We start from the raw sequence: 72,089 nt of genomic DNA on the forward strand, positions 1-72,089 counted from the left end.
TCGGGCTAAGCCTTGTTGTTCTCGTGCTAGCGGGTTGCTTCTGCCCTTGCCCGTCCCGAAGAGGCCTTGGACACACATTTCCATGGATTTCATTTCTGATCTTCCGGTGTCTCAAGGAATGTCTGTCATTTGGGTGGTGTGTGATCATTTTTCCAAGATGGTCCATTTAGTACCCTTGCCTAAGTTGCCTTCCTCTTCCGATCTGGTTCCTTTGTTTTTTCAGAATGTGGTTCGGTTACACGGCATTCCGGAGAATATCGTGTCCGACAGAGGATCCCAGTTTGTGTCCAGATTCTGGTGATCTTTTTGTGCTAAAATGGGCATTGATTTGTCGTTTTCATCTGCCTTCCATCCTCAGACTAATGGTCAAACGGAGCGAACTAATCAGACACTGGAGGCTTATTTGAGATGTTTTGTTTCTGCGGACCAGGATGATTGGGTGACCTTCTTGCCATTGGCGGAGTTTGCCCTTAATAATCGGGCTAGTTCCGCTACTTTGCTTTCGCCATTCTTCTGCAACTCTGGTTTTCATCCTCGTTTCTCCTCGGGCCATGTTGAGTCTTCTGACTGTCCTGGGGTGGATTCCGTGGTGGATAGGTTGCAGTGGATTTGGAATCATGTGGTGGACAACTTGAAGTTGTCACAGGAGAAGGCTCAGCGTTTTGCCAACCGCCGCCGCGGTGTGGGCCCCCGACTTCGTGTTGGGTATTTGGTTTGGTTGTCTTCTCGGTATGTCCCTCTGAAGGTTTCCTCTCCTAAAGGTACCGTCACACTAAGCAACGTCGCCAGCGATCTGTGACGTTGCAGCGTCCTAGGGAGCGATATCGCTGTATTTGACACGCAGCAGCGATCAGAATCCCGCTGTGAAATTGCTGGTCGCTGCTAGAAGGTCTGCACATTATTTGGTCGCTAGGTCGCCGTGTATCGCTGTGTTTGACAAGCAAAAGCAACCATACCAGCGATATTTTACACTGGTAACCAGGGTAAACATCGGGTTACTAAGCGCAGGGCCACGCTTAGTAACCCGATGTTTACCCTGGTTACCAGCGTAAAATGTAAAAAAACAAACAGTACATGCTCACCTGCGCGTCCCCCAGCCTCTGCTTCCTGACTCTGATCGCCGGCCCTAAACTGAAAGTGAAAGCACAGCGGTGACGTCACCGCTGTGCTGTTAGGGCCGGAGCTCAGTCAGTGTCAGGAAGCAGAGGCTGGGGGACGCGCTGGTGAGTATGTACTGTTTGTTTTTTTAACTTTTATGCTTGTAACCAGGGTAAACATCGGGTTACTAAGCGCGGCCCTGCGCTTAGCAACCCGATGTTTACCCTGGTTACCCGGGGGCCTCGGCATCGTTGGTCGCTGGAGAGCGGTCTGTGTGACAGCTCTCCAGCGACCAAACAGCGACGCTGCAGCGATCGGCATCGCTGTCGCTATCGCTGCAGCGTCGCTTAGTGTGACGGTACCTTAAGTTTAAGCCTCGCTTTATTGGTCCTTATAAAATTTTGGAAGTTCTAAACCCGGTTTCTTTTCGTTTGGATCTTCCGGTGTCGTTTGCCATTCACAACGTGTTCCATAGGTCTTTGTTGCGGCGGTACGTTGTGCCTGTGGTTCCTGCTGTTGAGCCTCCTGATCCGGTGTTGGTTGAGGGCGAGTTGGAGTACGTAGTGGAGAAGATCTTGGATTCTCGTCTCTCTAGACGGAGGCTTCATTATTTGGTCAAATGGAAGGGCTATGGTCAGGAGGATAATTCCTGGGTGGCCGCCTCTTATGTTCATGCGGCCGATTTGGTTCGTGCCTTCCACGCTGCTCATCCTGGTCGCCCTGGTGGTCTTGGTGAGGGTTCGGTGACCCCTCCTTAAAGGGGGGGGTACTGTTGTGAACTATACCTTTTGGCTCCCTCTTGTGGTCACTAGTGATTTGGCACTTGGATTGTCTTTTACCAGGTTGGTACTCACCTGCTTCGTTAGACCATGGGTGTTGCTATTTAAACTTCCTGGATTCTCAGTCCAGTGCCTGGCATCGTTGTAATCAGTTCACTTCTGTTTGCTCCTGTCTTCAGGTCCTGGTTCTTTGCAAGATAAGCTAAGTCCTGCTTTCGTACTTTTGATCATTTGCATTGTTCTTATTTTTTGTCCAGCTTGTACAAAATGTGATTCCTGATATCGTTGGAAGCTCTAGGGGGCTGATATTCTCCCCCCACACCATCAGTCGGTTTGAGGGTTCTTGGATATTCAGCATGGATATTTTGCAGGGTTTTTTGCTGACCATATAAGTCTTCTTGCTATGTTCTGCTATTGGTCAGTGGGCCTCTCTTTGCTAAATCTAGTTCATTCTTACGTTTGTCTTTTCTTCTTACCTCACCGTTATTATTTGTTGGGGGCTTGTATTACTTTGGGGTCTTTTCTCTGGAGGCAAGAGAGGTCTTATTTTCCCTGATAGGGTTAGTTAGTTCTCCGGCTGGCGCGAGACGTCTAGGATCAACGTAGGCACGTTCCCCGGCTGCTGTTAGTGTTTGCGCTAGGTTCAGGTATATAGTCAGCCTAGTTACCACTTCCCTATGAGCGAGTATTTATGTTTTGCAGACTTTGCGGTAATCTCTGAGGTCCCCTGCCATTGGGACCATAACACAGCTCACCCCAAACCATCTCGATTGGGTTCAGGTCTGGTGACTGTAGAGGCCAGGTTATCTGGCGTAGCACCCCATCACTCTCCTTCTTGGTCAAATAGCCATTACACAGCCTGGAGGTGTGTTTGTGGTCATTGTCCTGTTGAAAAATAAATGATGGTCCAACTAAACGCAAACCGGATGGAATAGCATGTCGCTGCAACATGCTGTGGTAGCCATACTGGTTCAGTATGCCTTCAATTTTGAATAAATCTCCAACAGTGTCACCAGAAAAGCACCCCCACACCATCACACCTCCTCCTCCATGCTTCACGGTGGGAAACAGGCATGTAGAGTCCATCCGTTTACCTATTCTGCGTCGCACAAAGACACGGTGGTTGGAACCAAAGATCTCAAATTTGGACTCATCAGACCAAATCACAGATTTCCACTGGTCTAATGTCCATTCCTTGTGTTCTTTAGCCCAATCAAGTCTCTTCTGATTGTTGCCTGTCCTTACCAGTGGTTTCCTAGTAGCTATTTTACCATGAAGGCCTGCTGCACAAAGTCTCCTCTTAACAGTTGTTGTAGAGATGTGTCTGCTGCTAGAACTCTGTGTGGCATTTACCTGGTCTCTAATCTGAGCTGCTGTTAACCTGCGATTTCTGAGGCTGGTGACTCAGGTAAACTTATCCTCAGAAGCAGAGGTGACTCTTGGTCTTCCTTTCCTGGGGCGGTCCTCATATGAGCCAGTTTCTTTGTGGCACTTGATGGTTTTTGCCACTGCACTTGGGGACACTTTCAAATTTTGCCCAATTTTTCAGACTGACTGACCTTCATTTCTTAAAGTAATGATGGCCACTCGTTTTTCTTTACTTAGCTGCTTTTTTCTTGTCATAATACAAATTCTAACAGTCTATTCAGTAGGACTATCAGCTGTGTATCCACCAGACTTCTGCACAACACAACTGATGGTCCCAACCCCATTTATAAGGCAAGAAATCCCACTTATTAAAAGTGACAGGGCACACCTGTGAAGTGAAAACTATTTCCGGTGACTACCTCTTGAAGCTCATCAAGAGAATGCCAAGAGTGTGCAAAGCAGTCATCAAAGCAAAAGGTGGCTACTTTGAAGAACCTAGAGTATAAGACATAATTTCAGTTGTTTCACACTTTTTTGTTAAGGATATAATTCCACATGTGTTAATTCATAGTTTTGATGCCTTCAGTGTGAATGTACAATTTTCATAGTCATGAAAATACAGAAAAATCTTTAAATGAGTAGGTATGTCCAAACTTTTGGTCTGTACTGTATATGGAAAAATATTTGAAGATTTTATCTATTTTTTTATGCACCAATCATCTTTATTTTTATTAAAAAAGCACTCCCATCAAAATTTGTTTCCTCTTTATAAATTGAAGTCATCATATAATATACCACTGTGTACTTATAATTGCTCATTTTGCCTTTCTACCCAGCTAATTCTTCTCTTTTCTATTAGGTATATGGCATCATGTGATTAAAATCTAACTGGCTGAATCCTTCTAAGCTCCATGGGTTCATTTTCCCTGAACGACTCATCAGTCACTGCAAAAGTCAATGGTAGATACCTTTAAATTATCATTGATGGTGCTTAGTCTTAGTCAACGTTGTTTCCTCACCTCCGAATTGACACCCTCCTCACTGTAAATTCCTTGACTGGATAGCCCCAGAAACAAACCATTCAATGTGATAGTTGGTGGCTGGGACGGCTGTAAGCAATTATTTTTAGATTAGGAAGTAACCAATATCTAAGAGACTTCCCATCCCGAGAGGATCAGTTTTCTGGTGTTGATTTTGCATTGGTTATAAAAATGTGGCTTCACATGTAAATATTTTAAACCATATATTAGCTTGATAATGTAATCAGGGGCTCAGTAAGGCAAAAATTACCTGCTTCTATTCTAAAGACTTATAAATTAATGGCTCCATTATAGCGAATAGAACCTGTTTGATTCTGCATAAATGAAGAGTTAGAAAACCAAAAACAACCCGGGGTGCTCTCATGTTACATAACCAACCAAATAAAAATGAGAGCTGCAAACTGATACTATCAGGATAGCTGGGTCCATCGAAATTGGTCACTTCACACTCTAAGGCCACGTGCACACGTTGCGGAAAGTGGTGCGGATTTTTCCGTACTGATTTTGGTAATTCTGCAGGTAAACCGCACTGCTGTTAATTACCACAATTTTTTTGCGGATTTTGTGCAGATTCCATCTGCGGTTTGACACCTGTGGATTCCTATTATGGAGCAGGTGTAAACCGCTGCGGAATCTGCACAAAGAATTGCATGTGCAGTGCTGATTTTGTTTTCTATAAGTTTACATGGTACTGTAAACTCAGGGAAAACTGCTGCGAATCCGCAGATGCCAATCTGCTGCGGATCTGCAGCAAAATCTGCAGTGTGCGCACATACCCTAAAAAAAACACCAGCCAACAGCCACCCCAGAGGCGAGCTATTACATGGAATGATCCATTTCTGAGGGTACACTGACTCATCTCAATACACCTGTGCTGACTGAGTAGTTAAATAATAATGTGTGTGTGGGTGTGGTGGTTGGGGATGGGCAAAAACCCTTGGACGACAAACAACACTGGCTGATACCAAGTTCCAAGGATGTAAAAATAGGGGAAAGTTGTCTATCAGATACAGTACTAATGCTCTAATGAAATGTTTAAAAAATAAAAATACTCTATTTAAAAAAACATTCCTGACATTGTCCCTCTGTGATCATTCTATGAAAGACACTGACCACTTGCTGGTCCCATGTAGTCCTTCAAATCCAATGTAGACCAAATTGGAAACCTGCAAAAAGTTAATGCAGTACAAAATCATGATTTCAATAATTTTATATTTTGATAGGATGGACTTTTTTGGACTTATTGATAATAAATCTGTTTATTTTTATTCATTTGCTTATAACTTTATTTCTTTTGGAGGAAAAGGAGGGTGATTTTAATATTTAGGTTTTTTGTGTCTTTTTTTCAACATTTTCTTTATTAATTATTTTTTAGTCCCCTTAGGGGACTTGAAACTGTGATTGTCTAATTGTGTATACTGTAAACTTCAATCCTTTTGTATGGTATTATGTAAAGATGTTGTGGTTATACTGCGGGGACTGGAGTTCGCTCATGTTGCTGCAGTTACAGGTAGATGCCAGCATGGTAACAGCTGGGAACTGCTGGATATGAAGCAGAATCAGCTCCTGAGCGGACGCATACATTCATCCAAAAAAATAGAATGCAAAAGTATATTCACTGTAATGCGTCCGTGATCTACAGTATCTGCGGAAATGATGGATAGCACACGTACCAAAAAATTTGATGTGTGAAAGAACCATTATTGACGAAGATGGGAAATGGAAGTGGGCCCATAATCAGTTATGGATTTACTAATATAGAAAGAGAACTTTCTCTACTCTCCACCTCTATCATAACTGAGCCCATAGCTCCACCCAAGTAGCTGTTAGAAAGTGTATATGGAGTGTGAATACTCTTGTATAATGTGTGCATTGCTCTCAGTGGGAGTGTGGGGCCCTGATTCAGTAGAGGATTATACGGGTTTTGTGGGTAAAACATCTTCTCTTGTCCAAGAGAATCATATCACACTCTGATCAAATTCTGACTAGAGTTTTATCAGAGCATAATTTGAGTAATCAACCTAACGAATGAGAGAATATACGTTCGTGTGACTCTAGCCTTAGGAACTTCTATACCCTTCCTGTTCCTTGGTTTGCTCCTGCATTTGGTATTATATCCTTTTTAATTGCTATTAACATGCTAATTGTTAATGATAAAGGGCAACCTTAAGCAACAACCATTCAATAAGAATTTCTCCCACCGAGTTCATTTTATTCCCCCAAAATCCATATAACAATAGTATCTACAGATGTTCGTATTCTTCTCTTGTCCATCTTTTCAATGTCTCCCAAGAATGAATGGTTCACGAAAATGAAGCCGCTTGCAAATGTTTCAATGTTTTGCAACAAAATGAAATCTCTGAATCCTTGGCATTATCCCCTTGTTTTCTCCCTAGAACACAAGATGTCTGGCTAAATAATAGGAGAGACTGGATTCTAGTGAAAAATCTTCTTTTGCGTGATCCAGCATCTATTGACTTCACAATGAATAGCGGAGGTCAGTAACTATGGAATTCTAAAATACAAAGTCATTCACTGGGAAACCAGAAGGAAAATAGTCTGTTTTCATGTGTAACATAGGAGGCAGCTTTGGGTGGAAGACTCAATTTAACAGCAGCGAGTCCTCTGAAGTCTTCTGCGGTTCATGAGATCCATTCATTAAGCTTCCAGCTTGTGGAGGAAAAATCTAATGTGCTTCATGTAGAAACAATTGTAACTTTTTTTCCATATTCATAAAGGATTTGCTGCAAAGAAAGATGGAACTAGCTGTGAAATTGGAAGAGCTGTGTGATGCAAAGTGAAGAAATATTGGCAACAGAGATTAATTCAAAGAAATTAGTGTATTTCAGTACTAAAAAAATTAATTAGAGTTGTAGTATCAAGAAAAAAACTGAAATTAGAAATGTACCATATTTGCCTTAAACAAAATCCGAGATGAAACTTTGCAGCTACATGAAAACAGTTATAGAGAATGACGTGGTTGGACTTTAGATACAAATGACCAATGTGCAAAATGTAATCTAGTATTCATGATCAAAACTGTCAACAGAACAACAAAGCTATCATTAATGGAGCTATTATGTGGATTGGAACTTTGAAAGAAAATTGAAAAACAGCTTAAATGATGTACAACCTGCTGAAGCGCTACCTAAATAGTAAAATTCATATGCAACATGTTCTGACAATCAATAGAACTGTTACAGCGGATCCATCTTCTCACTCCTTGTTGTGCAATTTACATTGTGAATGTTGGGCCTGAACTAGAAGCGAAAGCAGGATATAAATGGAATCTCACACAAAGAATTCCTGGCATACATATAGACAAGAGAGTATGGCATTGATACATAATTAATCAAATTCATTACTAGTGATGATCGAGCACTAAAATGCTCGAGCGCACGTTACTCGAATTGAGCAGGTCGTACACTCAGATCCGCTTGACTCAAGTGACTAGTATAACGACAGTCAATGGAAAACACAATCATTTTTCCAGCTGACCCTAAGGCTGGGGGACTGGAATATTACTGAAATGGGTGGGAACAGCATCAGGAAGATGTCTGGATTCATCTCTGACACCCAGGTCACTGCTGGGAAAGAAATAAATAATTTATAGAAATAACATGGGGTCCCCCTCATGTTTGATAACCAGCCAAGGTAAAGCAGATAGCTGGGGGCTAATAACAGGCTGGGAAGGTCCGTGGATGTTGACCCTTTCCAGTCTAAAAATACTAGCCTGCAGTTGCCTCAGAAATGGCGCATCCAATTCATTACAAAGTTGACATCAACCCCTAAAACAATTACCCCGATTGCCACTGCACCAGGGCAATCGGGAAGAGCCTGGCAAAGCTCAAGAATTGGCGCATCTAATGGATACACCAATTCTGTCACTTTGCCAGGCTCTTTCTCATTGCCCTAGTGCATTGGCAAACAAAGTAATATTTTTTTGGCATTCAAGTCAGCTGGCTGCAAGCCCAGAGATGAGGGAGAGGTGTCTATCAGACATCCTCATTACTAACCCAGTAATCTCCCAAAAAACACACTGGCACAGAAAAAAATACTTTATTTGAATAAAGGCTCCCCCACACTTTCTCCTGTTAACCACGAAGCTCCTCTGCCATAATTCACAGGCACCTGGCAATGAGAACAACTCTCATCAGAGCTGGTGGCTCAATGCTTCACTCAGGGAAAGCGAGCAGCTCTGATGAGAGTTGTCACTTCACTGCTATTCACAGACAAGCAGGAGACATTGAGGGGCATGGATCACAGTGGAGGAGCTTCGTGGGAACATTTTTTTTCATATATATTAGCAAGTGCCACAAAGTATTGTCCCAGACACATCTGTTGTAATATGGATAAACCATTCAATAAATCTTCCTTGATGCATTTTGGCACTAGTTACAGCAAACAGGGAAATTATTGTTTCAACTGGACTCTTGGAGTAAAATCCGAAAAGTTTGCTTCTGATGAATGTGACTTTCTGTGAAAATCCAGAATTAATTAATTTGATTTGTAATGAATAGTAATGAGAGAGCATGCTCGACACTGCTCAATACTCTTTCGAGCAAAGGGGTGATAGGCCATGTTCGTTACTCGATCAAGTATTATGGGTGCACAAGAGCAATGCTCGAGTCCCCAACCTGCATGTTTCACAGCTAGCAATGTGACCAGTAGTGTTGAGCATTCAGATACCGCAAGTATCGGGTATCGGCCAATATTTGCTGTATCGGAATTCCGATACCGAGATCCGATACTTTTGTGGTATCGGGAATCAGTATCGGGATCGATATTACTGTGTAAAATAAAGAATAAAAATAAAAAATATTGATATACTCACCCTCTGACGTGCCCTGGTTGTAACCGCCAGCCTCCGTTCATAAGAATGAGCGCTTGAAAGTCCTTAGATGACGTCGCGGCCTGTGATTGGTCGCGGAGCGGTCACGTGACCGCAACGCGACCAATCACAAGCCGTGACGTCATCTAAGGACTATCTATTTACACATTAATATGGATCCCAGGGCCTGAAGGGGAGTTTCCTCTCCTTCAGACCCTGGGAACCATCAGGATACCTTCCGATACTTGGTGTCCCATTGACTTGTATTGGTATCGGGTATCGGTATTGGCGATATCCGATACTTTTCGGGTATCGGCCGATACTATCCGATACCGATACTTTCAAGTATCGGACGGTATCGCTCAACACTAGTGACCAGTAATGAATCCTGATCTAATTCTCATTGAACATCTGCGGATAGATCTTAAAATTGCTGTTGGAAGAAGGCACCCTGCAAGTATGAGAGACTTGGAGCAGTTTTCAAATGAAGAGTGGTCTGAAATTCCAGTTGAGAGGGGTAAGAAGCTTGTTGATGGTTATTTGAAGCAATTTATTGCAGTTACTTTTTCCAAAGCGTGTGCAACCAAATATAAAGTTGAGGGTGCCAACAATTTGTCTGGCCAATTTTGAGGGTTTTGTGTAAAATTATAATTTATTTTCCTATTTTTTTTGTGTTGTTCCAATACAAACAAAGGAAATAAACATGTGTATAACAAAACATGTGTAACTACAGTAATTTTCTGAAAGAAATAGTTAATTTTCTTGAAAAAAATGTGGGAATGATGCAACAAGTTTTTCACACCTGGATTTGGGGATCCTGTGCCATTCTTCCTTGCAGATCCTCCAGTTCCGTCAGGTTGGATGGTGAACGTTGGTGGACAGCCATTTTCAGGTCTCTCCAAAGATGCTCACTAGGGTTTAGGTCAGGGCTCTGGCTGGGCCAGTCAAGAATGGTCACAGAGTTGTTCTGAAGCAACTCCTTTGTTATTTTAGCTGTGTGCTTATGATCAATGTCTTGTTGGAAGGTGAACCTTTGGCCATGTCTGAGGTCCAGAGCACTCTGGAAGAGATATTCATCAAGTATATCTCTGTACTTGGCCGCATTCATGTTTCCATCAATGACAATCAGTCATCCTGTCCCTGCAGCTGAAAAGCACCCCCATAGCATGATGCTGCCATCACCATGTTTCACTGTTGGTATTGTATTGGGCAGGTGATGAGCAGTGCCGGGTTTTCTCCACACATACCGCTTAGAATTATCACCAAAAAGGTCTATCTTTGTCTCATCAGACCCTAAAATCTTATTTCTCATAGTCTGGGATTCCTTCATGTGTTTTTCCGCAAACTCTAGGTCTTTCATATGTCTTGCACTGAAGATAGGTTTCCGTCGGGCCACTCTGCCATAAAGGCCTGACTGGTGGAGGGCTGCAGTGATAGTTGAATTTGTGGAACTTTAATCTTCCTACTGCATCTGTGAAGCTCAGCCACAGTGATCTTGGGGTTCTTTTTTACCTCTCTAACCAAGGCTCTTCGCCCAAGATTGCTCAGTTTTGCTGGATGGCCAGGTCTAGGAAGATTTCTGGTGGCCCCAAACTTCTTCAATTTAAGGATTATGGAGGCCACTGTGTTCTTAGGAACTTTGAGTACTGCAGAAATTCTGTAACCTTGCCACAGATCTGTGCCTTGCCACAATTCTGTCTCTGAGGTCCTTGACCAGTTCCTTTGACCTGTTGATTCTCATTTTGTCTGACATGCACTCTGAGCTGTGAGGTATTATATAGACAGGTGTGTGCCTTTCCAAATCAAGTCCTATCAGATAATTAAACACAGCTGGACTTCAATGAAGGAGGAGAAACATCTCAAGGAGGATCACAAGGAAATGGACAGCATGTGACTTAAATATGAGTGTCTGAGCAAAGGGTCTGAATACTTATGACCATGTGATATTTCAGTTTTTCTATTTTATTAAATTTGCAAAAGTTTATACATTTCTGTTTTTTTCAGTCAAGATGGTGTGCAGAGTGTACATTAATGTGACAAAAATGAACTTTTTAGAATTTTCCAAATGTCTGTAATGAAACAAAGAGTGAAAAATTCAAAGAGATCTAAATACTTTCCGTACCCACTACATATATATACCGTATATACTCGGTAATTTTGCCACAAAAAACTGGGAAAACGTAATGACTCGAGTATAAGCCTAGGGTGGGAAATGCAGCAGCTACCAGTAAATGTCAAAAGTAAAAATAGATACCAAAAAAAGTAAAATTAATTGAGACATCAGTAGGTTAAGTGTTTTTGAATATCCATATTGAATCAGGAGCCCCATATGATGCTCCATAAAGTTTATGATGGCCCCATAAGATGCTCCATATTAAAATATACCCCATATAATCCTGCATAAAGGTTAATAATGGCCCTATAAGATGCTCCATAGACACATTTGCCCAATATAATGCTGCACAAATGTTGATTATGGACCCATAAGATGCTCCATAAAGATATTTGCCCCATATAGTGCTGCACAAACCTTGATTATGGCCCCATAAGATTCTCCATACAGACACTTGCCCCATATAATGCTCCACAAATGTTAATTATGGCCCCATAAGATGCTCCATAAAGATATTTGCCCCATATAGTGCTGCACAAACGTTATGGCCCCATAAGATACTTCATACAGTCATTTGCCCCATATAGTGCTGCACAAACGTTAATTATGGCCCCATAAGATGCTCCATACAGACACTTGCCCCATATAGTACTGCAACAACGTTGATTATGGCCCCTACAGACACATGCCCCATATAGTGCTGCACAAATGTTATGGCCCCGTAAGATGCTCCATACAGACACTTGCCCCATTTGCTGTTGCTGAGATAAAAAAAAAAAATCACATACTCACCTCTCCATCGCTCAGGCCCCCGGCACTTTCAATATTCACCTGCTCCTCATTCCGGCGCCGCTCCATCTTCATCGTCTTCTGCACTGACGTTCATGCAGAGGGTGCGCACTAACCACATCATCGCGCCCTCAGACCTGAGCGTCACTGCAGAAGACGCTGAAGATGGAGTGGCGTCTGGAACAAGGAGCAGGTGAATATCGAGCAACGCAGCGCTCCCTTCCCCATTATACTCACCTGCTCCATGCGCGGCGCAGTCCCTGCTTCCCCAGAGCCCCAGCTTCTTCCTGTACTGAGCAGTCACCATTACCGCTCATTACAGTAATGAATATGCGACTCCTATGGGAGGTGGAGCCTCATATTCATTACTGTAATGAGCGGTACCATGTGACCGCTCAGTACAGGAAGAAGCTGGGGCACCGGGGAGCCAGGGACCTGCAGGGACTGCGCCAGGAGCAGGTGAGTATAATTAGACAGCCCCAGCTCCCCCTCCCCTGCTGACCCCTGGGTATGACTCGAGTATAAGCCGAGAGGGGGACTTTCAGCCCCAAAAAATGGGCTGAAAATCTCGGCTTATACTCGAGTATATACGTTATATGTGTGTCACTGACTTCTATATATTTATCTATTCTATGTGTATATATCTATTCTATCTATTCTTTTCTAATCTATCACGCTATGATTTTACTTTGCACGGCAGATGAATTGCTGGCTTTTCATCTATATCTATCTGTCTAACTAAGGGGGAGGTATAATTTTTATATTATTATTATTTTATTTTTATTTTTGCATTATATACATGTAATTATGAAGAAAAAAATGTCTGACATTATTCCCAGATAGCATATGTAAGTTAGAAAGGCATGCGGGCACCTTCTCCATGCTGTTCCCATTTAATTTTAACTCTATCCCATCCATTTCAGCTTTTTTTCTCATGCCCCCAGACCTGTTTGTTGGGTCCAGTAGAAAAATATTCATCTTTCCCATTGACTTGCATTGTAAGTGCAGCTCCCCAGAGTCCTGGTTGTTGCAGTAATGTTGTTCTTCCACCAGGGGGAGTGATATTACGTCTGAAGGCAATAAAGGAGATCTTCTGTCCAGGTATCACAACCACACACAACACACTTCACACTCCAGTCACCAGGGGTAGCAAAGGTTCTTTCTACTAGGCCACTCCTCACAGTTAGGTAAAACTGGTAGTTGGAGGGAAAGTTAGGGAGTTCCTGGCTGGGGACCGAGAGAGAAAGGTCTCCAGACCAAGCTGGCTGGAGCGAGTTCCAGTCAGATCCAGACTGCGGTCTGAGGAGGACGAGGGTCCATGGAGCTGCGCCTGCCCCACGTGCGGCAGCATCCTAAGAAAGAGACATTAAAGAGAAGTGTATTGCAGTGAGTGAGAAACGAAATCATAGCAAAGGGAGAGGAAACCAGAAGGAGTTCTGTCCTGTGAGAGGCTGCCTCATTCTGAAGCGAAGGAATACCGGTGGCCAGAATACCGAGGGAGTAAGGATCTCTATGCTTTACTTCAGAGACTGGCAGGACAGTTAATTCTACGTTGGCTGCCCGACCTTTATACACAGGAGACACGGTGGCAACTTATGGGGGCCGGGGCGTCTCTAGGGTCCCTGTAAAAAGCCTCAGGCCACCAGTCATACGTGTTTTGTTCTATCCGACCACGGGGAACAGTGAGGAGAGTAATAACAGTGAGGACCTTATTGGAGCTTATGCAAGTAGGGACCTACTGTGTTACTGTGCGCATAGGAAGGCTATTGAATTCCACCTGGATAAGGGGACTCTGGATTTGCCTTCAGACCGGCCGGACTCTGCCTACCCTGTGATCCGGTGTCCTGGACTGAGGACACTGAAGCCTTCAGTAAAGGTAAAGAGACTGCAACCTTGTGTCCTTGTTTTTCACCGCGCCTCACACCACCATCTACACTCTGGGAAGCCCTGGGGATACACTTCACCTATGGGAAGGTATACCATCAAGCTGCCATAACATCACCTCAGCGGACCCCTAAGCAGCGTCGGTCACCCTGACCGAATACCACAGGTGGCGTCATGAACACTTCCCCTTTAAAGACCTTTCCCAAAACCATAAAAACTCTCCTCTTTATTGGACGCCCCTCAAAGGGCCACGGATCGGGTCGGGCCACAGTGACATCCCTGCTGAGAACCGAAGGACCCGGTGCCGAGTACCCGATTGCCCTTGCGTGGGGGCGCTCCATATCCATTATTCGGTAAGAATACGGATATTAGAATGTATTTGTGCCGACTTTCCCAAATCCAAATATAATTAAAGTAACTATTTAGTTTGTGCAATGGCAAAAATATACCGGTATATTACAGAGCAAGTCTATTTAACTGCACTGATTCAGAGTCCCAACTATTTTTTTTTTTGGAAAGCAAGATCATATAGGGTTAAATTTCTACTTACATCCCAGAAATAAAATCATTCGGCCAAACAGGAACCATTACACCTGATGGTCAGATTTTCTGCAATGAAGATTTGTTTCTGAACCGTGGGATGTAGTTTCCTGTACAAACATTATGAAATTAAATTAGACTCCCCGGTAATTACAGAATCCTATACGTATTCAAAGTCAATATTATCTATTAAGCCAGTGACGGTGGCCGAATGTGACTTTTATAAGGACTAATCAGCTGGTAATTATTGTCAAACACGCAATCTAGGATCTCATAATGTACGGTATGAAAAGCAGGAAGAATTTCTGAAATGGAGATGAAATACCATACTAATCATATTGGGAGAGTGCAAGTGTGAATATGAATCTGAAATGAGGCAAGTACAATAAAGTGTGAGTCCTATCTCAATACCGGATGGTTTTGTCTTATGGCTGCTGGTCCAATTTTTTTTACGTCTTTCCTGTCAATATCAAATCTCCTTAGGCAAGGATTATGCAAAATACAAACGTGGATTATTGCTCAGATATCTCAGATCACCAGCAATCAATCTTTAAAAGCTGTTAAAAATCTGAAGTGAAGTCCATCAGTACCGATTCTACTTCAATATTCAAAAAATTCACAGTTGCCAAAATGTGGATTTTTTGTCATTTGCTTCTTCATGAAATTAGCAAAAATGATTGATGCAGGCCACAATTTTTCGGATCCATAAAGGGCTGTCAAAAGATTAAAAAAATAACTATACTCACCTTTCCAGCTCCTCCCTGTCACCCATCTGATCCTTGTTGTGTCTTCCTATCATTGCCATGAGCAAGGTATCCCCAAATCTCTTCATGCTAGGCCAGGCGTTACAGCTCTGATTAGGCTCAAGACGATTCTGCACATGTCATGATGCCGTGAACTTACCCACAACTATCATTCATCAGAACCAGAAGTCCCAAGGATTCAGCACTTGCAGCAGTGATAAGAGGATATGCAGCGCCCCAGAGTCCTGGTCGTTGCAGTACTGTGGCTCCGCCGCTAAGGGGAGCTATGGTGCGTCTGATGGCACTGAAGGAGTTCATCTGATCAGGTATCACAGACACCAATACATTTCATAGCCGGGCCTCCGGGGGGAGCTAAGGGTGCTATTCATTAGGCCACTCCCCACCATAGTGGGTAAACTGGGGGTCAGGCAGGAAGTTAGATCAGAAAGCTGACTGGGTTGGAACCAGGCAACACCTTGTGGCAGAGGGTGTTGCAGGGGAAGATACAGTAGGGTCTCTGTCAGGGGTGGGATCCTGGCAGAGGCTTGGCAACTTGAACGAATGTAACGGGACCGTGCCTGCTCCGGGTAGCGGCGGTGCCCAAGGAAGGATTAGAAGAGAGATAGATTGTGCTGAGTGAGAAACGAGATCACGCAAAAGGAGAAATACCAGTAGGAGTCGTGCTGTAAGACCGAAGCAACATCCTACTGAGGCGCACTACCGGTGGCCGGAACGCCGAGGGAGTATCATAACATTCAGCTTCAAGCAATACTCTAAACAGCGGCAGGACAGTCAGTTTAAGGTGGGCTGTCTAACCTAAATCACCTATGCAGTCTTGGGGGGCAACTTGTGGAGAGGGGCGACTCTAGGGTCCCGGAAGAGCTCCGAGTCTACCCGTCAAACGGGTGCCGTCCCAACCAGAACATCAGGGAGGGACGGAGGATTAGCAGAACATCATCTAATCGAGTTGTGAGGGAACTTAAGAAACGGACACAACAGTTGTGGGGGACTTTCCGTAAGCACAGCAGGGAAGGACCACAACACATAGCGCTAGAAGGAAGGCACCGATTTCCACCTGTGAAGGGAACTCTGGAGGTGCCATTGGACCGGCCTGACTTGCGCAGCCTGGTGAACCGTATTCCGGACTGAGGACTCAGAGATCTTCAGTAAAGAGGTAAAGAGACTGCAACTTGGTGTCCTCGTTATTTACTGCACTGCACCACTACAGCGTCACTACCACCATCCATATCCATTATTCACTGTACGCCCCACGGCAGGGTCACGGACCGGGACCTAGCCGCCGTGACAACCCCAGAGCAGGGACTCAGAGGCCCGGTACTGGGTACCCCTCGGCCCTGCGGCAGTGGGGGCGCTACAACTTGGCGTCACGAACAGGATCTACTTAAGCCTGAAGAATCAGGTCATGTGTGCCTTGGAACTGTGATTTATTGTGCTTGGACTGTACTTTATTGAGAGACTTTGTACTACCACTTACCGCCAAAAGTTCCCGCCAAAAACCGCCGCCATTGCTGCGCCAGAAAAGAAGGAGGGCGTGCCATGGGAGGGGACTACCAAAGTGGCGCCAGGAGCGGCGACCGCCCCCTGCGTCTCTTGTTGCAAAGCGATGACCTGCCTCAAAGCAGAGGACCACCCCCTGATTTGCAACGGCGGGAACGAGGTGAAGAAGGAGCCCGACCTCGGAGAAATGGCAGAGCCAGGTGCATGCGTTGCCGCCGAATGCCCGACAGCGACGATGAGCAGCAAGTGCCCGAGCCAAAGCGAGGTGATCCTGGCTTGCCCCTGCCCATCACAGACGGACTTGCGTCCACCGCCGGTGAAGGACCTGAACCCCTTGGAGCCGCCGGGGGAGGAGCCGAGCTTACCTATCCCAGCCACGGAACCATGGAGGGCGGAGCCACATCCGGAGACCACTCCGGAGGAGCCGCGGTACGGGCTGCAGCCGATTCCAGTGTCCTTGTCAATGGACCGGAGCGACATCGATGGAATCACATCAGGCGCAGGTATGGACGGCGCCCCTACTCCCCTGGCCGATTCTTCTCTCCCGACCGATCCCGCTCCTGTGACCGCTCCTCACCCCAGTAGTGATCGTTCCTTCCTGGTGGAGCGGGTCATCCTCACCTCTAACGCGATGGGAAAGCTAGTGCCTCCGTTACCAACCAAGATGGGAGAACCCATAGATGTGGGCCTAGACGGGGTGATCCTCCGGTGGGACACTCCCTGGACCGGGCCGGATGGGACCCGGGAGGATGGCCTCACCCTTGCGGTACTTACTTGGGAACAGTATAAGCAATGTCTAGTACAACACTGGAAGGGTCGAGACGAGACCGAACAATATGATACACGGCGTAAGAAGTCTGTGCCCGGCAGGAAAGACGTGGTAAAGCGGGGAACTGTGCTAGCCTACCACCCGAAGAGGGGATGGGGCTCCATACAGGAACCGGGGCTACCAACTGATGTCTTTGTTACTAGCTATAACGTGAAAACCCCCTGCTGCAGTCGAAATGGTGATCCATTGCAAAGGGGGGATCAGGTGACTTACACCCGTCATCGGAATGCACAAGGATGGTGTGCCCGGAATGTTCGGCGGTGTGAACCTGAGAGGGCGCCCCCTGTTGCCCCGATCATGAATGATCCCGATTTGCCAGACCTTGTTCCTATCACCACTGTACGCCTTGTAGCGGCTACCGAACTTGCAAGCAGGATTAGCCTTCAAATCCAGACACCGGCTGATCTGATGGCATCTGAGAGACCAACTACCAGTGCGGGTGCTGCGTCGGCCGGGGAACGAAGGTCTCCTCCAGATTTAGAAGGATAAACCTCGATACACTGAGCAATGTAAATAGTTTGTTGTGTTGCTGCTAAACTCGTCCAGGGTTAACTCTTAAAGGGATCCTTCTGTGGACCTGGGATTCCTATTGTTTGCTTTTGTTTGTTTTTCCAAAGTTTTTGCACAAGTTTCTAGTTGAAAAGAACTGCTGAAAACATGAACAGTGCATGATCCGAACTTCTTGTACATAGTTTGCACCTTATTAAAGGCGCTCCCTACTGGTTTTACTTAAAGAAGGACTCTTTGTGAAGATACCACACTGGAACCTTTGCTGAGTATGGACTGGTAGCTTGAGAAGATATGCTACCTCATAGAGACTTGTTCCCCTCTTAAAGGGGATGTTCATTTGTAGCGCTTAAACGGCGATATTGCTTTAAGACTGGAAGCAATAATGTCTCGACCAAAGAAAGTGATGATAATGTTTATGTGAGTAAGTTATATGTATTTAACCAGTTGATTGTGAAGAAATGCTGATGATGTTCTCTGAAAAGAAAAAGTGAAAGATAGAAGAAAGATGCAGTGGGCCCGTAGGGATAGACGTGATGTCCAGCATGCATGATAGAGAGAGAGATAATGAAAAGGCTTAATGTTCAATAGAAAATGTTTTAATAATGTTGATAGATAGTTAGGATAGAAGGTAAACCCTGAGTCCTCATAGGAGTCATGTAGAGATGGCTCAGTGCTCTTAAACTGAAAGTAATGTTATGTTCTATACCGTGTATAGTAGTTGAAAAGGCAGTAGGCCCAGGCTGAACGGGGCGGTCCTGCATAGAAAGGAGAGGCAGTAGGTCTGGTGCCGTTAGGACAGGCGGTCCTGCAGATTTAAAGAAGGAGAATGAAAAAGTTAAATTACCTTATAATGTGATTATAGGAAGGTCTTTAGTGGATTCAGAGTGTATGTCCTTAAAGGCAATGTTAAATTATTGTTCAACAATTTTGCACTTAGTAGAATACCCGGTTGGGTAAGAAGAGTTATTTATAGCATGTTGCTATGATATTTAACCATGTTTGTAACGTTCAAGTGTCCTTACCTCCCATAAAGGGAAGCCTGTTCAAGTATACTTATTGTTATTGCACTCAACAAAACTGTATGTCTTTTTGCTAACTTGTATTGTTGTTTTCTTCCCAGTCCCGGAGTACTGTGTTTAACCAGGGGGGAGTGCAGCGCTCCAGAGTCCTGGTCATTGCAGTACTGTGGCTCCGCCGCTAAGGGGAGCTATGGTGCGTCTGATGGCACTGAAGGAGTTCATCTGATCAGGTATCACAGACACCAATACATTTCATAGCCGGGCCTCCGGGGGGAGCTAAGGGTGCTATTTATTAGGCCACTCCCCACCATAGTGGGTAAACTGGGGGTCAGGCAGGAAGTTAGATCAGGAAGCTGACTGGCTTGGAACCAGGCAACACCTTGTGGCAGAGGGTGTTGCAGGAGAAGATACAGTAGGGTCTCTGTCAGGGGTGGGATCCTGGCAGAGGCTTGGCAACTTGAACGAACGTAACGGGACCGTGCCTGCTCCGGGTAGCGGCGGTGCCCAAGGAAGGATTAGAAGAGAGATAGATTGTGCTGAGTGAGAAACGAGATCACGCAAAAGGAGAAATACCAGTAGGAGTCGTGCTGTAAGACCGAAGCAACATCCTACTGAGGCGCACTACCGGTGGCCGGAACGCCGAGGGAGTATCATAACATTCAGCTTCAAGCAATACTCTAAACAGCGGCAGGACAGTCAGTTTAAGGCGGGCTGTCTAACCTAAATCACCTATGCAGTCTTGGGGGGCAACTTGTGGAGAGGGGCGACTCTAGGGTCCCGGAAGAGCTCCGAGTCTACCCGTCAAACGGGTGCCGTCCCAACCAGAACATCAGGGAGGGACGGAGGATTAGCAGAACATCATCTAATCGAGTTGTGAGGGAACTTAAGAAACGGACACAACAGTTGTGGGGGACTTTCCGTAAGCACAGCAGGGAAGGACCACAACACATAGTGCTAGAAGGAAGGCACCGATTTCCACCTGTGAAGGGAACTCTGGAGGTGCCATTGGACCGGCCTGACTTGCGCAGCCTGGTGAACCGTATTCCGGACTGAGGACTCAGAGATCTTCAGTAAAGAGGTAAAGAGACTGCAACCTGGTGTCCTCGTTATTTACTGCACTACTACAGCGTCACTACCACCATCCATATCCATTACTCACTGTACGCCCCACGGCAGGGTCACAGACCGGGGCCTAGCCGCCGTGACAACCCCAGAGCAGGGACTCAGAGGCCCGGTACCGGGTACCCCTCGGCCCTGCAGCAGTGGGGGCGCTACAGATACAGCTAGGACCGTAATGGCGAGGGGTGGAGTGCCCAGAGAGATGAGAGGTTGTTAGGTGTTGAGTTCCCACCACTGCACAAGGGGAATCTCAAACCATGTCCACTGTGGTCTCCCATTCTCCACCAGCCACAGTGGAACCTGCTCAGCAGAGACATCGATCCCAGTGTCTGGCTCAAGCTGACCCTGTGCACTTAGGTACTGCTGCATTTCCAGGCTCTGCCATTGTAGCCAGCACTGTTCAGCAGCGAGCAGGCGTTTCAGGGACTAAGTCCTGCTTTTCTCACACTGAGCATGCCCACGGGATGACCTCCCATTGGAGGTTGGGGGTCACATGCTCAGGTCCTGTTGCGGCTCCTATTGGACCATCAGGAAGGTCCCGGAGCGCTACTGCTGTAAAAGGTGCTCATGGACACTCGGTCATGTGCTAGTGTAAACTTAATAACTTGTGTGTGTGTGTGGATGAATGCCTGTTGATGGATGAAAGCTCCGAATCATTCCCATCCCTAGCGTTGTTGCCTGCTCGTGAATGGTTTAGCTACCTAGCGCCCGACAGTGCTATCCTGCACAATTGCACAAGTTGCTGTACCCAGTTAGCAGCGACCGCCAGAGCAGTGCTGTGCTGAGATAATGCGCTTTCCTAGCCTAAGATAGGGTGCTTAGTGGTGTCCGCCAGTGTGGCGCTGCACGGAAAATATTTATTTTAGTTTCCCTTGCACCGAAGTAGTGGTGTCAAGCATAAGAGATCTAGAGGGACTCTTACCCCGAGTCTTGGGGCAGAGTTCTCTGTCGCCTTGCTTGCGCTCTCTGTGCGGTATCGCGGCCCTGTGATGCAACAGGGTTCACTTCCTTCATACCGGGTGAAGCTAACCAGTGCGTGTACTCATATTATCCCGCCATATAGTCCGTCATTACTAAGCAGCAGGTGTCTTAGCTGCACATTACTTTTAATATGTCCTGATTAGGGATGAGCCAACCTGAACTGCAATGTTCGGGGTTCGTACCGGACACTTAGGGTTGTGAATCAAACCCAGAACATGGACTTTTCACAGGATGTCAGGTTTAATATTTGGGTTTGGGTGCCTAATAAAGTTTGTTAAAAGGCTACAGGGTAGCCAATCAACAAGTTTAAAAGTTGTGGGAGTACTGTGCCAAAAGCCACTGTGTATATTTAGCTAATAAAGAAATAAATACAAAATAGCATGCTGTCACCCTTTTTTATTAACCAGCTGAGGGAAAGCAGACATCTGAGAGCTGGTCTTAATAGTCTGTGAAAGGGGCAATGAACATGGAGCTTCCAAGACAATTAATATCAGCTCATAGCCTTTACTGGGTATTAACCCCTTTCTGACCTCGGACGGGCTAGTACGTCCGAGGTCAGAAGCCCCTCTTTGATGCGGGTTCTGGCGGTGAGCGCGCATCAAAGCCGGGACATGTCAGCTGTTTTGAACAGCTGACATGTGCCTGTAATAGGTGCAGGCAGAATCGCGATCTGCCCGCACCTATTAACTACTTAAATGCCGCTGTCAAACGCAGACAGAGGCATTTAACTACCGCTTCCGGCTGGGCGGCCGGAAATGATCGCATCGCCGACCCCCGTCACATGATCGGAGGTCGGCGATGCTTCAGAATAGTAACAATAGAGGTCCTTGAGACCTCTATGGTTACTGATCCCCGGCAGCTGTGAGCGCCACCCTGTGGTCGGCGCTCACAGCACACCTGCAATTCTGCTACATAGCAGCGAACATCAGATCGCTGCTATGTAGCAGAGCCAATCGTGCTGTGCCTGCTTCTAGCCTCCCATGGAGGCTATTGAAGCATGGCAAAAGTAAAAAAAATAAATAAAAAAAAATGTGAAAAAAATAAAAAAAAATATAAAAGTTTAAATCACCCCCTTTTCTCCCCAATCAAAATAAATTAATTAAAAAAAATCAAAACTACACATATTTGGTATCACCATGTTCAGAATCGCCCGATCTATCAATAAAAAAAAGCGTTAACCTGATCGCTAAACGGCGTATCGAGAAAAAAATTGAAACGCCAGAATTACGTTTTTTTGGTCGCCGTGACATTGCATTTAAATACAATAACGGGCGATCAAAAGAACGTATCTGCACTGAAATGAAATCATTAAAAACGCCAGCTCGGCACGCAAAAAATAAGCCCTCAACCAACCCCAGATCGTGAAAAATGGAGACTCTACGGGTACTGGAAAATGGCGCAATTTTTTTCTTTTTTAGCAAAGTTTGAAATTTTTTTTCACCACTTAGATAAAAAATAACCTAGTCATGTTAGGTGTCTATGAACTCGTACTGACCTGGAGAATCATAATGGCAGGTCAGTTTTAGCATTTAGTGAACCTAGCAAAAAAGCCAAACAAAAAACAAGTGTGGGACTGCACTTTTTTTGCAATTTCACTGCACTTGAAATTTTTTTCCCGTTTTCTAGTACACGACATGCTAAAACCAATGATGTTGTTCAAAATTCCAACTCGTCCCGCAAAAAATAAGCCCTCAAATGGCCAAATTGACGGAAAAATAAAAAAGTTATGGCTCTGGGAATGAGGGGAGTGAAAAACGAACACGGAAAAACGGAAAATCCCAAGGTCATGAAGGGGTTAAAAAGAGGGGCCCCGAAAAAATGAAGAGGGTCCCCCCATTTTTAATAACGAGTAAAGGCTACAAAGACAGCTGCTTGCTGATGTTAATAGGCTGGGAATGGACCATGGATATTGGCCCTCTCCCAGACAAATAAGACCAGCCCTCAGCCGCCCCTGAAATGGCACATCCATTAGATGCGCCAATTCTTGTGATTAACCTCCATTTTTCCCACTTGCCATGGTGCGGTACCTTTACGCGGCCATGCGCAGCATGCTGCAAATTTTTCCTTACCTCAATTCCAGGTGACAAAAAACTTGTAGATGAACACTGCCTAATTGAATAACTTTGTGGCAGGTGCAATGCAATTTCTTCTTTCATTGCACTCATCGATTTTATATGCGGATGTGAGTGAACAATTTGCGAAAAACTTGGATAGCAATCACTTGTTGAGAGAAGCTTGAGAAACTTCCATAAGTTTTTGTTACATACAAGAAATCCCGATGAGACAGACACTGTTGGTAAAAACTGAAAAAACACTTACTGACCAAACATCACCAAAACCTGATCCAGCACAGTTAAATGTATCTTTTCTTTGCATAAATTTCAATCTAATAAATAAAATAGCTTATTGGAAACAATAAGAAAATGAGCAGCTGTCCTTTCCCAGTATTCAGTGAGCTTTGCACACACTAATCAATGTAATACTAGTTCTCAATGAGTCGAGATGTCATTAGAAAATTCCAATAATTTGATATTGTGCGATATCAGTTATATAGCCCAGCTTTCCCAGCAAAGAGTCTGCATGGCTGACAGTCATTTAAACAAATTTTTAGACTCGTGATAGGAGATTTTCTCCTTTTTAATTCTTAAAGTGAATCTGTCACCAGGTTTGGCCGATATAAGATACAGCCATCACCTTTCGGGGCTTACCTACAGCCTTCTATAATGCTGTAGATAAGCACCCGATCAGAGCTGAAAGTTAAGAAAAATAAGTTTTATTATACTCATGCGGCGCCCCAGGGTCCTGGTCATCACAGTGGTATTGCTTTCCTCTCGGGGAAAGTGATGCTATGTTTGGAGGCAAAGAAGGATAACTGCATCCAGGTATCACAAACATGCAACACATTTCACACTCCAGACCACCAGGGGGAGCTTCTGCTCCTCTTTATTTGGTCACTCCCCACATATATAGAACTGGTAGTCTGTAGGGAGAGTTAGTCAGTTCCTGGCAGAGCTCCAGACATTAGTTCTGTTAGTTCCAGACTAGAGTCTGAGGAGGACAGAAGGTCAATGGAGCTGTGTGTGACGCCCGGGAGACCGAGGTACCCAGCACCAGATCAATGAGGTCCGTCTCTTGAGGGGGATGTCACTAGTGGCTTGACCCGGTGCTGTGGCCTCAGGCGATGCACAATGTAAGGGATATCATGAAGGAACAGACACTTACTTGATCAGCATCAGGTCCTCTCAGCTGTGATGACCCCGATTCTGGATCGATGGCTATTGTCCAAATGAAAGACTGAGGCGTTGAAATGTTTAACCAGTTTACTTCAACAAAGAGGGATTTGCAACCAATACTGTCACCGGAGTCTGTATAAGAATTCTGAATTACTTTGACCCTGTCTGGATTTCCACCTCTTATTATGCGCTGTTTCTGTATGGCCCTGCTGCTGTTTGTGAACTGGCTGCCAACCCAATCTGTCTCTTCTGTACTCTGGTTCGACGGACAACACGAGTCCTTTTTATCGGCTTACCCCCTCTGGGAGTACCGCTGAACTCTGTGTCTGTTGCTGCGTCTTACCCTGGTGAAGCTGATATCACCTCACTTCCTTCCGGTTGCCTTATTATATATAATGAATATAGCCACGGATCCGGTATCCGTCTCTGCGCCTATTCTGGGTAGAGGTTATTGCTACCCAGTTCTCACAGTGTCCTTTTTCTCTATTCCTCTTTTCCTACTATGGGTATTATGGGCCTATAATCCGTCATAGGGCTGTTAGGAGTTCAGTTATACGACCTCTCACTTTCAGCTCCTCAACCCAACTGCCAGTCCTTTTCTCAGACCAGAATAGATCAAGGGGAGTCTCTGGAGCTCCCCCTTCTGGTCGGAGATGGTAGTGCAGTCTTGCTATTTTAATATTTGTATTTGGTGTCAATAACTATTTTTGTGGCAAATACCCCTAGGGGCGCCACATGTGCATGCCCTCAGAGCTGCAGCTCCCAGAAAGAGACATTGAAAGGCAGAACTGTATTGCAGCGAGCGTGAAGGAAGGCGAAGCAAAGGAGAGGATACCAGAAGGGGACCAGCCCTGCTCAGGCTGCCTCCTTCTGAGGTGCAAAATCCCAGTAGCCGGAACACAGAGGGAGTAAGGACCTCTACGCCTTATTTCAGAGACTGGCAGGACAGCTAATTGCAGGTTACCTTTCCGCACCTACACCCAGGAAGCACGGTGACACCTACAGAGCCGGGTTATCTACAAGACCCTATAAACAGGCTCAAGTCACCAGTCATACAGGTTTTGTCCTATCCTATATGGGGTACAGAGAGAGTGAAACACCACATCTGTGAGACCCTTATGTGAAGCCATGGGCAGTAAGGGACACCACCACCGCAGCGCAAGGGAAGGCTACTGATTTCCACCTGGACAAGGGGACTCTGGACTTGCCTCCAAACCAGCCGGACTCTGCCTGCCCTGTGATCTGGTGCCCTGGACTGTGGATGCTGAAGTCTTCAGTAAAAGGTAAGGACACTGCAACCTTGTGTCCTTGCTCTTCTCTGCGCCTCTCACCATACCACCATCTACACACCGGGAAGCCCTGGGTATATGCTTCACCTGTGGGAAGGTATACCATCTATCTTCCATAACATCACCCCAGCGGACCCCTTAAAGCAGCGTCGGTCACCCTGACCGAATACCACAGGTGGCGTCATGAACATAAACTCTATCACTTTAAAGACCTTTTCCTTTTACATGGGTGCCCTGGGCCACGGACCTGGTCGCAGCCACCGTGACATCCCCCTGTGAAGCAGTAGGACCCGGTACCGAGTACCACTTGCCCGTGGGGAGACTCACTCACCTGCGGGGCGGTCCGGTCTAATGGGTGTCGCAGGTCCCCTTCTGTTTGCTTCATGGCTCCCGGCATCATGCTCCTGCACAGGTATACTTATCTGCCCTGTTGATGGCAGATCAAATGACTGCAGTGCGCAGGCGCCGGGAAAGGTCAGAGAGGCTCAGCTCCTGCGCACTGCAGTACTTTGCTATGCCCTCAACAGGGCAGATAAGTATACATGTGCAGGAGCACGATGCCGGGGAGCCATGAAGCAAGCAGGAGGGTAGCAATCATAATAAGATGAAAGGCACCGTAAGCAGGACCAGCGATTCCCATTGGAAATGACTGCCCCGTAGATGAGTATAATAAAACTTATTTTTCTTATCTTTCAGGTCAGATCAGGGGCTTATATACAGAATTATAGAATGCTGTATGTAAGCCTTGAAAGGCTGTGGTCCTATCTTATTTCAGCCAAACCAGGTGACAGTTTCCCTTTAACCCCTTCCCGACCTTTGACGCCACGTAGGCGTCATGAAAACCCGTGCCAATCCGACCCATGACGCCTATGTGGCGTCATGGAATGATCGTGTCGCTGCAGAGCGGGTGAAAGGGTTAACTCCGATTTCACCCGATCTGCAGGGACAGAGGGAGTGGTACTTCAGCCCAGGGGGGGTGGCTTCACCCCCCCGTGGCTACGATCGCTCTGATTGGCTGTTGAAAGTGAAACTGCCAATCAGAGCGATTTGTAATATTTCACCTAAAAAACTGGTGAAATATTACAATCCAGCCATGGCCGATGCTGCAAAATCATTGGCCATGGCTGGAAATACTGAAGTGACCCCCCCCACCCCACCGATCGCCCCCCCAAGCCACCGATCTGTCCCGTAGTCCCCTCCGTCCTGTGCTCCGCTCCCCCGTCCTCCTGTCCGCTCCCCCCGTGCTCCTATGTCACCCCCCCGTGCTCTGACGCCCCCCCGTGCCCCGATCTCCCCCCCCTTATACTTACCGAGGCTCCCGGTGCTCGTCCGCCTCCTCCATGGGCGCCGCCATCTTCCAAAATGGCAGGCGCATGCTCAGTGCGCCCGCCGAATCTGCTGGCCGGCAGATTCATTACAAAGTACATTTTGATCGCTGTGGTAGGTTCTATCACAGCGATCAAAATAAAAAAAATAATAAATAAACCCCCCCCTTTATCACCTTCATAGGTAGGGACAATAATAAAATAAAGAAAATATTTTTTTTTCTTTTTCCACTAGGGTTAGGGTTAGAACTAGGGTTAGAACTAGGGGTAGGGTTAGGGTTAGGGGTAGGGGTAGGGTTACGGGTAGGGTTAGGGGTAGGGTTAGGGTTATGGCATGTGCACACAGTGCGGATTTGGCTGCGGATCCGCAGCGGATTGGCCGCGGATCCGCAGCGGATTGGCCGCGGATCCGCAGCGGATTGGCCGCTGCAAATTCGTAGCAGTTTTCCATCAGGTTTACAGTACCATGTACACCTATGGAAAACCAAATCCGCTGTGCCCATGGTGCGGAAAATTCCGTGCAGAAACGCTGCGTTGTATTTTCCGCAGCATGTCAATTCTTTGTGCGGATTCCGCAGCGTTTTACACCTGTTCCTCAATAGGAATCCGCAGGTGAAATCCGCACAAAAAAACACTGGAAATCTGCTGTAAATCCGCAGGTAAAACGAAGTGCCTTTTACCTGCAGATTTTTCAAAAATCGTGCGGAAAAATCTCACACGAATCCGCAACGTGGGCACATAGCCTTAGGGTTAGGGTTGGAATTAGGGCTAGGGTTGGAAATAGGGTTAAGATTAGGCTTGTGGTTAGGGTTACGGATAGGGTTAGGGGTGCGTTGGGGTTACAGTTGTGGTTAGGGTTGGGATTAGGGTTAGGGTTGGGATTAGGGTTAGGATTAGGGTTACGGGTGTGTTGCGGTTAGGGTTGTGGTTAGGGGTGTGTTGGGGTTAGGGTTGTGATTAGGGTTATGGCTACAGTTGGGATTAGGATTAGGAGTGTGTTGGGGTTAGTGTTGAAGTTAGAATTGAGGGGTTTCCACTGTTTAGGCACATCAGGGGTCTCCAAACGCAACATGGCGCCACCATTGATTCCAGCCAATCTTGCGTTCAAAAAGTCAAATGGTGCTCCCTCCCTTCCAAGCCCCGACGTGCGCCCAAACAGTGGTTTACCCCCACATTTGGGGTACCAGCGTACTCAGGACAAACTGGGCAACAACAGTTGGGGTCCAATTTCTCCTGTTACCCTTGCAAAAATAAAAAATTACTTGCTAAAACATAATTTTTGAGGAAAGAACAATTATTTTTTATTTTCACGGCTCTGCGTTATAAACTTCTGTGAAGCACTTCTGGGTTGAAAGTGCTCACCACACATCTAGATAAGTGTTACATCTATACTCACCCCTGTCGGCGCCTCAGTCACCGCTACGTCCCTCTCTTCAGCCGGCGCTCCCTCGTCACTCCCGGCTCCTTCCTGGTCCGGGTCCCGGCGTGTGTCTCGGCGTGCGCGTCGGCGCGCCTCCCCACTGCTGCCTGTCACGCGCCCAGTCTCCTCCCATCTTCTCCTTAGGGACCGGGCGCGCGCACACTCCCTTCCTTTATCCCTGGCTGCGACCTGACCCGGCAGGGTTACCTGGCCAATGGGAGGCAGTCACTTACTATTTCAGGCCGCCCTTCCTTTGTGAAGGCGCCTGATTGTTTAGTTAATCTCACCAGAGGTTCTCTGTGTCTTGGCTCTGCACTCAGGTCCATTTCTAGCCCGTCTAGTTCCGTTCCCTGCCTTCCTGCTCAGTGCTCCGTTCCCTGCCTTCCTGCTCAGTGCTCCGTTCCCCTTCTCCCTAGTAGTCCCCCAGTCGCTTCCGTCTCCTTGGTTTCTCCCTCCACCTTCTCCTTTTAGTCCTCTCTTCTGTTTATTTACTCTTCTTGAGCCGATCCCTGGTCCTGGCATCCGTAGTACTGGTTACCTTCGAGCCTGCTCCCTAACTATCCCTGTATAGGGGTTGTCCAATCTGGTTTGCTCGCTCGAGGGAGGTTCGGTATTACGGACCAGTGGGTCCACTCTTGTTTTCTGCATCCGCGTGACAGTACAATCAGGCCATGGATCCCGCCGGGGCCGCGGCTCAGAAGGAGTTGGTCTTTCTTCGTGAGAATCAGACCCGCATTATGTCTTTTATGAAGACAATGGACTCCCGTTTGTCTTCTTTACAGGCCGCGGATCCTAGTAACGCTTCCCAGTTGGCGGGTCTCCAGCAAGAGCTGGTCCAACAACGGGACACCCAAGCTCATATTTTGTCTTACATGGCCTCAGTTGATGATCGTTTGCTCGCTTTGCAAACCTCCTCGCGCACCCCTGATCCTTTGCCAGTTTCTTCTCCACGTTTGGCCAAACCTCCTCGCTATGGCGGAGATCCCAAGCTCTGTCGAGGTTTCGTCAATCAATGTCGCATACATTTTGAGTTGCTGCCTCAGCAGTACCCCACCGATCGGGCCAAAGTGGCTTTTATCGTGTCCCACTTAGAAGGAGAGGCCCTATCTTGGGTAAATCCTCTTTGGGAGCGAGACGATCCGGTGGTGTCTAGTTTAGCCATCTTTTTGGACACCTTCCGGAGGGTCTTTGATGAACCTGGCCGTCTCGCTTCTACTACCGAGTCGCTCTTTAATTTACAGCAGGGTTCTCTCACTGTCGGGCAATACGCCATCCGGTTCCGCACATTGTCGTCCGAACTTGGGTGGAACAACGAGGCATTGGTAGGGGCCTTTTGGAGAGGATTGTCCGGCAAGATTAAAGATGAACTTGCTGGCCGAGATACTCCAACTACATTGGAGGATCTCATCTCTCTTGCTACGCGTATAGATTTACGCTTTCAGGAGCGCTCTCGTGAGGCTATTAGGGAGAGGAGACCCATTAGGCCATCTTCTTCTTCTTCTGCCTTTAGACCACCTAGTCCTCGGTCCTCTAGTTCAACCCCTGGTTCCATCCCGGAACCTATGCAAGTTGACCGGGTGAGGTTGGCCGAACGCCGTCGTAAAGAGAGGTTGGCACAGGGCTTGTGTTTATACTGTGGTGGAGCGTCGCATTTTCTTCGTTCCTGTCCTGAGAGGCCGGGAAACGCCTCCACCTAGGTCAGGTAGGAGAGGCCTCCTTAGGTGTATCTGTTTCCTCTCCACCCCTTACTTTTTCTGTTTTGATTATCCAAGGTCAGACTCGTGGTTCGGAGGTTGCTTACGTGGATTCGGGTGCGGCAGGCAACTTCATTCGCCTAGCGGAGGTGAAGAAGTATCGGATTCCCGTGATCTCCCTGGAACAGCCTCGTATGATTGCCTCTGTAGATGGAAGACTTCTACAAGAGACTGTCGTCATGGTCACCGAGGAACTTGTTCTTCAAGTAGGAGCCTTACATCAAGAGAAAATAGCCTTTTACGTCTTGCCCCACTTGTCTCATGCCTTACTCCTCGGCCTTCCATGGCTTCGGACACACGAACCCGTTTTGGACTGGCGCACCGGCGAGGTCCTCCAGTGGGGACACCCATGTCAACAGAGATGCTTAGGTTCCGTTCGTCCGATTATTTCCTCTCAACCTTCTTCTGGGCCGGCTGGCCTGCCTTCCGCCTATTGGTCCTTTGCGGATGTGTTTGATAAAAAGGAGGCTGAATCTTTACCACCTCACCGTCCCTACGACTGTCCAGTGGAACTACGACCAGGGTCCACCCCGCCAAGAGGTCGAATCTATCCGCTCTCTCCAGCCGAGACGTCTGCCATGTCCGAATATATCCGTGAAAATCTCGCTAAGGGGTTTATACGTAAATCCTCTTCTCCCGCAGGTGCTGGCTTCTTCTTTGTAAAAAAGAAGGACGGTTCTCTCCGGCCGTGCATTGATTACCGGGGTCTGAATGAGATTACCATCAAGAATAAGTATCCTCTTCCGCTCATCCCTGAGCTCTTCGACCGTCTACGAGGGGCCCGTGTATTTTCTAAACTAGACTTACGTGGAGCCTATAATCTCATTCGAATCCGACCTGGTGACGAATGGAAGACCGCATTTAATACCCGGGATGGTCATTACGAGTACCTCGTCATGCCGTTTGGACTATGTAATGCACCTGCGGTTTTTCAAGAATTTGTCAACGACATCTTTCGGGACATGCTCTACTCCTGCGTTGTGGTCTATCTGGACGATATCCTCGTTTTCTCTCCTGATTTATCCTCCCACCGGAGAAGTGTTCGTCTGGTGCTGCAACGTCTACGGGAGAACCGGCTATACGCTAAGATGGAGAAGTGTCTCTTCGAGCAAGCCTCATTACCCTTCCTAGGGTATATCGTTTCCGAAACAGGCTTGGAGATGGATCCAGAAAAACTTTCGGCAATTAGCCAGTGGCCTCGGCCAAATCGGAGTAAAAGCGATCCAACGCTTCCTCGGTTTTGCAAACTACTATCGTCAGTTTATTCCGCATTTTTCATCTGTGACCAAACCTATCTCAAGCCTTACACGGAGGGGACTCAGTGCTGCAACCTGGTCTCCAGAGGCTGAGGATGCTTTCCTAATTCTTAAACGGTCTTTTGCAGCCGCACCTGTTTTACATCGACCCGAGGCAAACAAACCGTTTGTACTCGAAGTGGACGCATCTTCCATTGGTGCAGGTGCAGTCCTGTCCCAAAGATCCTCTACTGGGCGATTGGCCACCTGCGGATTCTTTTCTAAGGCTTTTTCTTCCGCGGAGTGTAACTATTCCATCGGAGACCGGGAATTGCTTGCCATTAAAATGGCCTTGGAGGAGTGGCGTTACCTACTGGAGGGGGCAGTCCATCCTTTTACTATCTTCACGGACCATAAGAACCTTTCCTACCTTCAGTCGGCTCAGAGGCTAAACCCCCGGCAGGCCAGGTGGTCCCTATTCTTTGCCCGCTTCGATTTCAAATTGCACTTTCGTCCTGGTCTGAAGAACGTCAAAGCCGATGCCTTATCCCGGTCACTTCAACCTACTGACTTGGAGGAGAGTCCTTCGCACATAATTGATCCATCCAAAGTTATTTCTGTGGCTCCCATAGATCTGATTACTCCTCCTCCGGGCAAGACCTTCGTTCCTGAGATTCATAGGCGGGCAATTCTACGTTGGGGACATTCCTCCAAGATCTCTGGTCATGTCGGCATTAAGAAGACTCTGGATCTCATTTCTCGCTTCTATTGGTGGCCATCTATCCGTAAGGATGTGATCGATTTCACCGCCTCGTGTTCTTCTTGTGCTAGGATCAAAATTCCCAGGCGTTTACCGTCTGGACTTCTACTACCATTGCCGATTCCATCTCTCCCTTGGAGACATGTCGCTTTGGATTTCATCACGGATCTACCTCGCTCCTCCGGATATTCTACCGTCCTGGTTGTAGTGGACCGCTTTTCTAAAATGGCGCACTTTGTTCCGCTGTTGGGCCTGCCTTCTGCTCCCGAATTAGCCAAGCTCTTTGTTCAGCACGTCTTCGGACTTCACGGTTTCCCCCTACATATTGTCTCGGATCGCGGGGTCCAGTTTACGTCTCGATTCTGGAGGGCTCTGTGTGGCCTCTTGGAGGTTAAGTTAGACTTCTCCTCTGCATACCATCCACAAACCAACGGCCAAGTAGAACGAGTAAATCAAGTGCTGTCTTCTTATCTGCGTCACTTCACCAACTCTCTTCAAGATAACTGGTCTGGACTTCTTCCGTGGGCTGAGTTTGCCTATAATAACCATCCTAATGAATCTTCTGGCAAATCTCCATTTTTTGTTGTTTACGGCATGCATCCCAACATTCCTTTACCGATTTCTCCCTCTTCCGGAGTCCCGGCAGCTGATTCTGAAGTCTTAGAATTTTCCAGAGTATGGCTTGAGACTAAAGAAGCACTTGGAAGAGCCAGTGAACGCATGAAAAGACATGCCGACAAGAGGCGCCTTGATGCTCCAACTTATCTTCCGGGCGAAAGGGTTTGGCTTTCTTCCAAATACGTCAGACTGAAGATACCTTCCTACAAGTTGGGTCCTCGGTACATTGGTCCTTTTGAAGTCCTCCGCCGCATCAACGATGTGTCCTACAAGTTGAGGTTGCCTGCTTCGCTCCGCATTCCCAACGCCTTCCACGTTTCTCTCCTAAAACCAGTCATTCTTAATCGTTTCCATCCTACCTACGACTCTTCTCCTCTTCCGGTCTGTGCAGATAACGTTTTTGAGGTAAAAGATATTTTAGCCTCCAAAAAGGTCAGGAACAAGACCTTTTTCTTAATCGATTGGAAAGGGTTTGGTCCCGAGGAGAGATCTTGGGAACCCCAGGAGAACATTAATGCACCTCAAATTCTTAAGAGATTTCTGTCCAAGAGGGGTAGGGGAGGTTCTAAGAGAGGGGGTAATGTTACATCTATACTCACCCCTGTCGGCGCCTCAGTCACCGCTACGTCCCTCTCTTCAGCCGGCGCTCCCTCGTCACTCCCGGCTCCTTCCTGGTCCGGGTCCCGGCGTGTGTCTCGGCGTGCGCGTCGGCGCGCCTCCCCACTGCTGCCTGTCACGCGCCCAGTCTCCTCCCATCTTCTCCTTAGGGACCGGGCGCGCGCACACTCCCTTCCTTTATCCCTGGCTGCGACCTGACCCGGCAGGGTTACCTGGCCAATGGGAGGCAGTCACTTACTATTTCAGGCCGCCCTTCCTTTGTGAAGGCGCCTGATTGTTTAGTTAATCTCACCAGAGGTTCTCTGTGTCTTGGCTCTGCACTCAGGTCCATTTCTAGCCCGTCTAGTTCCGTTCCCTGCCTTCCTGCTCAGTGCTCCGTTCCCTGCCTTCCTGCTCAGTGCTCCGTTCCCCTTCTCCCTAGTAGTCCCCCAGTCGCTTCCGTCTCCTTGGTTTCTCCCTCCACCTTCTCCTTTTAGTCCTCTCTTCTGTTTATTTACTCTTCTTGAGCCGATCCCTGGTCCTGGCATCCGTAGTACTGGTTACCTTCGAGCCTGCTCCCTAACTATCCCTGTATAGGGGTTGTCCAATCTGGTTTGCTCGCTCGAGGGAGGTTCGGTATTACGGACCAGTGGGTCCACTCTTGTTTTCTGCATCCGCGTGACAATAAGTTCCTTGGGGGGTCTAGTTTCCAAAATGGGGTCACTTGTGGGGTGTTTCTACTGTTTAGGCACATCAGGGGCTCTGCAAATGCAACGTGATGCCCGCAGACCATTCCATCAAAGTCTGCATTTCAAATGTCACTACTTCCCTTCCGAGCCCTGACGTGTGCCCAAACAGTGGTTTACCCCCACATATTGGGTACCAGCACACTCACAACAAACTGGGCAACAAATATTGGGGCCCAATTTCTCCTGTTACCTTTGTGAAAATAAAAAATTGATTGCTAAAACATCTTTTTTGAGGAAAGAAAAATGATTTTTTATTTTCACGGCTCTGCGTTGTAAACTTCTGTGAAGCACTTGGGGGTTAAACGTGCTCACCACACATCTAGATAAGTTCCTTGGGGGGTCTAGTTTCCAAAATGGGGTCACTTGTGGGGGGTTTCTACTGTTTAGGCATATCAGGGGCTCTGCAAACGTAACATGATGCCCGCAGACCATTCCATCAAAGTCTGCATTCCAAAACATCACTACTTCCCTTCTGAGCCCCGGCATGTGCCCAAACAGTGGTTTACCCCCATATATGGGGTATCAGCGTACTCAGGAGAAACTGGACAACAACTTTTGGGTCCAATTTCTCCTGTTACTCTTGCAAAAATAAAAAATTCTGGGCTAAAAAAATATTTTTGAGGAAAGGAAACACATTTATTATTTTCACGGCTCTGCGTTATAAACTTCTGTGAAGCACTTGGGGGTTCAAAGTGCTCACCACACATCTAGATAAGTTTCCTTGGGGGTCTAGTTTCCAAAATGGAGTCACTTGTGGGGAGTTCCTACTGTTTAGGCACATCAGGGGCTCTGCAAAAGCAACCTGATGCCCGCAGAGCATTCTAACAAAGTCTGCATTTCAAAACGTCACTACTTCCCTTCCGAACCCCGACGTGTGCCGAAACAGTGGTTTACCCCCACATATGGGGTATCAGCGTACTCAGGAGAAACGGGACAACAACTTTTGGGGTCCAATTTCTCCTGTTACCCTTGGGAAAATAAAAAATTGTGGGCTAAAAAATCATTTTTGAGAAAAGAAAAATTATTTTTTATTTTCATGGCTCTGCGTTATAAACTTCTGTGAAGCACTTTGGGGTTCAAAGTGCTCACCACACATCTAGGTTAGTTCCTTTGGAGGTCTAGTTTCCAAAATGGGGTCACTTGTGTGGGAGCTCCAATGTTTAGGCACACAGGGGCTCTCCAAACGCGACATGGTGTCCGCTAATGATTGGAGCTAATTTTCAATTCAAAAAGCCAAATGGCGTGCCTTCCCTTCCGAGCGCTGCCGTGCACCCAAACAGTGGTTTACCCCCACATATGGGGTATCGTCGTACTCAGGACAAACTGGACAACAACATTTGGGGTCCAATTTCTCCTATTACCCTTGGGAAAATAAAAAATTCTGGGCTAAAAATCATTTTTGAGGAAAGAAAAATTATTTTTTATTTTCACGGCTCTGCGTTATAAACTTCTGTGAAGCACCTTGGGGTTATAAGTGCTCACTATGCATCTAGATAAGTTCCTTGGGGGGTCTCGTTTGCAAAATGGGGTCACTTGTAGGGGATCTCCAATGTTTAGGCACACAGGGGCTCTCCAAACGCGACATGGTGTCCGCTAACGATTGGAGCTAATTTTCCATTCAAAAAGTCAAATGGCACGCCTCCCCTTCCGAGCCTTGCCGTGCACCCAAACAGTGGTTTACTCACACATATGAGGTATCGGCGTACTCAGGAGAAATTGCCCAACAAATTTTAGGATCCATTTTATCCTGTTGCCCATGTGAAAATGAAAGAATTGAGGCTAAAAGAAATTTTGTGTGAAAAAAAAGTACTTTTTCATTTTTGCGGATCAATTTGTGAAGCACCTGGGGGTTTAAAGTTCTCACTATGCCTCTAGATAAGTTCCTTGGGGGGTCTAGTTTCCAAAATGGGGTCACTTGTGGAGGAGCTCCAATGTTTAGGCACACAGGGGCATTCCAAAAGCGACATGGTGTCCGCTAACGATGGAGATAATTTTTCATTCAAAAAGTCAAATGGCGCTCCTTCCCTTCCGAGCCTTACCATGTGCCCAAACAGTGGTTTACCCCCACATGTGAGGTATCGGTGTACTCAGGAGAAATTGCCCAACAAAATTTAGGATCCATTTTATCCTGTTGCCCATGTGAAATTGAAAAAATTGAGGCTAAAATAATTTTTTGGGGAAAAAAAAGTACTTTTTCATTTTTACGGATCAATTTGTGAAGCACCTGGGGGTTTAAAGTGCTCACTATGCTTCTAGATAAGTTCCTTGGGGGGTCTAGTTTCCAAAATGGGGTCACTTGTGGGGGAGCTCCAATGTTTAGGCACACGGGGGCTCTCCAAACGCGACATGGTGTCCGCTAAAGATTGGAGCCAATTTTTCATTCAAAAAGTCAAATGGCGCTCCTTCCCTTCCGAGCGCTGCCGTGCGCCCAAACAGTGGTTTACCCCCACATATGAGGTATCAGCGTACAAATTGGACAACAACGTCCGTGGTCCAGTTTCTCCTTTTACCCTTGGGAAAATAAAAAAATTGTTGCTAAAAGATCATTTTTGTGACTAAAAAGTTAAATGTTCATTTTTTACTTCCATGTTGCTTCTGCTGCTGTGAAACACCTGAAGGGTTAATAAACTTCTTGAATGTGGTTTTGAGCACCTTGAGGGGTGCAGTTTTTAGAATGGTGTCACTTTTGGGTATTTTCAGCCATATAGAACCCTCAAAATGACTTCAAATGTGAGGTGGTCCCTAAAAAAAATGGTTTTGTAAATTTTGTTGTAAAAATGAGAAATCACTGGTCAAATTTTAACCCTTATAACTTCCTAGCAAAAAAAAAATTTGTTTCCAAAATTGTGCTGATGTAAAGTAGACATGTGGGAAACGTTATTTATTAACTATTTTGTGTCACATAACTCTCTGGTTTAACAGAATAAAAATTCAAAATGTGAAAATTGCGAAATTTTCAAAATTTTCGCCAAATTTCCGTTTTTTTCACAAATAAACTCAGAAATTATCGACCTAAATTTACCACTAACATGAAGCCCAATATGTCACGAAAAAACAATCTCAGAATCGCTAGGATCCGTTGAAGCGTTCCTGAGTTATTACCTCATAAAGGGACACTGGTCAGAATTGCAAAAAACGGCAAGGTCATTAAGGCCAAAATAGGCTGGGTCATGAAGGGGTTAAAGGAACTTATCATGTTAAAAAATGGTGTCAGAATTGCAGGCAGAATATTATAGAGCAAGAGGCGCTGATAGATTGATATGTATTTTCTAGGGAAAAGTTTCAGTAAAAGTTACGTTTTATTCATTGAAACTCCAGATGCTTGTATGGATGAGTCCAGTGGGTGGTCCTACTAAGTGATTGGCAGTCTTCCCTTTACGACTATGTATGCAGAGATAGCAGTTAATCTCTAAGTAGGACCGTCCAATGCACTCATATGATACAAGCACCGTGGATTTCAATAAATAAAATATAAGCTATACTGAATCAGTTTCAACAAACCTGTATTTTACTCTGCTCAGTTTTTCTCTCTTTATACCATGCTGTCCACAGATAAGGCTGCCTGATTGATGTGACAGGTAACATCCATGAGTTGAGAGGGGTTGTCTAAAAGAAAAAGGGTCTGTTTTTCATCCAAAAGTTAATATGGGGAAAAACTTCAGTTCCTCGCATGGCCTATAGACATGAATGGCACTATTCTGGAAAATTATTACTTTGCTGTTCTACAACCCATACACATGGAGGTATAGCCCAGCACCCACAACAAAGAGGAAAGAGGGCTGTGTGCACTCACTCGGCATTTCAACAGTGAACATTAACCTGATGGATTTTCTTTACACACTGGTCATTCTAATCAAGTCCGAATTCTCAATCAAGGCAGAGGGAGGTAAACAGTGCATGGAGTAGCTGTCAGTCACGTCTCCACATGATATCCTACTGGAAATTTATAATCCTCTCAATGGGATCTCCATTAATTTGAGTAACTGCAATTGCACATGATGTGATTGGTATGTCATGTCATGTTAGGCGTCAGTCACAACAGCTGACAATTTTTAATTTTCACCGGAATACACATCTATTCCTTGTAGCTAAAATTCTGAATAGGTTTGTAGCATGTTTTCTGCAAACTCAGAAATAACTTTATGGCTCCGATACATTAAGAATGGCATTTTGTATGAAAGTCTTATTGAGGGGCAGTCAGGAGTAAGGCCTGTTTTTTTCTGGATTTTTCTGGATCTTTACATCATGTTTTTAAACTCAGAGTAAAAGTTATAATATAGAGTCATGTTGTGAACTATACTTCTTGGCTCCCTCTTGTGGTCACTAGTGATTTGGCACTTGGATTGTCTTTTACCAGGTTGGTACTCACCTGCTTCGTTAGGCCTGGGGTGTTGCTATTTAAACTTTCTGGATTCTAAGTCCAGTGCCTGGCATCGTTGTAATCAGTTCATTTCTGTTTGCTCCTGTCTTCAGGTCCTGGTTCTTTGCAAGATAAGCTAAGTCCTGCTTTCTTATTTTTTGTTATTTTGCTTTGTTCATATTTTTGTCCAGCTTGTACAATATGTGATTCCTGATATTGCAGGAAGCTCTAGGGGGCTGATATTCTCCCCCCTCACCGTTAGTCGGTTTGGGGGTTCTTGGATATTCAGTGTGGATATTTTGCAGGGTTTTTTGCTGACCATATAAGTCATCTTACTATTTTCTGCTATTAGTCAGTGGGCCTCTCTTTGCTAAAATCTAGTTCATTCTTACGTTTGTCTTTTCTTCTTACCTCACCGTTATTATTTGTTGGGGGCTTGTATTACTTTGGGGTCTTTTCTCTGGAGGCAAGAGAGGTCTTATTTTCCCTGATAGGGTTAGTTAGTTCTCCGGCTGGCGCGAGACGTCTAGGATCAACGTAGGCACGTTCCCCGGCTACTGTTAGTGTTTGTGCTAGGATCAGATATATGGTCAGCCTAGTTACCACGTCCCTATGAGCTGGTATTTATGTTTGCAGACTTTTGCTGTAATCTCTGAGATCCTTGCCATTGGGATCATAACAGTATGCCAGGCATGAATAGTTAATGCATTGCAGAAGTGGGATTAAATGAAAAGGAGTTCTGAGTTTTGTTTTTTTTCTCCTCTTTCTTCCTTCCCCTTTTTCTCAGAGTGGCTGTAAGCTTTGCTGCAGACATGAATGTTCAGACCTGGATTACTAGTGTGGATCAGCTTGCTGCACGAGTGCAGAGCATTCAGGATTTTGTTGTTAGCAGTCCTATGTCTGAGCCTAAGATACCTATTCCTGAGCTGTTCTCTGGAGATCGATTTAAATTTAGGAATTTTAGGAATAATTGTAAATTGTTTCTATCTTTGAAACCTCGTTCGTCTGGAGATTCAGCTCAGCAAGTTAAAATTGTTATCTCCTTTTTGCGTGGCGACCCTCAGGATTGGGCTTTCTCGTTAGCGCCAGGAGATCCGGCATTGGCGGATGTCGATGCATTTTTTCTGGCGCTCGGATTGCTTTATGAGGAGCCTAATCTTGAAATTCAGGCAGAAAAAGCTCTACTGGCTATCTCTCAGGGCCAGGATGAAGCCGAAGTGTATTGCCAAAAATTTCGGAAATGGTCCGTGCTTACTCAATGGAATGAATGTGCTCTGGCCGCAAATTTCAGAAATGGCCTTTCTGAAGCCATTAAGAATGTGATGGTGGGTTTCACAATTCCTACAAGTCTGAATGATTCTATGGCGCTGGCTATTCAGATTGATCGGCGTTTGCGGGAGCGCAAATCCGCTAATCCTCTGGCGGTGTTGTCTGAACAGACACCTGTTTCAATGCAATGTGATAGAAACCCCGATCCAGCAATGCAATGTGATAGAATCCTGACTAGAACCGAACGACAAAATCATAGACGACAGAATGGGCTGTGTTTTTACTGTGGTGATTCTACACATGTTATGGCGTTTGTGGATTCAGGTGCTGCCCTGAGTCTTATGGACTTGTCGTTTGCCAAGCGCTGCGGTTTTGTCCTGGAGCCTTTAAAAATTCCTATTCCTCTCAGAGGAATTGATGCTACGCCACTGGCGGAAAATAAACCGCAGTTTTGGACACAAGTGACCATGTGCATGACTCCTGAACATCGGGAGCTGATTCGTTTTCTTGTTCTGCATAAAATGAGTGATTTGGTCGTGTTAGGTCTGCCATGGTTACAGACCCATAATCCTGTTTTGGATTGGAAGGCTATGTCTGTGTCGAGTTGGGGTTGTCAGGGAATTCATTGCGATTCTCCGCCGGTGTCTATTGCTACTTCTACTCCTTCAGAGGTTCCTGAGTATTTGTGTGACTATCAGGATGTATTCAGTGAGTCCAGGTCCAGTGATCTTCCTCCTCATAGGGACTGTGACTGCGCTATAGATTTGATTCCTGGCAGTAAATTTCCTAAGGGACGATTATTTAATTTGTCTGTACCCGAGCATGCCGCGATGCATTCTTATGTCAAGGAGTCTTTGGAGAAGGGGCATATTCGTCCATCCTCTTCCCCTCTTGGTGCGGGATTCTTTTTTGTGGCCAAGAAGGACGGGTCTTTGAGACCTTGTATAGACTATCGGCTTCTGAATAAAATCACTGTTAAGTTTCAGTATCCTTTGCCACTATTGTCAGACTTGTTTGCTCGGATTAAGGGTGCCAACCAAGTGGTTCACCAAGATAGATCTTCGTGGTGCGTACAACCTTGTGCGCATTAGGCAGGGAGATGAATGGAAAACTGCATTCAATACGCCCGAAGGTCATTTTGAATACTTGGTGATGCCCTTTGGGCTCTCTAATGCTCCTTCAGTGTTTCAGTCCTTTATGCATGATATCTTCCGGAAGTATCTGGATAAATTTATGATTGTTTATCTGGATGATATTCTGGTTTTCTCGGATGATTGGGATTCTCATGTAAAGCAGGTCAGGATGGTGTTTCAGGTTTTGCGTGATAATGCTTTGTTTGTGAAGGGCTCAAAGTGTCTCTTTGGAGTGCAGAAGGTTCCCTTTTTGGGTTTTATTTTCTCCCCTTCTGCTGTGGAGATGGACCCAGTCAAGGTCCGAGCTATTCATGATTGGACTCAGCCCACGTCTGTTAAGAGTCTTCAGAAGTTCTTGGGGTTTGCTAATTTCTACCGTCGCTTTATCGCTAATTTTTCTAGCGTTGTTAAACCTTTGACGGATATGACCAAGAAAGGTTCTGATGTGGCTAATTGGGCCCCTGCAGCCGTGGAGGCCTTCCAGGAGCTGAAGCGCCGGTTTACTTCGGTGCCTGTTTTGTGCCAGCCTGATGTCTCACTTCCCTTTCAGGTTGAAGTGGATGCTTCTGAGATCAGTGCTGGGGCTGTTTTGTCGCAGAGAGGCTCTGGTTGCTCTGTGATGAGACCATGTGCCTTTTTCTCTAGGAAGTTTTCGCCTGCTGAGCGGAACTATGATGTTGGTAATCGGGAGTTGTTGGCCATGAAGTGGGCATTTGAGGAGTGGCGTCATTGGCTCGAGGGTGCTAAGCATCATGTGGTGGTCTTGACTGATCACAAAAATCTGATGTATCTCGAGTCTGCTAAGCGCCTGAATCCTAGACAGGCTCGTTGGTCATTGTGTTTCTCTCATTTTGACTTTGTGGTCTCGTACCTGCCTGGTTCGAAGAATGTTAAGGCTGATGCTCTTTCTAGGAGCTTTGTGCCTGACTCTCCTGGAGTCTCGGAGCCAGCTGGTATTCTTAAAGAGGGAGTAATCGTGTCGGTCATATCTCCTGATTTGCGACGTGTGTTGCAGAGATTTCAGGCTGGTAGACCTGACTCTTGTCCACCCGACAGACTGTTTGTTCCTGATAAATGGACCAGCAAAGTCATTTCCGAGGTTCATTCCTCGGTGTTGGCAGGGCATCCGGGAATTTTTGGTACCCGAGATTTGGTGGCTAGGTCCTTTTGGTGGCCTTCCTTGTCACGGGATGTGCGGTCATTTGTGCAGTCCTGTGGGACTTGTGCTCGGGCTAAGCCTTGTTGTTCTCGTGCTAGCGGGTTGCTTCTGCCCTTGCCTGTCCCGAAGAGGCCTTGGACACACATTTCCATGGATTTCATTTCTGATCTTCCGGTGTCTCAGGGAATGTCTGTCATCTGGGTGGTGTGTGATCGTTTTTCCAAGATGGTCCATTTGGTACCCTTGCCTAAGTTGCCTTCCTCTTCCGATCTGGTTCCTTTGTTTTTTCAGAATGTGGTTCGTTTACACGGCATTCCGGAGAATATCGTGTCCGACAGAGGGTCCCAGTTTGTGTCCAGGTTCTGGCGATCTTTTTGTGCTAGAATGGGCATTGATTTGTCGTTTTCATCTGCCTTCCATCCTCAGACTAATGGTCAAACGGAGCGAACTAATCAGACACTGGAGGCTTATTTGAGATGTTTTGTTTCTGCGGACCAGGATGATTGGGTGACCTTCTTGCCATTGGCGGAGTTTGCCCTTAATAATCGGGCTAGTTCCGCTACTTTGGTTTCGCCATTCTTCTGCAACTCTGGTTTTCATCCTCGTTTCTCCTCGGGTCATGTTGAGTCTTCTGACTGTCCTGGGGTGGATTCCGTGGTGGATAGGTTGCAGCGGATTTGGAATCATGTGGTGGACTGTTGTGAATTTGCTTTTTGCTCCCTCTAGTGGTTACTAGTTTTTTGACTCTGGTTTTTCTGTCATTCCTTTTATCCGCACCTGGGTCGTTAGTTAGGGGTGTTGCTATATAAGCTCCCTGGACCTTCAGTTCAATGCCTGGCAACGTAGTTATCAGAGCTAGTCTGCTGTGCTCTTGTCTACTGATCCTGGTTCCAGTTATATCAGCTAAGTCTGCCTTTTGCTTTTTGCTATTTGTTTTGGTTTTGTATTTTTGTCCAGCTTGTTCCAAATCTATATCCTGACCTTTGCTGGAAGCTCTTGGGGGCTGGTGTTCTCCCCCCGGACCGTTAGACGGTTCGGGGGTTCTTGAATTTCCTGTGTGGATTTTGATAGGGTTTTTGTTGACCATATAAGTTACCTTTCTTTATTCTGCTATCAGTAAGCGGGCCTCTCTGTGCTAAACCTGATTCATTTCTGTGTTTGTCATTTCCTCTTACCTCACCGTCATTATTTGTGGGGGGCTTCTATCCAGCTTTGGGGTCCCCTTCTCTGGAGGCAAGAAAGGTCTTTGTTTTCCTCTACTAGGGGAAGCTAGATTCTCCGGCTGGCGCGTGTCATCTAGAATCAACGTAGGAATGATCCCCGGCTACTTCTAGTGTTGGCGTTAGGAGTAGATATATGGTCAACCCAGTTACCACTGCCTTATGAGCTGGATTTTTGTATTCTGCAGACTTCCACGTTCCTCTGAGACCCTCGCCATTGGGGTCATAACAGTTTGCCAGGCCAGTATTAAATGTTTAATGCATTGCAGAAGAGGGATTATAAGAAAGAAGATTCTGAGTTTTTTTTTTTTTTTTTCTTCTTCCCCTTTACCTCAGAGTGGCTATGCTTGCTGCAGACATGAATGTCCAGACCTTGATTACAAGTGTGGACCAGCTGGCTACTCGTGTGCAGGGCATACAAGACTATGTTATCAGAAATCCTAGGTCAGAACCTAAAATACCGATTCCTGAACTGTTTTCCGGAGACAGGTTTAAGTTTAGGAATTTCGTGAATAATTGTAAATTGTTTTTGTCCCTGAGACCCTGTTCATCTGGAGATTCTGCTCAGCAAGTAAAAATTGTTATTTCGTTCTTACGGGGCGACCCTCAGGATTGGGCTTTTTCGCTGGCGCCAGGAGATCCGGCATTGGCTGATCTTGATGCGTTTTTTCTGGCGCTCGGTTTACTTTATGAGGAACCCAATCTTGAGATTCAGGCAGAAAAGGCCTTGCTGGCTATGTCTCAGGGGCAGGACGAGGCTGAAGTGTATTGCCAAAAATTTAGGAAATGGTGCGGGATTCTTTTTTGTGGCAAAAAAGGACGGATCTTTGAGACCTTGTATTGATTATCGGCTTTTAAATAAGATCACTGTCAAATTTCAGTATCCTTTACCGCTGTTGTCTGACTTGTTTGCCCGGATTAAGGGTGCCAAGTGGTTCACCAAGATAGACCTTCGTGGTGCGTACAACCTTGTGCGCATTAAGCAAGGTGATGAATGGAAAACCGCATTCAATACGCCCGAAGGTAATTTTGAGTACTTGGTGATGCCTTTTGGGCTCTCCAATGCGCCTTCAGTTTTTCAGTCCTTTATGCATGACATTTTCCGGAAGTATCTGGATAAATTTTTGATTGTTTATCTGGATGATATTTTGGTTTTTTCTGATAATTGGGATTCGCATGTGGAGCAGGTCAGGTTGGTCTTTAAAATTTTGCGTGAAAATTCTTTGTTTGTCAAGGGCTCAAAGTGTCTCTTTGGTGTACAGAAGGTTCCCTTTTTGGGGTTCATTTTTTCCCCTTCTGCTGTGGAGATGGACCCAGTCAAGGTCCGAGCTATTCTTGATTGGACTCAGCCCTCGTCAGTTAAGAGTCTTCAGAAGTTCTTGGGCTTCGCTAACTTCTACCGTCGTTTTATTGCTAATTTTTCTAGCATTGTGAAACCTTTGACGGATATGACCAAGAAGGGCTCCGATGTAGCTAACTGGGCTCCTGCTGCCGTGGAGGCTTTCCAGGAGTTGAAACGCCGGTTTACTTCGGCGCCTGTTTTGTGCCAGCCTGACGTCTCACTTCCCTTTCAGGTTGAGGTGGATGCTTCGGAGATTGGGGCAGGGGCCGTTTTGTCGCAGAGAGGCCCTGGTTGCTCTGTTATGAAACCTTGTGCCTTTTTCTCTAGGAAGTTTTCGCCTGCCGAGCGAAATTATGATGTGGGCAATCGGGAGTTGTTGGCCATGAAATGGGCATTTGAGGAGTGGCGTCATTGGCTCGAGGGTGCTAAGCATCGTGTGGTGGTCTTGACTGATCACAAAAATCTGATGTATCTCGAGTCTGCTAAACGCCTTAATCCGAGACAGGCCCGCTGGTCATTGTTTTTCTCCCGCTTTGATTTTGTTGTCTCGTATTTACCAGGTTCAAAGAATGTGAAGGCCGATGCTCTTTCTAGGAGCTTTGTGCCTGATGCTCCTGGAGTCGCTGATCCTGTTGGTATTCTTAAAGATGGAGTTATCTTGTCAGCTATTTCTCCGGATCTGCGACGTGTGTTGCAGAGATTTCAGGCTGATAGGCCTGAGTCTTGTCCACCTGACAGACTGTTTGTCCCGGATAAGTGGACCAGCAGAGTCATTTCCGAGGTTCATTCCTCGGTGTTGGCAGGTCACCCGGGAATTTTTGGCACCAGAGATCTGGTGGCCAGGTCCTTTTGGTGGCCTTCCTTGTCAAGGGATGTGCGGTCATTTGTGCAGTCCTGTGGGACTTGTGCTCGAGCTAAGCCTTGCTGTTCTCGTGCCAGCGGTTTGCTCTTGCCCTTGCCTGTCCCGAAGAGACCTTGGACACATATCTCCATGGATTTCATTTCTGATCTTCCGCTATCTCAGGGCATGTCCGTTATCTGGGTGATATGTGATCGCTTCTCCAAGATGGTCCATTTGGTTCCTTTGCCTAAGCTGCCTTCCTCTTCCGATCTGGTTCCTGTGTTTTTCCAGAACGTGGTTCGTTTGCACGGCATCCCTGAGAATATTGTGTCAGACAGAGGATCCCAGTTCGTTTCCAGGTTCTGGCGATCCTTTTGTAGTAGGATGGGCATTGATTTGTCGTTTTCGTCTGCTTTCCATCCTCAGACTAATGGACAGACGGAGCGAACCAATCAGACTTTGGAGGCTTATTTGAGGTGTTTTGTCTCTGCTGATCAGGACGATTGGGTGACATTCTTGCCGTTGGCTGAGTTTGCCCTTAATAATCGGGCTAGTTCCGCCACCTTGGTTTCGCCTTTTTTCTGCAACTCTGGTTTCCATCCTCGCTTTTCTTCGGGTCATGTGGAGCCTTCTGACTGTCCTGGGGTGGATTCTGTGGTGGATAGGTTGCAGCAGATCTGGAATCATGTGGTGGACAACTTGAAGTTGTCACAGGAGAAGGCTCAGCGCTTTGCCAACCGCCGCCGCGGTGTGGGTCCCCGACTACGCGTTGGGGATTTGGTATGGCTTTCTTCCCGCTTTGTTCCTATGAAGGTCTCCTCTCCCAAATTTAAACCTCGTTTTATTGGGCCTTACAAGATATTGGAAATCCTTAATCCTGTATCTTTTCGTCTGGATCTTCCTGTGTCGTTTGCTATTCACAATGTATTTCATAGGTCCTTGTTGCGGCGGTACATTGTGCCTGTAGTTCCTTCTGCTGAGCCTCCTGCTCCGGTGTTGGTTGAGGGCGAGTTGGAGTACGTGGTGGAGAAGATCTTGGATTCTCGCCTCTCCAGGCGGAGGCTTCAGTACCTGGTCAAGTGGAAGGGCTATGGTCAGGAGGATAATTCCTGGGTGGTCGCCTCTGATGTTCATGCGGCCGATTTAGTTCGTGCCTTTCATGCCGCTCATCCTGATCGCCCTGGTGGTCGTGGTGAGGGTTCGGTGACCCCTCACTAAGGGGGGGGTACTGTTGTGAATTTGCTTTTTGCTCCCTCTAGTGGTTACTAGTTTTTTGACTCTGGTTTTTCTGTCATTCCTTTTATCCGCACCTGGGTCGTTAGTTAGGGGTGTTGCTATATAAGCTCCCTGGACCTTCAGTTCAATGCCTGGCAACGTAGTTATCAGAGCTAGTCTGCTGTGCTCTTGTCTACTGATCCTGGTTCCAGTTATATCAGCTAAGTCTGCCTTTTGCTTTTTGCTATTTGTTTTGGTTTTGTATTTTTGTCCAGCTTGTTCCAAATCTATATCCTGACCTTTGCTGGAAGCTCTTGGGGGCTGGTGTTCTCCCCCCGGACCGTTAGACGGTTCGGGGGTTCTTGAATTTCCTGTGTGGATTTTGATAGGGTTTTTGTTGACCATATAAGTTACCTTTCTTTATTCTGCTATCAGTAAGCGGGCCTCTCTGTGCTAAACCTGATTCATTTCTGTGTTTGTCATTTCCTCTTACCTCACCGTCATTATTTGTGGGGGGCTTCTATCCAGCTTTGGGGTCCCCTTCTCTGGAGGCAAGAAAGGTCTTTGTTTTCCTCTACTAGGGGTAGCTAGATTCTCCGGCTGGCGCGTGTCATCTAGAATCAACGTAGGAATGATCCCCGGCTACTTCTAGTGTTGGCGTTAGGAGTAGATATATGGTCAACCCAGTTACCACTGCCCTATGAGCTGGATTTTTGTATTCTGCAGACTTCCACGTTCCTCTGAGACCCTCGCCATTGGGGTCATAACAGTGGACAACTTGAAGTTGTCACAGGAGAAGGCTCAGCGTTTTGCCAACCGCCGCCACGGTGTGGGCCCCCGACTTCGTGTTGGGGATTTGGTTTGGTTGTCTTCTCGGTATGTCCCTCTGAAGGTTTCCTCTCCTAAGTTTAAGCCTCGCTTTATTGGTCCTTATAAAATTTTGGAAGTTCTTAACCCGGTTTCTTTTCGTTTGGATCTTCCGGTGTCGTTTGCCATTCACAACGTGTTCCATAGGTCTTTGTTGCGGCGGTACGTTGTGCCTGTGGTTCCTGCTGTTGAGCCTCCTGCTCCGCTGTTGGTTGAGGGCGAGTTGGAGTACGTGGTAGAGAAGATCTTGGATTCTCGTCTCTCTAGACGGAGGCTTCAGTATTTGGTCAAATGGAAGGGCTATGGTCAGGAGGATAATTCCTGGGTGGCCGCCTCTGATGTTCATGCGGCCGATTTGGTTCGTGCCTTCCACGCTGCTCATCCTGGTCACCCTGGTGGTCTTGGTGAGGGTTCGGTGACCCCTCCTTAAAGGGGGGTACTGTTGTGAACTATACTTCTTGGCTCCCTCTTGTGGTCACTAGTGATTTGGCACTTGGATTGTCTTTTACCAGGTTGGTACTCACCTGCTTCGTTAGGCCTGGGGTGTTGCTATTTAAACTTCCTGGATTCTCAGTGCAGTGCCTGGCATCATTGTAATCAGTTCATTTCTGTTTGCTCCTGTCTTCAGGTCCTGGTTCTTTGCAAGATAAGCTAAGTCCTGCTTTCTTATTTTTTGTTATTTTGCTTTGTTCATATTTTTGTCCAGCTTGTACAATATGTGATTCCTGATATTGCAGGAAGCTCTAGGGGGCTGATATTCTCCCCCCTCACCGTTAGTCGGTTTGGGGGTTCTTGGATATTCAGCGTGGATATTTTGCAGGGTTTTTGCTGACCATATAAGTCATCTTACTATTTTCTGCTATTAGTCAGTGGGCCTCTCTTTGCTAAAATCTAGTTCATTCTTACGTTTGTCTTTTCTTCTTACCTCACCGTTATTATTTGTTGGGGGCTTGTATTACTTTGGGGTCTTTTCTCTGGAGGCAAGAGAGGTCTTATTTTCCCTGATAGGGTTAGTTAGTTCTCCGGCTGGCGCGAGACGTCTAGGATCAACGTAGGCACGTTCCCCGGCTACTGTTAGTGTTTGTGCTAGGATCAGATATATGGTCAGCCTAGTTACCACGTCCCTATGAGCTGGTATTTATGTTTGCAGACTTTTGCTGTAATCTCTGAGATCCTTGCCATTGGGATCATAACAGAGTCATTACAAACAGAGTGATCTATTTCAAGTGTTTATTTCTGTTAATGTTGATGATTATGGCTTATAGCCAATGAAAACCTCAAAGTCCTTATCTCAGTAAATTAGAAAAATTAACAAAAAACACTTGCAAAGGCTTCTGTTTCAGTAGGCTCCACAATCATGGGGAAGATTACTGACTTGACAGATGTCCAGAAGGCAGTCATTGACACACTCCACGAGGAGGGTAATCCACAAAAGGTCATTGCTATAGAAGCTGACTGTTCACAGAGTGCTGTATCCAAGCATATTAATGGAAAGTTGAGTGGAAGGAAAGTGTGGTAGAAAAAAAGTGCACAAGCAACCAGGATAACTGCAGCCTTGAAAGGATTGTTAAGTAAAGGCCATTCAAAAATTTGGGGGATATTCACAAGGAGTGGACTGCTGCTGGAGTCATTACTTTAAGTGCCACCACACACAGACGTATCCAGGACATGGGCTACAAGTGTCACATTCCTTGTGTCAAGCAATTCATGAGCAATAAACAATGACAGAAGAGTCTTACCTGGGACAAGGAGAAAAATAACTGTTCAGTGATCCAAGGTGTTGTTTTCAGATGAAAGTAAATTTTGCATTTCATTTGGAAATCAAGATCCCAGAATCTGGAGGAAGAGTGGAGAGGTCACAATCCAAGCTGCTTGAGGTCTAGTGTGAAATTTCCATCAGTGATGGTTTGGGGAGCCATGTCATCTGTTGGTGTAGGTCTACTGTGTTTTATCAAGACCAAAGTCACTGCAGCCGTCTACCAGGAAATTTTAGAGAACTTCATGCTTCCTTCTGCCGACAAGCTTTTTGGAGATGGAAATTTCATTCTCCAGTAGGACTTGGCACCTGTCCACACTGACAATTGAACCAATATATGGTTTAAAAACATCATTTTCACTGTGCTTCATTGGCCAGCAAACTCACCTGACCATAACACCTCAGCAGTGCCACATGCTGATCGCCTCCATGCCACGCTACGACACATTGATGCAGCAATTGATGAAAAAGGAGCCCCAACCAAGTATTGAGTGCATTTACTGAACATGCATTTCAGTAGGCCAACATTTAGAATTTTAAAATCATTTTTCAAGCTGGTGTTATAAAGTATTCTAATTTGCTGAGATAATGACTTTTGGGTTTTCATTGGCTGTAAGCCATAATCATCAACATTAACAGAAATAAACACTTGATATAGATCGCTCTGTGTGTAATGACTCTATATAATATATGAATTTTACTTTTTGAATTGAAGAACTGAAATAAATTAACTTTTTGATGATATTCTAATTTTGTAAGAAGTGCCTGTATATTATTTGAACATTTACAATTAACCATTTGATTGATGTAAGTCCTGCACATCTACAACTCCTGTGTATACCCTTATTCCCAACTGTGTGTCTTCTTGTCTGCTTGCATGCCTACTGTCCTGATCCTTGTTGATCCATATGCTGTCCAGCAAGTCCAACCAATTTGCCTTGGCCTTCAAACTGTGTTGCTCACTCTGTCCTACTGCCTAAAGCATCCACCTTACCAGATAAGCCCATAGTTTGATACATCATACTGTAGACAACAGAAAACAAAATATAATGCTAGTGTTAAAATGGCTCACTAGAGTCCCAGACAATCTCTTAGAGATCCAAAACACTGAGGGCTCATTAAGATGTCCATGATACTCAGTTCCGAACATAGACCGCAATCCACGGACTGGCCACATGTCTCCTGATGTGTAAGTCTATATAAAAGTTTGCTGAGTTTGGGTCATCAGACCCAGTCCATAAATTGCGGTCTGAGATCAAACCAAATTTCACCGAGGTCTGAATGAGCCCTTACACAATAATAGGACTCCAAAGGCTCAGCATATGGCAATCCTATTTGAACTCACAAGTTGAGTTATCATAGATCACCAGTTGGACCTTATGCGTCTGCTACATTATTCCTTACATTATACATTAGTGTATATGAAAATGACTATTGCGGCTATTAGGACATCCTACAATAGCAATATCAGAATAATTCTTGACATGACACCAAATAGGAATACACACACACGATGTAATAACCCCGGTTTATTGTTTTAGTTAAAAAAGAATGGCGGGACAATTTTAAGAATAAAGACCCTTGGGTTAATCTGTTCGAGGGGCGGTTTGTAATTGATGTGTGCTCACATTTGGCGGGTTCGACTTATCAGTTTGCTTTGGTATTATAATATGGCTCATTATCAAACCTTACGATGCTTATTAGTATGACAAATATGGAAATAATGTATTCAATAAATGTTCAATCATTGAAAAAACAAATAAATTAGGATTTGTAGCATTTTGCATTATTTAATCTGCTATTATTGCAACATATGTCCAGAGCAGCAGAACATCTGTTACGGAGGAAAAACACTGATCTCGATGAGCTGGTGTAAATTCTGCATCGGAGCGGAGATATGGGACTGTGTTGAGATATGGCAAGGTGCAGAAAGGAAAGAGTCTCTGTACTCGGTGTTCTGAAAGACTCAGTGACTCAATTATGCCTGGCATCCCCAAGAGTCTAGTTTGTCTGCTGTTCTTGTGACATGAACGGACTGCGCACTACGTCTGAAGCGAATGCATTATGGATTGCGTTGTTTAATGCCCACGCGCTTTAGCCTGTCGACAATTTAAAAACAAGTGGATCTTTTATTGTGTTTTTGCTTTGATAAAAGATGTCACATGTAATGGCTGCTCTAAGATTGAAAACTGATGATATGCCTCGTGCCGGAAAAGCTGGAGAGAGAATGAGCTGTGCAAAAATAAAAAAACACAGGAAGAAATAGGCATTTTCCTTTGGGTTTTTTGACAAAGAGGATTACTGGAGAAGTACAGACCTGTCATATGTTCCATTTAGAGTGTTGACAGAATAACACAGGCCTAGTAAAAAAAAACCCTCTGCAGCTGACAATATACAGTAAACAGCATCACTGTCAGGGAACAATGACAACTTACACAACATTGTCATGTACTCGCCACCTTAGTTTATTGAATGCCTGCACTTTGTACGTACAAAGATTTTGTGTGTTTATATGGTAGGCACCAAGTTATTTCCTTGCTTCCGATATCTTCATTTCTATGCTGCTTACCTGCAAACAAAAGTGTGATAATTAAAGAGAACCAGTCATCAGATTTCTCTGTTTTAAACTGTGGCCACCACATTGTGTGCCACTTAATTAGATTTGTGTCCTGCAGCAAGTCATACCTACAGAGATGATCTTTAGAAATCGCTCTCATAATGCGGTAATGTGAACCGAGCTGCCAGTGGGCGAGTACAGACCAACCCAGACCAAGAGGGGATTGGCAGGCGCCGATGTTGGTTCGTACATGCCCATTGGCCCCCTCAACTATCATTACCCTATTGCGAGAATGATGTATGGAAATAATTTCTGCCAATGTGCCAAGCTGCAGGCGTGCAGGGAATAGACTTAATTTCGTGGCACATAACGTGGTGGCAGCATTTTAGAACAGGGTAACTTTCTTCAACACTACCCATCCACTGCCATTGCCACTTGTTCTTTAAACATCCATTTTGTACAAACCATAATTAACTTTTGACTACCTTCTCAACGTCAATTAATTAATCCTTGCCAAAAATTACATAACAAGAGATGGGAAATGGGAAGGAATTTCTGCAAAAAGCAGCAAGCCTGGAGGGTTGTGGTGCCGGAATCGGCGCCTGAGCAGTCCGCACTTTCCGGCGCCATTTTTATACTGAATCTATATATAAAATATGCCAGCAGAGCAATCCAGCCACTTTCTACTGAATAAGTGTGAGGACTGGTGGAATGCACCAAGTTAATATGGATGTTATAATTGGTGCGTTCACAGCCTGGGGTCCACCGTGCAGGAGACAACCTGCTACTAGAAAGTGACGGCACTATATGGTGATATAAGTGAACTCAGTTACTTCACTGAGTCACACAGAAAAGAACACGCTGTTCCCTGTTAGCATCACAGGGGAACACAGCTAACTGCTGAGCTGATGGCAGTCAGTGGTCACGCACCCAGATAAGCACACAAAAACTCCTCACCGGAGGTGCCGGTATTCTAGGGGCTTATTTCAGTCGGGTCCCTGAATACAATCATACAAACTCCTCACCGGAGGTGCCGGTATTCTAGGGGCTTATTTCAGCCGGGTCCCTGATACAATCATACAGGCGCGACCACAATTAGCAAGCTCATAACATGAATTGATACTAGCGCAAGGCCGTGCGGCCATGCAAACCTTTTATAGATGCAGCAGCTTCAGGACCTTCCTAGAGGACCAATGGAAGCTGCTACAATACCAGAGCAACTTGAGGACCATCCTAGAGGACCAATGGGAGCTGCAGCAGTACCTCAACATGTGACCCCTGACATCCAATGAGAGGTCTTACCTTGGGCATGCTCAGAAGGGAAAAAGCAGGACATAGTCCCAGAGACGTCTGCTCACCGCTGACCAGTACTGGCTACAATGGCAGAGCCTGGGAAAGCAGCATAAACCATCCGCACAGTATCAGGCTGAGCCAGACGCTGGGACCCACATCTCCACTGAGCAGGCTCCACTGCAGCTGGAGAAGAATGGGAGACTGCAGAGGAGATGGCTCGAGATTCCCCCTGTGCAGAGGCGGGAACTCGACCCGTAACAATATGTATAGAAAATACGTCAGCACAGAAAGCCAGTGACTTTTTGCTGCACATGACAGAATGGGGGCGCAGGATAGGAGCAGCACATGACAGAATGGGGGTGCAGAATGGGTGTAGAAAATGACAGATTGGGGGTGCAGAATCGGAGCAGCACATGACAGAATGGGGCGCAGAATGGGTGCAGCACATGACAGAATGAGGGGCAGGATGGGAGCAGCACATTATGGAATGAGGGTGCAAAATGGGAGCAGCACATGACAGATTGGGGGCACAGGATGGGAGCAGCATGACAGGATGAGGATGCAGGATGAGAGCGCCACATGACAGGATGGGGCGCAGAATTGGAGTAGCACATACCAGGATGGGGGCAGCACATACCAGATTGGGGGCGCAGGATGAGAGCAGCACATGACAGAATGGGAGTGCAGGATGGGAGCACCACATGACAGGATAGGGGCGCAGAATGGGAGCAGTGTTGTGAATCCGCTTTTGGGCTCCCCTGGTGGTTGCTGGTGGTACTGGTGACTTGTGTGTCTTTGCTGTCTCAGTTCACCTGCTCCCATCAGTGTTTGGGAGTTTCCTATTTAGCCTTGCTCTCCAGTCATTTCCTTGCCGGTCATCCTTGTAACCAGAGCCTTCGGTTGCATGTTCCTGCTACTAGTCTGCTTATCAGCTAAGTGGACTTTGTCCTTTTGTTTTGTATCTTTTGTCCAGTTTGCAGTTTTGTTATTCTCTGTAGCTGGAAGCTCTTGTGGGCTGAAATTACTTTAAGACTCCTGTGTCAACTCATGACACAGGAGTGGCAATTTCAGCCCACAAGAGCTTACAGCTACAGAGAATAACAAAACTGCAAACTGGACAAAAGATACAAAACAAAAGGACAAAGTCCACTTAGCTGATCAGCAGACTAGTAGCAGGAACATGCAACCGAAGGCTCTGGTTACAATGATGACCGGCAAGGAAATGACTGGAGAGCAAGGCTAAATAGGAAACTCCCAAACACTGATGGGAGCAGGTGAACTGAGACAGCAAAGACACACAAGTCACCAGTACCACCAGCAACCACCAGGGGAGCCCAAAAGCGGATTCACAACAGAGCAGCACATGACAGAAATGGGGCACATGATGGGAGCATATGATAGGATTGGGGCGCAGGATGGGAGCACATGACAGGATGAGGGCACAGGAAGAGAGTAGCACATCACAATATGGAGGCGCACAAAACAGGATGAGGGCGCAGGATGGGGACTGCACATGAGAGGAAGAGGGCGCAGGATGGGTGCTGTAAATGACAGGAAGGGTGCAAAAGATGGTAGTGGTACCATGACAAGATTAGGGTGCAGGTGGAAGCAGCACATACCAGGATGGAGACCATGTACCAATATAAATGCTCTCCACCCAGGCATAGAATGGGTTCAATAGCTAGTATATATATATATATATATATATATATATATATATATATATATATATGTACAGTACGTAAAGAAATAATATATAATGTACAGTATATATATATATATATCTACTATATAATCGTCTAATTTTGTCTGTTTGTCTGTAACGGGAATCCCGCGTCGCTGATTGGTCACACCAGCCGCCCGTGACCAATCAGCAACAGGAGCAGTTCTGTCAGTCACGGTGCCATATAGTTCAGTCATGTTTACTGAGCAAGTTCTGTCAGTCACAGTGGCACATAGTCCAGTCACGTTTACTGAATAAGTTCAGTCAGTCACAATGCGACGTAGTTCAGTCACATTTACTGAACAAGTTCTGTCACAGTGCCACATAATTCACTCACATTTACTGAACAAGTTCTGTCAGGCACAGTGCCACGCACAAATATATTATAATGTCGATGTACTTCTTTCGTCCGATGATTTAAATACAGTTAGATATTCATATAATGGTTCATATATTTTGATGATCTGTTTAATAATTTCGTTCAGTTGTAATAAGTTCTATGAGCAATAAAATTGAATGAAAATGTATATATTTTACCGGAAAATCCTGTGTATTCGTTGCATTATTCTTAAATCTTCATAAATAAACTATGTACATACATATTCTAGAATACCCAATGCGTTAGAACCGGGCCACCATCTAGTATACATATATATATATACACCTATACTGTCAGACTGGATGACATTACTGATCCCAGCCAGCCTAGATTTAGTAACTGGACAGAATATAGGCAGGCCAGCATTTCAAGTCCAGGCATCTCCTCCATCACCAGCACCGCCCACAGAATGAATACAGGGACGGGACACCTGATGACAGAAGAAGACATCATAGAAAAAGGTCCAGGTGGAGATGTAACAGTGGACAGATGTAGGAGATGCCTATTACATGCACTTTTTTGTCTGTAACAAGGCCCAGATTGGTGCATACTTTCATTTCTTCCACATATACCAGTAAATCGTTAGTGTACACAAGCACATAGTTTTATATTGGTCACAGTACTGATTATTGCACACACAGACAGCACAGTAAATTACTCTATACAGTGGGGGAAATAATAATCACCATATGCGGACTTACATAATTTAGCTGAGCAAAGAGATCCAGAATAAAATAAAAAATTCAATTGCTTTATTAATAAAATGTTGAACAACGTATACAAAAACAAGAGCGCCCTAACAAAGGAGGGACGCTTGGTTGCAGCATATAATGATCATTGTAGAAAGCACATATTAATACTCCATAGGTTTCATATAGCATATATAAAAGTCTATTATCTGATTCAATAAAGGCTACCTAAGTGTGCACATAAAGATACAAAAAAGAGATGCATTACCAGAGGTAAAGATGAAGTGATTGCTTGCCTTATGCCGACCACAGCGTCCCTCCTCACCCCAAAGCACGTTTCGCAATAAGCTTCTTCCGGGGGCGTTTCTGGGGTGGGTAAGTGAGGGGTTTTTATAGTCACCTAGCACCAATGAATGAGTGAGTAAAGAGCACGTGATTCCAAGGATTGTCGAGTAAGTACCGAGTGTGTTTGGCACATGAGGGTTCCTTCCCACTCCCTAGACGTAATCATCACTTCCGGACCTGCGCTCGCCAGAACGCCCACTGGAACGCAAGCAGTTCCGGTGAAGGAGCGCATCCAGAAGTGTATGGGGTAGGAGGAAGGCGCATGCGCACCGCTCAGACTTAGAATAGTCATGCAAAGAATGGTGTATTCGCAGAGAAAGGAGGAATAATGTGTAGCCATTATACCAGAGTACAAAGCTAGGGGGATAGTCCCATGTAAGGAAATGCATGTCAGTGTCTTATTGCTGCTTGTTAAAATATATAGGGCTAAACCAAAAAAAACAAATGTCATTGTGCCTAATGTTATGGTTCTCAATGGCAAGAGAACATAGCCCAGCATACATAGGAACTAGCTCTTGGAAGGATGGAAACTTAAACTGACCATGAACTAAACCTGCCGCACAACTAACAGTAGCCGGGTAGCGTAGCCTGCGTTTTATCCCTAGACGCCCAGCGCCGGCCGGAGGACTAACTAATCCTGGCAGAGGAAAATATAGTCCTGGCTCACCTCTAGAGAAATTTCCCCGAAAGGCAGACAGAGGCCCCCACATATATTGGCGGTGATTTAAGATGAAAATGACAAACGTAGTATGAAAATAGGTTTAGCAAAATCGAGGTCCGCTTACTAGATAGCAGGAAGACAGAAAGGGTACTTTCATGGTCAGCTGAAAACCCTATCAATACACCATCCTGAAATTACTTTAAGACTCTAGTATTAACTCATAACATCAGAGTGGCAATTTCAGATCACAAGAGCTTTCCAGACACAGAAACGAAACTGCAGCTGTGAACTGGAACAAAATGCAAAAAACAAACAAGGACAAAAGTCCGACTTAGCTGGAAGTTGTCTGGTAGCAGGAACATGCACAGAAAGGCTTCTGATTACAATGTTGACCGGCATGGAAGTGACAGAGGAGCAAGGTTAAATAGCGACTCCCACATCCTGATGGGAACAGGTGAACAGAGGGGATAATGCACACAAGTTCAATTCCACCAGTGGCCACCGGGGGAGCCCAAAATCCAATTTCACAACAGTACCCCCCCCTCAAGGAGGGGGCACCGAACCCTCACCAGAACCACCAGGGCGATCAGGATGAGCCCTATGAAAGGCACGGACCAGATCGGAGGCATGAACATCAGAGGCAGTCACCCAAGAATTATCCTCCTGACCGTATCCCTTCCATTTGACCAGATACTGGAGTTTCCGTCTGGAAACACGGGAGTCCAAGATTTTTTCCACAACGTACTCCAACTCGCCCTCAACCAACACCGGAGCAGGAGGCTCAACGGAAGGCACAACCGGTACCTCATACCTGCGCAACAATGACCGATGAAAAACATTATGAATAGAAAAAGATGCAGGGAGGTCCAAACGGAAGGACACAGGGTTAAGAATCTCCAATATCTTGTACGGGCCGATGAACCGAGGCTTAAACTTAGGAGAAGAAACCCTCATAGGGACAAAACGAGAAGACAACCACACCAAGTCCCCGACACAAAGCCGAGGACCAACCCGACGCCGGCGGTTGGCAAAAAGCTGAGTCTTCTCCTGGGACAACTTCAAATTGTCCACCACCTGCCCCCAAATCTGATGCAACCTCTCCACCACAGCATCCACTCCAGGACAATCCGAAGATTCCACCTGACCGGAGGAAAATCGAGGATGAAACCCCGAATTACAGAAAAAAGGAGACACCAAGGTGGCAGAGCTGGCCCGATTATTGAGGGCAAACTCCGCTAAAGGCAAAAAAGCAACCCAATCATCCTGATCTGCAGACACAAAACACCTCAAATATGTCTCCAAAGTCTGATTCGTCCGCTCGGTCTGGCCATTAGTCTGAGGATGGAAAGCAGACGAGAAAGACAAATCTATGCCCATCCTAGCACAGAATGCCCGCCAAAATCTAGACACGAATTGGGTTCCTCTGTCAGAAACGATATTCTCCGGAATACCATGCAAACGAACCACATTTTGAAAAAACAGAGGAACCAACTCGGAAGAAGAAGGCAACTTAGGCAGGGGAACCAAATGGACCATCTTAGAGAAACGGTCACACACCACCCAGATGACAGACATCTTCTGAGAAACAGGAAGATCCGAAATAAAATCCATCGAGATGTGCGTCCAAGGCCTCTTCGGGATAGGCAAGGGCAACAACAATCCACTAGCCCGAGAACAACAAGGCTTGGCCCGAGCACAAACGTCACAAGACTGCACAAAGCCTCGTACATCTCGTGACAGGGAAGGCCACCAGAAGGACCTTGCCACCAAATCCCTGGTACCAAAGATTCCAGGATGACCTGCCAACGCAGAAGAATGAACCTCAGAAATGACTTTACTGGTCCAATCATCAGGAACAAACAGTCTACCAGGTGGGCAACGATCAGGTCTATCCGCCTGAAAATCCTGCAAGGCCCGCCGCAGGTCTGGAGAAACGGCAGACAATATCACTCCATCCTTAAGGATACCTGTAGGTTCAGAATTACCAGGGGAGTCAGGCTCAAAACTCCTAGAAAGGGCATCCGCCTTAACATTCTTAGAACCCGGTAGGTATGACACCACAAAATTAAACCGAGAGAAAAAAAACGACCAGCGCGCCTGTCTAGGATTCAGGCGTCTGGCGGACTCAAGATAAATTAAATTTTTGTGGTCGGTCAATACCACCACCTGATGTCTAGCCCCCTCAAGCCAATGACGCCACTCCTCAAAAGCCCACTTCATGGCCAAAAGCTCCCGATTCCCAATATCATAATTCCGCTCGGCGGGCGAAAATTTACGAGAAAAAAAAGCACAAGGTTTCATCACGGAGCAGTCGGAACTTCTTTGCGACAAAACCGCCCCAGCTCCGATTTCAGAAGCGTCGACCTCAACCTGAAAAGGAAGAGCAACATCAGGCTGACGCAACACAGGGGCGGAAGAAAAGCGGCGCTTAAGCTCCCGAAAGGCCTCCACAGCAGCAGGGGACCAATCAGCAACATCAGCACCCTTCTTAGTCAAATCAGTCAATGGTTTAACAACATCAGAAAAACCAGCAATAAATCGACGATAAAAGTTAGCAAAGCCCAAAAATTTCTGAAGACTCTTAAGAGAAGAGGGTTGCGTCCAATCACAAATAGCCCGAACCTTGACAGGATCCATCTCGATGGAAGAGGGGGAAAAAATGTATCCCAAGAAGGAAATCTTTTGAACCCCAAAAACGCACTTAGAACCCTTCACACACAAGGAATTAGACCGCAAAACCTGAAAAACCCTCCTGACCTGCTGGACATGAGAGTCCCAGTCATCCGAAAAAATCAGAATATCATCCAGATACACGATCATAAATTTATCCAAATAATCACGGAAAATGTCATGCATAAAGGACTGAAAGACTGAAGGGGCATTTGAGAGGCCAAAAGGCATCACCAAATACTCAAAGTGGCCCTCGGGCGTATTAAATGCGGTTTTCCACTCATCCCCCTGCTTAATTCGCACCAAATTATACGCCCCACGGAGATCTATCTTAGAGAACCACTTGGCCCCCTTTATGCGAGCAAACAAATCAGTCAGCAGTGGCAACGGATATTGATATTTAACCGTGATTTTATTCAAAAGCCGATAATCAATACACGGCCTCAAAGAGCCATCTTTCTTAGACACAAAGAAAAAACCGGCTCCTAAGGGAGATGACGAAGGACGAATATGTCCCTTTTCCAAGGACTCCTTTATATATTCTCGCATAGCAGCATGTTCAGGCACAGACAGATTAAATAAACGACCCTTAGGGTATTTACTACCCGGAATCAAATCTATGGCACAATCGCACTCCCGGTGCGGAGGTAATGAACCAAGCTTAGGTTCTTCAAAAACGTCACGATAGTCAGACAAGAATTCAGGAATCTCAGAGGGAATAGATGACGAAATGGAAACCAAAGGTACGTCCCCATGCATCCCCTTACATCCCCAGCTTAACACAGACATAGCGTTCCAGTCGAGGACTGGGTTATGAGATTGCAGCCATGGCAATCCAAGCACCAACACATCATGTAGATTATACAGCACAAGAAAGCGAATAATCTCCTGATGATCCGGATTAATTCGCATAGTTACTTGTGTCCAGTATTGTGGTTTATTACTAGCCAATGGGGTGGAGTCAATCCCCTTCAGAGGTATAGGAGTTTCAAGAGGCTCTAAATCATACCCACAGCGTTTGGCAAAGGACCAATCCATAAGACTCAAAGCGGCGCCAGAGTCGACATAGGCATCCGCGGTAATAGATGATAAAGAACAAATCAGGGTCACAGATAGAATAAACTTAGACTGAAAAGTGCCAATTGAAACTGACTTATCAAGCTTCTTAGTACGCTTAGAGCATGCTGATATAACATGAGTTGAATCACCACAATAAAAGCACAACCCATTTTTTCGTCTAAAATTCTGCCGTTCGCTTCTGGACAGAATTCTATCACATTGCATATTCTCTGGCGTCTTCTCAGTAGACACCGCCAAATGGTGCACAGGTTTGCGCTCCCGCAGACGTCTATCGATCTGGATAGCCATTGTCATGGACTCATTCAGACCCGCAGGCACAGGGAACCCCACCATAACATCCTTAACGGCATCAGAGAGACCCTCTCTGAAATTCGCCGCCAGGGCGCACTCATTCCACTGAGTAAGCACAGACCATTTACGGAATTTTTGGCAGTATATTTCAACTTCATCTTGCCCCTGAGATAGGGACATCAAGGCTTTTTCCGCCTGAAGCTCTAAATGAGGTTCCTCATAAAGCAACCCCAAGGCCAGAAAAAATGCATCCACATTGAGCAACGCAGGATCCCCTGGAGCCAATGCAAAAGCCCAATCTTGAGGGTCGCCCCGGAGCAAGGAAATCACAATCCTGACCTGCTGAGCAGGATCTCCAGCAGAGCGAGATTTCAGGGACAAAAACAACTTGCAATTATTTTTGAAATTTTGAAAGCAAGATCTATTCCCCGAGAAAAATTCAGGCAAAGGAATTCTAGGTTCAGATATAGGAACATGAACAACAAAATCTTGTAAATTTTGAACTTTCGTGGTGAGATTATTCAAACCTGCAGCTAAACTCTGAATATCCATTTTAAACAGGTGAACCCAGAGCCATTCCAGGATTAGAAGGAGAGAGAGAGAGGAAGGCTGCAATATAGGCAGACTTGCAAGTGATTCAATTGAAAGCACACTCAGAACTGAAGGAAAAAAAAAAAAAAAAAAAATTTTTCAGCAGACTTCTTTTTTCTCTCCTTTCTCTGCCAATTAATTTAACCCTTTGTGGGCCGGTCAAACTGTTATGGTTCTCAATGGCAAGAGAACATAGCCCAGCATACATAGGAACTAGCTCTTGGAAGGATGGAAACTTAAACTGACCATGAACTAAACCTGCCGCACAACTAACAGTAGCCGGGTAGCGTAGCCTGCGTTTTATCCCTAGATGCCCAGCGCCGGCCGGAGGACTAACTAATCCTGGCAGAGGAAAATATAGTCCTGGCTCACCTCTAGAGAAATTTCCCCGAAAGGCAGACAGAGGCCCCCACATATATTGGCGGTGATTTAAGATGAAAATGACAAACGTAGTATGAAAATAGGTTTAGCAAAATCGAGGTCCGCTTACTAGATAGCAGGAAGACAGAAAGGGTACTTTCATGGTCAGCTGAAAACCCTATCAATACACCATCCTGAAATTACTTTAAGACTCTAGTATTAACTCATAACATCAGAGTGGCAATTTCAGATCACAAGAGCTTTCCAGACACAGAAACGAAACTGCAGCTGTGAACTGGAACAAAATGCAAAAAACAAACAAGGACAAAAGTCCGACTTAGCTGGAAGTTGTCTGGTAGCAGGAACATGCACAGAAAGGCTTCTGATTACAATGTTGACCGGCATGGAAGTGACAGAGGAGCAAGGTTAAATAGCGACTCCCACATCCTGATGGGAACAGGTGAACAGAGGGGATAATGCACACAAGTTCAATTCCACCAGTGGCCACCGGGGGAGCCCAAAATCCAATTTCACAACAGCCTAAATAGAATACATATAATTTATTTATTTCATATATATTATATTAAAAGACGGACTGACTAAAGTGACATAGTGCCTAATATGACCAAACTCATCCTAGAGATTTTTTAGAAAAGGAATTTAACCCAAAAATAAGTGATATCTTGCATTTTATATAAATAATTTATGTGAACATAACATGATACATATTACTATGATATTTATAATAAAAATATCCCTAAAACGGGAAGTGACTATATATAGTGCTCGACTGTGAGAAATAAATAATAAAAACTATTATTATTAATGCTATCTAGAGCTCAATAGTGGCCCATATAAATGTAACATATTATTGTAAGAGACTACCATTAATGGCCCATTAGAGCATCTCATTCCTTAACATATTATAAGGACAAATAGATACCGTAATCCCCGACATCAAGTCCAATTAAAGATGATATGGATAAAACAATATTCCTGAGTATGTCCCAGTATATACAGTGCCTACAAGTAGTATTCAACCCCCTGCAGATTTAGCAGGTTTAATAAGATGAAAATAAGTTAGAGCCTTCAAACTTCAAACAAAAGCAGGATTTATTAACAGATGCATAAATCTTACAAACCAAAAAGTTTTGTTGCTCAGTTAAATTTTTATAAATTTTAAACATAAAAGTGTGGGTCAATTATTATTCAACCCCTAGGTTTAATATTTTGTGGAATAACCTTTGTTTGCAATTACAGCTAATAATTGTCTTTTATAAGACCTGATCAGGCCGGCACAGGTCTCTGGAGTAATCTTGGCCCACTCCTCCATGCAGATCTTCTCCAAGTTATCTAGGTTCTTTGGGTGTCTCATGTGGACTTTAATCTTGAGCTCCTTCCACAAGTTTTCAATTGGGTTAAGGTCAGGAGACTGACTAGGCCACTGCAACACCTTGATTTTTTGCCTCTTGAACCAGGCCTTGGTTTTCTTGGCTGTGTGCTTTGGGTCGTTGTCTTGTTGGAAGATGAAATGACGACCCATCTTAAGATCCTTGATGGAGGAGCGGAGGTTCTTGGCCAAAATCTCCAGGTAGGCCGTGCTATCCATCTTCCCATGGATGCGGACCAGATGGCCAGGCCCCTTGGCTGAGAAACAGCCCCACAGCATGATGCTGCCACCACCATGCTTGACTGTAGGGATGGTATTCTTGGGGTCGTATGCAGTGCCATCCAGTCTCCAAACGTCACGTGTGTGGTTGGCACCAAAGATCTCGATCTTGGTCTCATCAGACCAGAGAACCTTGAACCAGTCAGTCTCAGAGTCCTCCAAGTGATCATGAGCAAATTGTAGACGAGCCTTGACATGACTCTTTGAAAGTAAAGGTACCTTACGGGCTCGTCTGGAACGGAGACCATTGCGGTGGAGTACGTTACTTATGGTATTGACTGAAACCAATGTCCCCACTGCCATGAGATCTTCCCGGAGCTCCTTCCTTGTTGTCCTTGGGTTAGCCTTGACTCTTCGGACAAGCCTGGCCTCGGCACGGGAGGAAACTTTCAAAGGCTGTCCAGGCCGTGGAAGGCTAACAGTAGTTCCATAAGCCTTCCACTTCTGGATGATGCTCCCAACAGTGGAGACAGGTAGGCCCAACTCCTTGGAAAGGGTTTTGTACCCCTTGCCAGCCTTGTGACCCTCCACGATCTTGTCTCTGATGGCATTGGAATGCTCCTTTGTCTTTCCCATGTTGACCATGTTTGAGTGCTGTTCACAAGTTTGGGGAGGGTCTTAAATAGTCAGAAAAGGCTGGAAAAAGAGATAATTAATCCAAACATGTGAAGTTCATTGTTCTTTGTGCCTGAACTACTTCTTAATACTTTAGGGGAACCAAACAGAATTCTGGTGGGTTGAGGGGTTGAATAATAAATGACCCTCTGAAAAAACTTTTCCCAATTTAAAAAAAAAATAAACAAAGAAATAACATTCTTTTTTGCTGCAGTGCATTTCACACTTCCAGGCTGATCTACAGTCCAAATGTCACAATGCCAAGTTAATTCCAAATGTGTAAACCTGCTAAATCTGCAGGGGGTTGAATACTACTTGTAGGCACTGTATATATATAGAATGTCCCCTTTTTTTTCTGCTGTTGCATATGTCCCAGTATAGATGCAAAGACCAAGGCCATAGGTCCCCATGAGGCAGACAATTAGTCCCTTGATAGTAACATAGTAACATAGTAACATAGTTAGTAAGGCCGAAAAAAGACATTTGTCCATCCAGTTCACCCTATATTCCATCATAATTAATCCCCAGATCTACGTCCTTCTACAGAACCTAATAATTGTATGATACAATATTGTACTGCTCCAGGAAGACACCCAGGCCTCTCTTGAACCCCTCGACTGAGTTCGCCATCACCACCTCCTCAGGCAAGCAATTCCAGATTCTCACTGCCCTAACAGTAAAGAATCCTCTTCTGTGTTGGTGGAAAAACCTTCTCTCCTCCAGACGCAAAGAATGCCCCCTTGTGCCCGTCACCTTCCTTGGTATAAACAGATCCTCAGCGAGATATTTGTATTGTCCCCTTATATACTTATACATGGTTATTAGATCGCCCCTCAGTCGTCTTTTTTCTAGACTAAATAATCCTAATTTCGCTAATCTATCTGGGTATTGTAGTTCTCCCATCCCCTTTATTAATTTTGTTGCCCTCCTTTGTACTCTCTCTAGTTCCATTATGTCCTTCCTGAGCACCGGTGCCCAAAACTGGACACAGTACTCCATGTGCGGTCTAACTAGGGATTTTATAGGGATTGATATAACGACAGGATTCCTCTCCTTCGACCCATTTCAAAAACCTCCAGAATTAACAACCGCATGAATAACAGAAAATCCTAAGGCAAATAAAAAAAAAGGAGAATTAATACACATAATAAAACCAGATAAAGTACTAAATATTAAAAACTTCCCATAAGGAAACCCTACCCAACCCCTAAAAGAATGTCTCAAAAAAATAGATATGCAAATTAGACGAATGCCTACTGTTAAAGAAATGAAGCAAATCCCAAACTTTCATTGAGCCCTTGTGGGGCCATAGTGCCCAGCCTGTAAATCCACCTACTCTCCACCTGGGCCAAGATCTTACTCTGATCCCCACCATGAAGGTCTAAGTTCACCTGGTCAATTCCATTGATTACCAGGCCTCTGGCATTGCTGTCATGGAATTTCTTGAAATGCCTAGGTAACTTTTTAATGTGGTTTCATCCTCCACCATTTTTGCTTTGTTGATATCCCTGACATGTTCCTTTGTTCTGATTTTAAGTTTCCTCACTTTCAATCCTACATATACCTTGCCACATGGGCACTGAGAGTGGTAGATGACCCCTCTAGAGCTACAACTGAGATATTTTCTGATCTCATATATTTTAGATCCATCGAAGCTGGAAAAGTTTGTAGATTTAATCAGGTTTAGACATCCCTTACATAACCCACATGGGAAGAAGCCCTTCCGATCATAGCCTGTTGATGTTGAAACTCCAAACTTAGGGGCTTCATAGTGACTACGTACCAAAATGTCCTTGAAATTAAGGGAATGTTTAGCCAAAAAGGACGGGGCCGGCGTTAGGACCTTCCTAAGGATTGGATCCACTAGTAGTACTTCCCAATGCCTTCGAATTATATTTGTAAGTGATTGCCATTGGCAATTATATGTCGAGATATATCTTACCTGATTCCCATCCTTCTGTGTGTCCTTACATCCTTTGTTATATAGGAGTTTATCCTGACTAATCCTCTTAGCTCTTATATAGCCCCTTTTAATGCAGTGGGCACTGTATCCCCTTGCTGCAAATCTACGGGTCAGGTCCGCCACAAGATCCAAAAAATCCAGGCTTCTGCCAGAATGAAAGGTAAGTTTGATGTTAATATTGTTGTCATTTAGGATTCTCAAGAAATTATTCAAGCCATTCAAAGTACCTTCCCAGAAAAACAATATATCGTCTATGTATCTCATCCAGTTGTGAACATAGTTCACACCCTGGATGAGGTCACCCTGAAAGATACTTCTCTCCCATGCCCCAAAAAAAGGTTGGCATATGCCGGGGCACAGGAGGCCCCAATTGCTGTACCTTGTAACTGTAGAAAGATGTTGTTATTAAATGTAAAGACATTATGATGGAGAATAAACTCCAAAAGTGTCAAAACTAGGTCAGCAATGGGAGGTTGGATGCTACTTGATTGTAAGAACTATTTCGTGGATGCCAAGCCATCTGAATGACGAATAGACGTGTACAGTGCTTCCACATCGGCCGTGACCATAATTACATCATCCTCCAGATGCAGTTGGTCAATACGTTGGAGGGCCGATGTGGTGTCTTTAATGCAAGATGGCAACATGGCAACAATGGGCTTCAGGAAATGATCCACAATATTCAAGATAATTTCACAGAACCCCCCAATACCTGCCACGATGGGTCGTCCTGGTGAATCCACAGGGTTCTTGTGCAGTTTAGGTATGGTGTAAAATGTTGGTAGCCTAGGATGGAGAGTTTTGATGCTATCCAACATTTTCTTGGAGATGATACCCTCCTCATAGGCCTTGTCAAGAATATTGATGAGCTTTGTCTGGAAAGAAGACAAGGGATGAATGTTAATTTACGATAGCATGCTGTATCTTCTAGCAGCTTATTGGCCTGTTGCTCTTACATTTGGGATTGGAATTTTTTGAGTTTCCCTTGACTCACCTCCTCCTCCCATTTGACAGTATCAGACTCCAGATCTTTAAGCCATTTCTCCAAGATATCCTTAGGTACATCATTGTTTAATACATTCTGAATGGTTCCCAATTCCTCATCAATTTCCCAGAGATAGAGTGTTTTTTATCAATGAGGATCTGCATAAATTCAGAGGAGCATGTGGTTGCTGCTACTATCCACCTTTTTGTCAGATCCTCCTCTTGCAGTTCAAAAGTAGGGTATAATTGAACCCTTAGACCCCTAGGCATTATCTTTTTAGACAGATAATGAGGTGTGATTCCACCAAAGTTTGGTCTTACGATAGAGGGCATTCCTATATCGATACATGGTTTCCCTATAATCCTTTGAGACATCCTGCGAAACAGTTGAGGTGCTCTGTTTAACAATATCCGAAGCTTTAATATGCCAAGAGCTTTCTTTGGCTTTTAAATCCATCTCAATAGACAGTCTATGTCATGTCGGATGCTATTTACACTAGGGCGTCCGACAGACAGCGGTAATTCAACATTCGTCCACTATACGCTCAGTGTCGCCGGCTAGACTTTATCCAGGTTGTCCGGGGTTAATCTAGCTGGTAATCGGGTTGGAGCCTGGGTCACACCCATGGCCTTTAAATAGTCATTCTGGACTTTGGGCGTCGCCGATTATAGCTTGTGTCTTGTGCCTGGTGATCTCGGTCTGGAGTGGTGGTCTAGGAGAAGAAATATCATATCTGGTGGTGTATTATCCTTTGTCATATTTCTCCTTCCTATATTTGTATTTGTTTTGCCCTGTGCACATTATAGTGTTTTCCTGTGTGTCTGCGGCGTGGTGCGTTTTTAGTTTTCCCTGTCTGTGCTTTCTGTAGGGGTTGGTGTGTGGTCTTATCACTGGGTGGCGGGTGGAGGTTTCAGCATAGGACTGAAACAGGAGTCAGGGTCAGGCCTGGAGGCCCAGACAATCACACCATCAGTGTAAATTCTGGGAGAGGGACAGACAGGGTTTTCCCTAGTCTGAGGGATATCGCAGGGGCCCGTGTAATCAGCTGTAGTCTACCCAGTACCCGCGTGACAGTCTATTTAAACAAGAAACAGTAAAAGATCATACAAGTATAAAAAACATGTGTTAAAGCCAAAATGTAATTAGGCTTAACAAATATGTGGAAAACTAAAACTGTTTATAAAAACAATAAATACAATGAACGCACAAATGTCCAGAGTATGTTAAAATTAATCTACCCTTAAAATTATAGACTGTTCATGTGTTTGTCAGTGGGCAAATTTACCCCACTGAACTCACAAATATCCAGAGTAATTAGTGACTGGCACTTCAAACTAATGTTAATCACCATATGCGGACTTACATAACTTAGTCGAGCAAAGAGATCCAGAATAAAGTCAAAAATGCAATTGCCTTATTAATAAAATGTTTCAACAAGATATACAAAAACATGGGCGCCCTAACAAATAAGGGATGCTTGGTTGCAGCATATAATGATCATTGTAGAAAGCACACATTAATACCCCATAGGTTTTATATAGCATATATAAAAGTCTATTATCTGATTCAATAAAGGCTACCTAAGTGTACACATAAAGACACAAAAAAGAGATGCATTACCAGAGGTAAAGATTAAGTGATTGCTTGCCTTATGCCGACCACAGCGTCCCTCCTCACCCAAACGCACGTTTCGCAATAAGCTTCTTCCGGGGGCGTGTCTGGGGTGGGTAAGTGAGGGGTTTTTATAGTCACCTAGCACCAATGAATGAGTGAGTAAAGAGCACGTGATTTCAAGGATTGCCGAGTACGTACTGACTGTGTTTGGCGCATGAGGGTTCCTTCCTACTCCCTAAACGTAATCATCACTTTCGGACCTGCGCTCACCGGAACGCCCGCTGGAACGCAAGTGGTCCGGTGAAGGACATTTTGGCTTTAATACACGTTTTTTATACTTCTGTGATCTTTCACTGTTTCTTATTTAAACAGAATGTCTATTGAGATGGATTTAAAAGCCAAAGAAAGCTCTTGGCGTATTAAATCTTCGGATTTTTTTAAACAGAGCGCCCCAACTGTTTTGCAGGATGTCTCAAAGGATTATAAGGAAACCATGTATCAATATAGGAATGCCCTCTATCGTAAGACCAAACTTTGGTGGAATCGCACCTCATTAGAAAATTATCTGTCTAAAAAGATAATACCTAGGGGTCTAAGGGTTTAATTATACCCTACTTTTGAACTGCAAGAGGAGGATCTGACAAAAATGTGAATAGTAGCAGCAACCACATGCTCCTCTGAATTTATTCAGATCCTCATTGATAAAAACACTCTCTCTCTTGGGGAAATTGATGAGGTATATGTAGGATTGACAACGAGGGAACTTAAAATCAGAACAAGGGAACATATCAGGGATATCAACAAAGCAAAAATGGTGGAGGATGAAACCACATTAAAAACGTTACCTAGGCATTTCAAGAAATTCCATGACAGCAATGCCAGAGGCCTGGTAATCAAGGGAATTGACACCTTCATGGCGGGGATCCGAGTAAGATCTTGGCCCAGGTGGAGAGTAGGTGGATTTACAGGCTGGGCACTATGGCCCCACAAGGGCTCAATGAAAGTTTGGGATTTGCTTCATTTCTTTAACAGTAGGCATTCGTCTAATTTGCATATCTATTTTTTTGAGACATTCTTTTAGGGGTTGGGTAGGGTTTCCTTATGGGAAGTTTTAAATGTTTAGTACTTTATTTGGTTTTATTATGTGTATTAATTCTCCTTTTTTTATTTGCCTTAGGATTGTCTGTTATTCATGCGGCTGTTCATTCTGGTGTTTTTTGAATTGGGTTGAAGGAGAGGAATCCTGTTGTTATATCAAGGGACTAATTGTCTGCCTCATGGGGACCAATGGCCTTGGCCTTTGCATCTATACTGGGACATACTCAGGAATATTGTTTTATCCATATCATCTTTAATTGGACTTGATGTCGGGGATTACGGTATCTATTTGTCCTTATAATACGTTAAGGAATGAGATGCTCTAATAGGCCATTAATGGTAGTCTCTTATAATAATATGTTACATTTATATGGGCCACTATTGAGCTCTAAATAGCATTAATAGTTTTTATTATTTATTTCTCACATTCGAACACTATATATAGTCACTTCCCTTTTACATGTAAGGGATATTTTTATTATAAATATCATAGTAATATGTATCATGTTCTGTTCACATAAATTATTTATATAATATGCAAGATATCACTTATTTTTAGGTTAAATTCCTTTTTTTTTTAAATAACCAGGATGACTTTGGTCATATTAGGCATTGTGTCACTTTAATCAGTCCGTTTTTTAATATAATATGTATGAAATAAATTATATGTATTCTATTTAGGCACAATCACATTTGTTTTTTTTGGTTTAGCCCTATATATTTTAACAAGCAGCAATAAGACACTGACAGGCATTTCCTTACATGGGACTATCCCCCTAGCTTTGTACTCCGGTATAATGACTACACATTATTCCTCCTTTCTCCGCGAATACATAATTCTTTGCATGACTATTCTAAGTCTGAGCGGTGCGCATGCGCCTTCCTCCTACCCCATACACTTCCGGATGCGCTCCTTCACCGGACCGCTTGCGTTCCAGTGGGCATTCCGGTGAGCGCAGGTCCGGAAGTGATGATTACGTCTAGGGAGTGGGAAGGAACCCTCATGCGCCAAACACACTCGGTACTTACTCGGCAATCCTTGGAATCACGTGCTCTTTACTCACTCATTCATTGGTGCTAGGTGACTATAAAAACCCCTCACTTACCCACCCCAGACACGCCCCCGGAAGAAGCTTATTGCGAAACGTGCGTTGGGGTGAGGAGGGATGCTGTGGTCGGCATAAGGCAAGCAATCACTTCATCTTTACCTCTGGTAATGCATCTCTTTTTTGTATCTTTATGTGCACACTTAGGTAGCCTTTATTGAATCAGATAATAGACTTTTATATATGCTATATGAAACCTATGGGGTATTAATATGTGCTTTCTACAATGATCATTATATGCTGCAACCAAGCATCCCTTATTTGTTAGGGCGCTCATGTTTTTGTATATGTTGTTCAAACATTTTATTAATAAAGCAATTGAATTTTTTACTTTATTCTGGATCTCTTTGCTTGGCTAAGTTATGTAAGTCCGCATATGGTGATTAACATTAGTTTGAAGTGCCAGTCACTAATTACTCTGGACATTTGTGAGTTCAGTGGGGTAAATTTGCCCACTGACAAACACATGAACAGTCTATAATTTTAAGGGTAGATTAATTTTAACATTGAGAGATAGAATATCAAAAATAAAATCCAGAAAATCACATTTTATAAATTAGATAAATTTATTTGCATTTTGCAGTGAGATATAAGTATTTGATCCCACTGGCAAACAAGACTTAATACTTGGTGACAAAACCCTTGTTGGCAAGAACAGCAGTCAGACATTTTTTGCAGTTGATGATGAGGTTTGTGCACATGTCAGGAGAAATTTTGATCCACTCCTCTTTGCAAATCATCTCTAAATCATTAAGATTTTGAGGCTGTCACTTCACAACTCGGAGTTTCAACTCCCTCCATAAGTTTTCTATGGGATTAAGGTCTGGAGACTGGCTAGGCCACTCCATGACCCAAATGTGCTTCTTTTTAGCCACTCCTTACTTGACTTAACTGTATGTTTTGGGTCATTATCTTGCTGGAAGACCCAGCCATGACCCATTTTTTATGTCCTGGCGGAGGGACGGAGGTTGTCACTCAGGATTTTACGGTACATGGCTCCATCCATTCTCCCATTAATGTGGTGAAGTAATCCTGTGCCCTTAGCAGAGAAACACACCCAAAATATAAGGTTTCCACCTCCATGCTTGACAGTAGGG

The sequence above is a fragment of the Ranitomeya variabilis genome, chromosome 2, assembly GCF_051348905.1.
Source record: "Ranitomeya variabilis isolate aRanVar5 chromosome 2, aRanVar5.hap1, whole genome shotgun sequence".
NCBI lineage: Eukaryota > Metazoa > Chordata > Amphibia > Anura > Dendrobatidae > Ranitomeya > Ranitomeya variabilis.